The sequence below is a fragment of the Sorex fumeus genome, unplaced genomic scaffold, assembly GCF_029834395.1.
Source record: "Sorex fumeus unplaced genomic scaffold, SorFum_2.1 ptg000122l, whole genome shotgun sequence".
NCBI classification, from domain to species: domain Eukaryota; kingdom Metazoa; phylum Chordata; class Mammalia; order Eulipotyphla; family Soricidae; genus Sorex; species Sorex fumeus.
Genome location: NW_026606179.1, coordinates 12,317,968 through 12,373,817, shown reverse-complemented (window position 1 = coordinate 12,373,817; position 55,850 = coordinate 12,317,968). Strand labels below are relative to the sequence as shown.

Genomic DNA, 55,850 nt, shown 5'->3' with positions numbered 1-55,850 from the left:
CTTGATTTCCTCTTTGATTTCCTTTCTAAGCCACTTGTTGTCCAATAGTGAGCTGTTTAATTTCTAGGTGTTTGATTTAGTTTTCTTTTTGTGTGTGTGATTTTCTTCTAATTTCAGCACATTGTGGTCTGAGAAGATTGTTGATACAATCTCTATCTTCTTCATTTTATGGAAGTATGTTTTGTGGCTCAGCATGTGGTCTATCTTGGAGAATGTTCCATGCACACTTGAGAAGAATGTGTATTTAGCTATTTGAGGATGAAGTGTCCCGTATATATCTACTAAGCCCCTTTCCTCCATTTCTTCCCTCAGGTGAAGTATGTCCTTACTAAGTTTGAGTCTGGTTGATCTATCACTGTAGCACTATCTTCCCGTTGTTCATCAATTTGCTCGAGCGGGCACCAATAACGTCTCCATTGTGAGACTTATTGTTACTGTGTTTTGCATATAGAATACATCGCTTGGAGCTTGCCAGACTTTTCCATGCGGGCGGGATACTGTCGGTATCTTCGAGAGGGGTGGAGGAATCAAACCCGGGTCGGCCATGTGCAAGGCAAACACCCTATCTGCTGTGCTATTGCTCCAGCCCAGTTGCTGGGAGACCTCCTATTTAAACCGCAATCCAGCAGATGGCAGTACAAGTGTCTCGAGAGAGGGACAATTGCTCTGAAGGCAGGTAAGGTGCTGCCAAGTCCCAACACAGCAAAACAGGCAGCAGATAATAAGCAACTCTTCACCTCCCAGTGAGAGCTGAGCTGTCAGCTCACTGACAGAGTCCCGATTACCCTTTAGGCCTGGCTCCCCTCACATGCCTGTCCCTCTCTGGGCTGGCTTAGCTCCACCCAGAGAAGTCCGTGTTTTCTCCTCAACATACACTTCTTCCTTTCTCTTCCCTCACATATTTCTAAATGAACTTTCTTGCTTCGCCAATAAAAAAAAATTAATAAGGGGCTGGAGCAATAGCACATAGGGTAGGGCATTTGCCTTGCACACAGTCAACCTTGGTTCGATTCCCAGCATCCTATATGGTACCCCGAGCACCACCAGGAGCAATTCCTGAGTGCAGAGCCAGGAGTAACCTCTGAGCATCACCGGGTGTAACCCAAAAAGCAATAGATAAATGATAATAAAGACACTAACACCCCGGGTATATATATAACTGTATATTTACATAAGTATAAGCATATGTAAATATATATATTATTTTTTGGAAGCCCTACCAGGTGGTGCTTGAGGCGTACTTACAGGTTTTTCTCCCAGTTGATTCTCACTAGGAGGTTTCAAGAGGTGACTTTCCAACCTTAGTGATGAGGACAGTGGTAACTATCACCACACTTAGCCCCGACCTGAAGTCCTCTCGCTACATCCTGTGAAATGCATGCCCTGAAAGTCAGAGCAAAGGGGCACAGTGGGGAGGATGTTGACCTTGTATGCAGCCTGCCTGGGTTCGATTCCTAGCATCCCATATGGTCCCCCGAGCACCGCCAGAAGTAATTCCTGAGTGCAGAGCCAGGAGTACTCCTGCGCATCGCCAAGTGTGACCCAAAAAGAAAAAGGAAAAAAAAAAAGAAAGTCAGAGCAAAGAGCAAGCCTGGGCTTCCTAGAGAATAATACAGCACACAGCACTGGCACCAGAACACTGGTGGACTTCTGATCCTTCCCAGGCGCAGTAACACCTCAGAGCATCACTGAGGGAGCAGAGTGGGTGCCAGTGATGTGTGTTGATCTATCAAGAGGTAATAAAGCGGTGTTGAAGTCTCCCACTAGTATTGTGTTGCTATCGATGTCTTTATTCAAGTCTGTGAGTAGTTGTTTTAAGTACTTTGCTGGTTCCTCATTAGGTGTATATACATTTAGTATTGTAAGTTCTTCTTGTACAGATCCCTTGATCAATAAGAAATGGCCTTCACTGTCTCTTGTGACCTTCCTCAGTCTGAAATCAATGTGGTCTGATACTAGGATGGCTACCCTAGCTTTTTTATGGGAGTTGTTTGCCTGCAGGATTGTTTGGATTGTTTTCCAGCCTTTGACTTTGAGCCTGTGTTTGCTCTGACTATTGAGATGTATTTCTTGCAGACAGAAGAATGTTGGGTTCAATTTTCTAATCCATCCTGCCATTCTGTGTCTTTTAATTGGTGCGTTTAGCCCATTGATGTTGAGAGATATTATTGTTATGGGGTTTTGTCCCATTTTTCTGTTGAAATTTGGTGTATTTGAGGGGCCTGTCTTGTCTTGAAGTAGCCCACTTAGTTGTTCTTGTAATCATGGTTTTGAGTCTTGAAGTTCCTGAGCTGTTGCTTGTCTGTGAAACTGTGTGTTGTTCCTTCTGTTATGAATGAGAGTCTCGCTGGGTAAAGTATTTTTGGTGAGGTATTTATTTAATTAATTTTTTTCACTATATCCCACCACTGATTCCGGGCCGTGAGGGCTGGAGCGATAGCACAGCGGTAGGGCGTTTGCCTTGCATGCAGCTAACATGGCCGACCCGAGTTTGATTCCTCCGCCCCTCTCGGAGAGCCTGGCAAGCTATTGAGAGTATTTCGCCTGCACGGCAGAGCCTGGCAATCTACCCGTGATGTATTCGATATGCCAAACACAGCAACAACAAAGTCTCCAATGGAGACGTTACTGGGCCCGCTTGAGCAAATCGATGAACAACGGAAGGACAGTGATAGTGATAGAGACTTTCATCAGATAAATCGGCTGTGAATCTTAAGGATGCTCCTTTATAGGCAATTTCTTTCTTTGATCTTGCTGCTTTCAGAATTTTGTCTCTATCTAAGTTTTTGGTGATTTTGATCAGGATGTCTCTTGGGGTATTTTTATTCCGATTTCTTCTAGCTGGTACCCTTCAGGCCTCCTGAATGTGGTTGCATGTTTTCTTCAGCTCTGGGAACGCCGTAGCAATGATGTCTTTGATAGTTTCTTTTTCATCAGGGTTTTCTTCCTGTCACTCTTGGACTCCAATAATTCTTATGTTACCCCTCTTGGCTTCATCACGATCTTCTCTTGCCATCTGTTCCCGGATTGTGAGCCTCTTTTCCGGATAGTCTCTGGACTTCATCTTCAAGCTCACTGATTCTGTCCTCAGCAGCTGTTACTCTGCTGCTGGGGTCTTCCACTGAGTTTTCCAATTCTCCTACCAGGTTTTTCAGGTCTGATATTTCTGTTTGTAATTTTGTTTGCATTTTCCTCATTTCTATCTTCAAATCCTCTTGTCTCTTATTGGCATTGCTTTCCTTTGTTTCTTTTAATTCCCTAAGCATCCTCAGTGGCTCCTTCCTAAATTCTTTGTCAGAGAGGTTGTCTAGCACTTCATTACTGTTGGGGTCTTCTGGGCTAGCCCCTTCAATAAGTAAGCTTGTTGGGCTTTTGTGTTGCTTTACCATTGTGACCTGTGTGGTTTAGACCTTCACTCTTATTACTATTCTGCTTTTGATGCAGTATTATTTGAGGTGGGCTTAATGAATTATTGGCTAATGTGTTTCTGGTAGTTAAGCAAACCTACTGAAAGTTCCACGTAGGAGCATAACTTATGGTTTCTATGGGATATGGAGGGAGAGAATAACTCTGGGAAGGAGCCCTGCAGCCGGACAGGTAGCTGGGTGAGATGAGCAGAGGGTGCCTGGAACGGTTCAGCTTTGGTTGTGCATGTTGTGCCTCAATTCCCTTCCCCCACAGATCAAGGATGAAAACCGGGCGCTCTGGGGATCTAGTTAGACACGTAGCCCCGGGAAGGAGCCCTGCCGCCAGGCGGGTACCTGGGTGAGATGAGCCGGGAAAAGGAAATTGAAAAGCTTCTTAGTTCTAGGAAGAAGTTCTAAAAGTCACAACAAAGTCCTTCCAGGTATATCATTGCCCTTGTCGTATCCTGTCAGTGCATGCATGTTCTCAGTCCAGTCACTGACATTGTGCACAGTGTAACACTGTACGAGTGTTTGATCCTCAGTTGGGGCTTTTCTGGACAGATTTGAAGAAACCACAAGAGCTGCATTCCGTCCCTTTCACCCTGTCGACTTCCGGTCTGGACTTGTCCTGAATAACTCTAACCACAGCTGTCTAAAGTCTTTTCTACATCTCCCATTCTGGACCCTGATTAGCAGAAAGTGCTCATGGGCATGGAATCACCCCTCAGGGATCCAGGGGGACCTGTCTAATTCACATCCCTGAATATCCTGTGACACTTTTGCTTCCTTGGTCTTCAGCCCCTCCAGCTCCTGGAATTTCATTTCCAAATGCTCTTCTGCTCTTACTGCCCTTCGTCTGTAAGGTTTATTCCTTATCATCGCCTCTCTGGCATCATCATCAGTCTAATCATTGGTCTTAAGTGATCTTCTTCAAGGACACAAAACGCATTGTGCAGAAAATCTGCCAGTTTCTGGGCATGGAATTATGACAAGAAGCCCTGGATTCAGTCCTTGAGAATTCTTCCTTCCAGATTATGAAAGCAAATAAGATGTCTAATTATTCTCTTCTGGATGGTGTCAGTATTGATCTAAAGATATCAACCATGATGAGAAAAGGTAAAGGAAAATTGTTGGTGCCCAACCAGACTGTTAGGACGAGCCCGTGGAGACTGATCGGCAAGCAGGCAGAAACACAGGCCCCATGAAAATGGGTGAGCCATGACTCGTGGTTTGGACTGGTTTGGAAAGGGTTAACATCTCTTCCGTTGGCTGCCTTTAGCTTTTAGTGTTACATACAGCAATCTTTGTCTCACAGATCCCTAACCCAGCTCAGCTTTGGAATGCAGACATTTTCTCACATCCCCTTATCACTCCAGGTGCAAGGGGATACATTGAGGATTGTGTGGCTAGAAGGAAGAAAGACTACAGCTCATGGTGCCATACTGGTTGGCCTTGCTTTCCTCCTTGCAGGCTGCAACCATAGGTGACAGAACAATGTAGACTTGATGTCTTGATGTCCCTCCTGTAACCCTTTTTCCCGTTAATGCTTTCTTTGTACTGAGTACATTAGATGTGTATGTAGGATAGTAACAAAAAAGAGTCTGTGGGATGCTTCTTCACTGCTTCTCTGCGTGAGCGAGCAAGGAGTGTCTCAGGCAAATCTCATTTCTCTCGCATCTCTTATCTCAGTGCCCCTGACTGAAAGAACATTCACACAACAGAAAATACTGTGTATATGGAAGGACAGCATGATTGAGACCAGAGAGTTTGAGGTCAGGCACAGCCAAGTCCATCGCTCATTGCTCTTCTCCATGACCTTGGTGGAAAATCTCTCATAGTTATGACGCAAATCAGTGCAGAGATGCGATCAAGGAAGGCCTCAAAGAGAGAAGAGCAGAAGTACTGGTAGATGCGGCAGAAGCTGGGAAAAGTATTCGTAACGCCCGCCTATCCTTCGCCAACTACAAGACCAAGATGACTGCCCTCCGACGTCCTGATGGATCCATCACATCCTCCAGAATGGCAATGGAGAAGATTATCCATGGCTTCTACTCAAATCTCTTCGATAGCCATGTCCACTTGCCGACATACCAAATTCCACAGGATGGATATGTCGTTCCCAACGTTCTCCCTTCCGAAATCCGACACGCAATTTTGTCGGTAAAGAAGCAAACAGCACCCGGTCCAGACAAGGTCAGACCTGAACACCTGAAGAACCTGCCATCAGTACTCATCAATACACTGGCTCGGCTCTTCACTCGCTACCTATCTGAATACAAGGTTCCATCCCAGTGGAAAACCAGCAGGACCGTACTACTGTTCAAGAAGGGAGACATCCATGACATTGGCAACTCTCGCCCGATCTGCCTATTGTCTGTCATCTACAAGTTGTTCACTCAAGTCATCCTAAATAGGATTGGCAGAACACTAGATGAAGGACAAACATGCGAGCAAGCTGGGTTCTGCAAAGGATTCAGCACCATCGACCATATCCACATGATAACCAAGCTCATTGAGGTTTCTCGGGAGTTCAAGATGCCGCTCTGTTTAATGTTCATTGATTTAAAGAAGACCTTTGATTCTGTTGAGACGGAAGCGGTCATTGAAGCCCTAGCCAATCAGGGCATTCAAGCCCAATACATCAAGATCCTCCGTGAGCTGTATCGCGGATTCACTACCAGGATCTCACCATTCTACAAAGAAGTGATCGTTGATGTCAAGAGAGGGGTGCGGCAGTGTGATACCATTTCACCGAAACTCTTCAGTGCCACCCTCGAGAACATCATGCGACGACTGGAATGGGAAGGAATGGGAGTGAAGATAGATGGTCGGCAACTACACCACCTCTGCTTTGCTGATGACATTGTTTTAATAACACCAAACATCAGCCAAGTGGCACAAATGCTGGCCGACTTTGACCGTGAGTGTGGAAAGGTAGGACTACAGCTGAATCTTACGAAGACATTGTTTATGAGAAACAGCCTCGTTCCTGATGCCCCATTCGCCCTCAATGGAACGACCGTCTCCAAATGCTACAGCTATGTGTACCTAGGTCGAGAAGTCAACATGACAAACGACCTGGCACCCGAGCTGCGCAGGAAAAAGAGAGCAGCTTGGAACTCCTTCAAGAAAGTTGAAGAAATAGCTAAGAGGACGAAGAACCTCCGGCTCTGGGCATATCTCTTTGATTCCACTGTTCTTCCTGCATTAGCATATGCCTCAGAGACCTGGGCCCTATGCAAACAGGATGAGAACGCTATTCAGGTCTCCCAAAGAAGAATAGAAAGAGCTATGCTTGGAATATCACGTTTCACTCAAATGAGAGAAAGAATCCAGAGTTCTGACATCCGTCAATGATCAAGAATCAGGGACGCTGTCTCATTTGCCAAGGTGTCAAAAATCAGATGGGCTGGTCACATAATGAGATTTAAAGACAACCGCTGGACTAGAGCTGTTACTGACTTGATTCCACGGGATGTCAAAAGACCGCATGGCCGCCCACTACCAGATGGTCAGACTTCTTCGTCAAGATCATGAACGATCGGTTTGAGGCTCTTCATGTTCCCAGAGCGAACAGATGCCATTGGGCTACACTAGCACGCAACAGGTACAAATGGAGACGTTACTGGTGCCCGCTCGAGCAAATCGACGACTAACAGGACGTCAAGTGATAAGTGATAAGTTATGACTTAGGCTACAGGCACTGGCAGAATCTGACTCCCACATCTGAGTTCTGTGAGGTCAGTAGATCTATCTCTGTCCTCAAAAGTTGCCATGCAGATATCCATATTACAAATGGATCCTCAGAAATACCCAATGACCATCAGAACAGCTGAATGACCTGAGTAAGTCACTCAGATTGAGGACGTCTTATCACTCCTGAACTAAGAAATGTCTTAAGTAAGGTTTTCATCTCGTGGGATGACAGGCCAGGTTTTTCACTCTGCAGAAAGCCTGTCTGTCTTGCAACAAGTTAGTGCGATACCCTGTGTGATAAATTTCAATGAATTCTCCACCCTTGGGCTCAAGATGAAGATTTCACCGGCATAGACTCAGAGAATTTCAGCTTCGCCAAACCTGTTGTTTATACACATTGAGGATTGTGTGGTTAGAAGGAAGAAAGACAATGGTTTTCATATTCAGCCAGGCTGGGCTGTCACACAAGGCCATGGAGTCAAGGGAAGTTAGGTGATGCACCCTTGTGTGACAGATATTGGGGAATATGACAAAGAGGCTTTCCTTGACGCTTAAAATCTAGAATTTGATGTGTGACTCTTTTATTTGGGTGGTGGGAATGGCAAGCCTAGCAATGCTCAGTAGTTACTGCTGGCCCTCAGGAATTACTCCTGGTGGTTCTGTGGGGACTCTGTGGGATGCCAGGAATGGAAACTGGTAGGGCCATGTGCAAGGCAAAGCATTAACCCTTTTACTATGGCTCTGGTCCCTGCTCAGTGACTCTTAGTCAACTGCTGTTTTTCTGCAATCTGTGGCTTGATTCTGATTCTTTCCTTTGGAAAAGAGACCTGTGTTCTGCAGTTCATACTACTGCATATGGAAACAGATAACTCGATTCACAGGCCACTAGCGGAAAGCTGATGCTTTAGGGGGTGTGAGCATTTTGGTAGCTAGGTGAGAATACTTTGTTCTGGTGTGAGAAGGACAATGATTTTGTGTAGAGCAGGAGGAGGTGTGTTGCAGGCTAATTTCTGTCTTTGAAGGGTCAGTGACTCCCCCTCCCTGTTCAGGAATTCAGAACTAGATTTGGAGATAAAGTCATAAAGGGATAATTACCACAATGAGGTAGTAAGACGCAGCTCTAGATTGCTATGACTTGTATCGCTATAAGCAGATAGTGGATAAAATTGTGTGCGGGTAATTACGGGAAGGGAGCACCTCCTGCCATGGAGAGATGTACCCTTTAATCCCCAAGTATTCTGTCATAGACATCCTGACCTTTGATCTTCAGTCTGAGATTAGTCTGAAAAAAAATTAATCCAGCATTTTAAAGGAACAGGAGGGACTGGAGAGAAAACACAAGATAGAAGTCACTTGCATAGGATGCAGCCAACCTAGGATTGATGCAGTACGATAACCTGGCCGAGCAGGAGTGATTCCTGAGCAAACACCCAAGAGCAAACCCTGTAACTGTCAGCTGTGGCCCAGAAACAAATAAAAAAGAAATGAGAAATGCCTCTCTCAAATTCAGTTACACTCAGTAAAGTGAAGGAACCTAGCACAGTATGACATTGTCTGCTCTTAATTTTCCTTTGCTGCATCAGAGGTAAGTTTTGTACCCAAGCCAGTAAGAGACATCTTGGTGTCAGCAGAGCTGACATCATCTAATCAGAGTCTTTCTTTTTTGTTTCTCAGGGTTTCTGGGGACTGGAAAAGTCACCTCATGGTGGCACAAGCAGAAACCTTTGATGAAATATACCAGGAGAAGATGAAAGTTCTTCCTCTAGAGATGTTCCCATGGGATTAATGTTCTACAATATTCTGGACCTCACACAGATGTTGATCATTGTTCTGTATTTGCACAGGTGCATGCTAGGGAGCTGATTGTTTATGATCATTAATATCTCCCTGATGCCCTGATGAAGAAGTCCTTGCATCCTTGGTGAACCTGTTTCCATTGGTCTGTGTACCACTCTGCATTCAATGCAACCTACTTTGGAAAAAGAAATGTGAATGGATCTTTCTTTAACTGATATAAATATTACAAGTAATGGTGTTAATATTGTTTTAATCCAAATGAAACTAGGCCAAGGCAGTCGGGATCGGGGAGTTGTGTTGAGGCTCGTGTGTAAGAGCTTTCCCAATAGTGCCAGTGTCCAGGCTGAGGAGACGCATGGTAGGTGTGTGGCTGCCTCTTTCAAATCTGCAGCATCATCCATCCCCTTAGAACCACCAGAGGTCACTCCTGATCACAGAGGAAGGAAGAGGCCCTGAGCACTGCCAGGTATGGAGCCCAAAAGAAAGAGTAAAATTAAAAGGGTATTTTGACAACGGTGGCAGAGAACATCAGAATAAAATAAAATTTAATCACACCCAGCAACACACATACACATACACACCTCACTGGTAAGTCTCTTAGACACAGAATCCATCGCGCCCCCCCACACACACACCTCAGCTACCATATCAGCAATGCTCATCAAATTTCACACCCAGACTAACAAATCAATGCAGAATCACCCATTTGGTCATGACTATATCAAAATGTCTATGAGCAGATGATTGTATTTTAATGGGGAACAAGCATGTCTACATTTTGAAATTTGTTAATGTGAGACAGGCAGAATAGACTCATGTGCTCCCATCAAAATTCTCTGTCATGGTTAGATAAAAGTGAAGACAAGGCGCACTGGACTGGAGATAATCATTTATGTGAGAAACACGGTTCTTGGAATTTTCTTCGTATACGCATATGCAGAATAATCCTAACTGTGCTGTCTTTTACTCTGGGAAAGTCAATTTAAAGGGTAGTTGACAAAATGACCTCTTTGAGGTCATTTACAGTGGAACCAAGGGCCTGAGGAAGTCCTTCTCCTTGAATTAGATCAAAAGCTCTTGCTTTAAGAAACCATCAACGTGGGGTATGGTGCCGCCAGCAAGTCAATCTGTACCTGTGAGGCGAGTGCATCAGCAGCCTGATGGTGCCTTTAGACTTCCAGATACCCCAAAATTGCTGCTGTGCCTTTGGCCAGACCCCAAAAACTTGGGGCAAAGTTTACTAAGAAAGTAAATGGCCAAAAGTTAGGTATATGGGAGACACACCCACAAACCACTTCCGGCTCAGCTATATAATTGGAGGCAAGACCTCTTTGGTTCCTGATGGAACTGCTTAATGGCCATGATCCCTGAGACTCAGAAACGAATCTTGGAACCCGGCAGTTTTAGGTAGAAATGCATCCGGTCCCTGAAGTAGGTTACCGGTGCTGGGCCAACCCAGGTGGGAATAGGTTTCGTGCCTTGGCCTGTTCCCCCTGGCGGCCCAGTGGCTGCCATACTTCAGAGGCCACTGGATAGTCAGATTTGGTCCCCCAGTGACGAGACACACAGGGCCTTAGGGCATGGGGGTGGAGCCAGGCTTGTCCTCCCCACCCCAACGAGACCCCAAGTCATCGCCCACAAACGGCCTCTCTGGCTCCTGATCAACCTGCTTAACTGCCATGATCCCAGAGACTCAGAAACAAATCTCAAAAACCAGTGGCTTTTGGCAGAAATGCGTCTGGAACCCACTGTATGTTACTGTCGCCAGGCCACCCCAGGGAGGAAAGGGTGCTGTCCCTCCGCCTGCTCCCTCTTGGCGGTTTGGTGGCCGTCATCCTCCAGAGGCCATTGGACAGTCAAGCTTGGGCCCGCAGTGACAAAACTTGTTGGGCCTCACAGGATGGGGTGGAGCTGGGCGTGTCCTCCCCACCCCAACGAGACCCCAAGTCATCGCCCACAAATGGCCTCTCTGACTCCTGATCAAGCTGCTTAATGACCTTGATCCCAGAGACTCAGAAACAAATCTCGAAACCCAGCAGCTTTTGGCAGAAATGTGTCCGGACCCCACAGTAGGTAACTGTCACCGAGCCACCCCAAGCGGGAAAGGGTGCTGTCCCTCCGCCTGTTTCCTTCTGGCAGCTTAGTGGCCATCATCCTCCAGAGGCCACTGGACAGTCAGGCTTGGGCCCGCAGTGACGAAACTTGTTGGGCCTCACGAGATGGGGTGGAGCCGGGCCTGTCTTCCACACCCCAACGAGACCCCAAGTCATCGCCCACGAACGGCCTCTCTGGCTCCTCATCAAACTACTCAACGGCCATGATCCCAGAGACTCAGGAGCAAATCTCAAAACCCAGTGGCTTTTGGCAGAAATCCCTCCAGATTTAAGTGTTAAAATTTCAAAATTTCAAAACCACATGGCCCTACTGCAGCCACACGACATCATATGTTATTCATAACCAGCAATAGAACACAAATTGTCTATTGTTGCCTTTTCAGCAGTTGGGGTAAAATCTCAAATAATAATGGTGGGTCTGGTGTCGAAATAGTGAATGTGATCAAAGTATAGAGAGAGTAATGTGGAAATCATCTGCCCCACAGGTAGGGGGAGGGTGTGGGATGGGGGTATACTAGGGTTTTGGGTAGTGGAGAATGGGCACTGGTGAAGGTACAGGTGTTTCATTGTATGACCGAGACTTAGACCCAAAAGCTTTGTAACTACTCTCACAGTGATTCAATAAATAAAATTATAAAAAATGAATAAAAAAGAGAAACCATCGATGAGAGTAGATAAGACAGAGGAGAGACCAGTATAACAATAAGAACTGGGCATGATCATGCTGGACAAGATCTGAAGGCTAAAATCAGGTAAGGGATGAACTTTATAACCTTTCAGTATCAATATTGCAAACCATTATGCCCAAAATGGGAGGGAGGGAGGGAAGGAGGGAAGGAGAGAGAGAGAGAAAGAGAGAGAGGCTTTGTAAGGGTCTATCTCACAATGATTCAATAAAAAGTAAAAGGAAGGAAGGAAGGAAGGAAGGAAGGAAGGAAGGAAGACAGACAGGAAGAAAGAAAGAAAGAAAGAAAGAAAGGAAAGAAAGCAAGAAAGAAAGAAAGAAAGAAAGAAAGAAAGAAAGAAAGAAACCATTAAGCAGCAATGCTGGAGAATTGAAGGTGTGAAGGTGATATGATGGAACAGGTTTCATCCTTCCTAAAACCCCACTTAATTGGAGCAGAATGGAAGCCTGGCCAAATTATCAACTTTCTTGTTTCACGTTTTACCTTTCTATGCCCCCCCCAAACTCGGACTTGACAAAATTGCCAGAAAGAATTTTTCTGTTGTTTGCCTTAATCTATGAACCCCAGCTGCCTTTCACTGCTCCCCAAATTGACGTGCTTTGCCTTGTGATTGCCTCCTGCGTGTTCAGGTTGAGAAGAAAACGACCAAAAGAGAGAAGAGCATACTTTTATTCACTCAGTTTAGGAATAGTTTTCATTTCAAAATGAGCACTTACATGTGACTTGTGAGAGTGAAATCAAATCAAATATTTAGAAATGAAACTCATATACAACATCACAGAAAGGAGATAGGTGGTAGATGCGCAAAGACAACGGGATCTATGCAAATTCATTACAAAGTGCCCATTCAGGCCGCACTCCTGGGATTCTCTGTCCTAATATCTTATGCTGAAAGGGTCAGTTAGCCAAACTGAATAGTGTACTTCCCAGAAATTGTATTATTAGTCAGGGAATGTTAATAATTTATAGAGCACTTCTCTTGCATGTGTGAAGTGCTGGTTTTGATCTGTGTCCTAAGCACCAAGCAAAGTAAAAGTGCTTCTCCAAATAAAGGGTGTTTGGAGGATCCTCCGAGAAGGGAGATGCATGTTGAAAGTAGACTATGGACTGAACATGATTGCCACTCAATACCGCTTGTGCAGACCACAACACCCAAAAGGAGAGAGAGAACAAAAGGAAACAACCTGCCAGAGTGGCAGGGTGGGATGGGGGATGGGTGTGGGAGGGATACTGGGATCCATGGTGGTGGAAAATGGGCACTGGTGGAGGGGTATTTGATCATTGTATAATCAAAACCCAAGCACAAAAAATTGTAAATCTACAACTGTACCTCATGGTGTTTCACCAATAATAAAAAAAAAGTAAAAGTGCTTCTTTACTAGGGCCAGGGACACAGCACTTACCTTGCAAGTGGAACACCCTAATAGATCTCAAGCATGAGATATGGTCCCTGGGGAATGGCCTGAAGTCACTCCTGAGCAAAGTCAGGAGTATTCCTTGCTCTCCACCAAGTGTGGCCCCAATGTCTCCTTCAAAGCAAAAATATAAAAATTTTAACGAATAGATATAAAAACAATAAAAAAAATAATGGGGCTAATGTAGGAATACACCGTTTAGGGCACTTGCATTACATGTGACTGACTAGTGTTCCATCTCGATATAGCTTATGGCACCCTGAGACCTGCCAGTGCAGAGCCAAGAGTAATCCCTAAACACCTCCAGTTCTCTTTGCCCCTCCCCATGAAAGTTTTGTCCATGATCTGAGGAACCAGTCACAGGGAGAGTTACAAATCACAAGAGCATATTCAAGTCAGGATTGTCACATCATCCTAAAATCTGTGCTCTATTCTCAGGAAGACAGTGGAATTTTAGTCACTAAAAATTTGTATTGGGGCAGAGATTCTGCTAGAGCCCCTGGCAGGTCGAATCATCTGGGACACCCCAGAATGGAGTGGGTGAGCCAGCACCTACTAAAACAGAGTTTTGGCAGCTGAGAACTTCCACACTCCAATCACCACCAACCTCACGGCCAGATTACACAGCTTTGGATGAGACTCCCCCAGAAATGAATCTGTTGAAAAACTCATGTATGTGGGTTTTGTATGAAATCTCTAGGCTCTCATGGAGTCAGGGATGGGATACCTTATCCTATTCTTCTGGGAGCCTGGCAGTCATGCCCTTAAACTTCCTGCTGTGCCCAATAATCTCATTAACTAGCCATGATCCAGAGGCTCATGAAATCTCAAAAGAGACCAACAAGATACAGAGATTTTCCAGATCCCACACCAGGCTGAGCGATATAGGGCACCCAATGTCACAATCAAGTCGATATTTAACTCTGCTGTATCACACCATTCAAAATTTTGAATTACAGGAGAGCAATTTACATTCATCCAAACTTTACATAATGATAAAACAGAAGTAGCAAACCACAGTAGATGGGTTGTAAAGTAGAAGGAAACCAAGCTTGATCAACAAGATAAAAATACACAAGACTTATCCTATAACAACAAGTTAGTAATCTCTTATACAAGCGATTAAGGGCTCCATGGTGAGATATGACAATCTTCACATACTTTCTTCTAAAAAATGTTTCTTGATCATTTTTCATGAATTATGTATAACAACCAATATAAAATAAATTACTCGGTTCCTGCTATAGGGATAGGATTTTGAATGGTTGGGAAAATTGGAAATAATGGTGGTGGGAAGGTGCATTATGATGGGATTGGTGTTGGACTATTGAATGTAACAAACCGTCATAAACAAATTTATTTTAAAAAGTGAAAAAAAATTCCTTTTTGCCCCCCTAGCTGTGCTGATATTCTCCCAAACTCAGGTCAGTTCATTCGCCGGTACTCTTACCTGGGACTTGGATTTCTCCCTACAAGGCCCCCAGGCGTCCTCTCCGACAAGCTGCCGCTGGTCTACTCTCTTACCCAGTCTGTACTCCGCCCCCCACCCCCCACACACCAGGTACCCGTGGGGGCATGGCCTTTTCAGAAGTGGGCGTGGCTTCTGTAGAAGTGAGCGTGGCTGATTTTCAGCAGGCCAACTCTCACGCGGCTGCTGGTAGTTCAGCCATACCAAGGATCCTAAGTCCCCGAACCTACACACCAACCTGAAGAAACAACGCTAATCCCCACCACATGGGGAGGACAACGAAAGGAATCCAGAAGCCTGTGTCAATACTGCTCACCTAAGGGATCTCTCTCACAAAGAATTCAGATACGAAGTCATGAAGATGTTCAATCAACTCAATGAAACAGTTAGACAGATATCCAATAACATAACAAAAAAATTGACAAATTTAGCGAAGAAATGAGAGCAGAAATGTCACGAATAAAAGATTCCATAGATGAAATGAAAAACTCAGTCTTTACCCTCAACAGTAGAGTGACCGCAGCTGAAGAGAGAATCAGTGAGCTGGAAAATCAGCTGCACCAAGCGAACAGGCAACAACAAACAGTGTCAAGGGACCTCAAAAGAGCTCTACAAAGAATCAGTGTCCTAGGAGATGATTCCAAGAGGAACAACATTAGAATCATTGGAGTATCAGAAGCTCAGGGAAATAATCCCAATGAAAAAAACATGGTTAAACAAATCATTGCTGAAAAATCCCCAGAGCTCGACAATGCAGCCTTTCAGGTTCAAGAAGCCCGAAGGGTGCCAGCTAAAAGAGACCCTAACAAAAACACCCCAAGACATATCATAGTTAGAACGATCGATGCTGCCGATAGAAATACAATTCTGCAAGCAGAAAGGTAAAAGAAGGAAATCACATACAAAGGAGCACCCCTTAGATTCACAGCAGACCTATCAGAGGAAACCCTCCAAGACCGAAGGCAATAGTGGGATATAGTGACACCACAAGAAAAGAAAACTAGAGGTCGATATCCCCGATGAACATGGATGCGAAGATTCTCAACACAATACTAGCAAATAGAATTCAACAACTCATCAAAAAGATCATACACCATGATCAAGTGGGATTCATCCTGCGGATGCAAGGATGGTTCAACATTCTGAAATCAATCAACATAATCCACCACATCAACAAAAGAAAAGATAAAAATTATATGATCATATCAATAGATGCAGAGAAAGCATTTCACAAGATCCAGCACCTATTTATAATGAAAACACTCACCAAAATGGGGATAGAGAGGATTTTCCTCAATATATTGAGGCCATTAAAGCCATCTACCACAAGCCTACAGCAAGCATCATCCTAATTGGGGAAACCCAAGAGCCTTTCCCCTAAGATCAGGGACTAGACAAGGATGCCCACTCTCTTCACTACTGTTCAATATAGTACTAGAAGTACTTGCAATAGCGATTAGGTAAGAAAAAGATATTAAGGGCATCCAGGCAGGAAAGGAAGAAATCAAGTTCTCACTATTTGCAGATGATATAAGACTATACTTAGAGAACCCTAAAACCTCTACCAAGAATCTCCTGGAAACAATAGACTTGTATAGTAAGTTGCAGGCTATAAAATCAATACCAAAAAGTACATGGCAAATAGTGAAAGAGAAGTAAGTGACATGAATAAAACCATCCTGTTCACAATCAAGTACCTAGGAATCATCTTAACTAAGGAAGTTAAAGACCTGTACAAAGAAAACTACAAAATGCTACTTCAGGAAATAAAAGAGGACATGAGGAAATGGAAAAATAGCCCCTATTTATGGATCCAGAGAATTAACATTGTCAAAATGGCAATACTTCCCAAAGCACTGTACAAATTCAATGCAATCCCTATAACGATACCCATGACATTCGTCAAAGAAATGGAGCAAACACTCCTGAAATTTATATAAAACAATAAGCCCCCACGAATAGCTAAAGCAATTCTTGGGAAAAAGAAAATGGGAGGAATCAACCTCCTTAACTTCAAACTTCTACTACAAAGCAGTAATAATGAAAACAGCATGGTACTGGAACAAAAGCAGAACTGTCGATCAATGGAACAGGGTTGAATATACTGACATCTCCTCCCAAGTATATGATCATCTAATCTTCGATAAGGGGGCAAGAAAAGTGAAGTGGAGCAAGGAAACCCTCTTTAACAAATTGTGCTGGCATCACTGGACGGCTACATGCAAAAAAATGGGCTCAGAACTCTGCCTAACACCATGTACAAAAGTAAGATCAAAATGGATTAAAGACCTCAACAGCAGACCAGAAACCATAAGGTATATTGAAGACTAAGTTGACAAAACCCTCCATGACATTGAAGCTAATGGTATCTTCAAAGATGTCACGCCACTGGCCGAGCAAGTGAAAACAGAGGTAGATAAACGGGACTATCTTAAACTAAGAAGCTTCTGCACCTCAAAAGAAACAGTGACCAAAATACAAAGACAGTCTACAGAATTGGAAACGATATTCGCCGAATACACATCTGACAAGGGGTTGATATCAAGGATATATAAAGTACTGGTTGAACTCCACAAGAAGAAAACATCCAACCCCATCAAAAAATTGGGCAACGAAATGAACAGAAACTTTCTCAAAGAAGAAATCCGAATGGCCAAAAAGCACACGAGAAAATGCTCTACATCATTAATCATCAGGGAGATACAGATCAAAATAACAATGAGATATCATTTCACACCACAGAGACTGGCCCACACCCAAAAGAACAAAAGCAACCGATGCTGGCGCGGACGTGGCGAGAAAGGGACTCTCCTTCACTGCTGGTGGGAATGCAGACTGGCTCAGCCCTTTTGGAAAACAGGATGGACGACTCTCAAAAAATTAGAAACTGAGCTCCCATTTGACCCAGAAATACCACTCCTGGAAATATATCCCTGAGAGGAAGAAAAGTATAGTCAAAGTGACATCTTCCCTTATTCGTTCATTGCAGCACTGTTTACAATAGCCAGAATCTAGAAAAAACCTGAGTGCCCAATAACAGATGACTGATTAAAGAAACTTTGGTACATTTACACAATGCACTACTATGGAGCTGTTTGAAAAGATGAAGTCAAGAAATTTATATACACGTGGTACTACATGGAAAGTATCATGTTAAGCGAAATGAGTCAGAAATAGAGGGATAGAGATAGAAAGATTTCATTCATCTGGGAAACACAAAGTAACAAAATCAGAGACTAACACCCAAGAATGACTGAGATTAGTACCAGGAATTTTGCTCCATGACTTGGAGGCCAGCAACACACGCTAGGGGAAAAAGCATCTCAGATAGAGAAGGGAGCACCAAATAAAGGGCGTTGAGAGGATCTTTCCAGGATGGGAGAAGCATGCTGAAAGTAGACTATAGACTAAACATGATTGCCATTCAATGCCTCTTTTGCAAACCACAGCACCCAAAAGGAGAGAGAAAACAAAAGTGAATGCCCTGCCACAGAGGCAGGGTGGGATGGAGGGATGGGGGGGTGGGAGAGATACTGGGATCCATGGTGGTGGAAAATGGGCACTGGGGGAGAGATGGGTACTTGATCATTTTATTACTGAAACCCAAGCACAAAAATTTGTAAGTCTACAACTGTACCTCATGGTGTTTCACTAATAAAAATTAAAAAAACTGTATGGATGGAGGCCACAGCTAGGGGTGCACTCTTGGCAGTGCTCAGAGTATATCCAGTGCTGAGGATCAAGTCCAGTGTTTTCACATGCAACCCTTGTGCTCCCGACCTTTTTGGTCACCTTCCTGACTCCCTCAGCTGTATATTTTCTAATGGAGCATTTGTTTATTTTTCATTTTGTATATTGATATTGTACTTAGCAACATTACTAAACTTTCTCTCTTTGCTGTTAAAAAAATAAAAATTGAAAAAAATTCATATCTACCCAAAGTCTGAGAAGGTACTTTTCCCTTCTTCCCTGCCCTGAACACATAACCACTTTTTCTTTTTTATTTTAATGTAGGAGTATTGCTATTTATTCAGGCATTGATTAGGCTGATTGAATTGGGCATGAACTCCACCTTAATTTTTTTCTTTTTATAAATTTATTTATTGAATCACCATGAGAGCAGGTACAAAGCTTTCGGGTTTAAGTCTCGGTGATATAATGATGAAACACCTGTCCCTTCGCCAGTGCCCATTTTCCACCACCAAAAACCCCAGTATACCCCTCTCTCAAACCCTCTCCCAACCTGTGGGGCAGATGATTTTCACATTATTCTTTCTCTACTATATTACATTCAATATTTTGACACCAGACCTACCATTATTATTTGGGATTTTACCCCAATACTCAGATCAGCTGAAATGGCAACTGTAGACAATTTGTTTTTCTATTGCCTATTTTAAATAATATGTGATGTCCTGTGGCCTCAGTAGTGGCCATTAGATTTTGGAATTCCGAAATTTTAACAATTAAATCTGGAGGGATTTCTTCCAAAACCTGCTGGGTTCAGAGATTTGTTCCTGAGTCTCTGGGATCTTGGCTGTTGAGCAGCTTGATCAGGAGCCAGAAAGGCTGTTTGTGGGCGGTGACTTGGGGTTTCATGAGAGCAGGGATGAAAGGGCCTACTACACCTCCATCCCCTGAGGCCTCTCGAGTCTCATCACTGCAGAGGATGTTCTCAAAAAGTGTGTTTGATTCCCATCCTCATTGCCCAGAGACAAGCAGTGAATCTGTGTGGCAGTGTAAAGCCAGTTGGATTGGCCTATTTGACCTGCATTCAGCAGGGTTGGTGGCAAAGAATGAGACAATGGATGCAGTGGTATATCCAGGTGTGAAGGTCACCTCAACAGCCCTAACAAGGTTCCCAGCTAGTTATTTATTGAACACAATACCTGAATCTCCTCCCCCCCCCCCACCCCAGTCCCTCTGGTTCCAGATCCGTGAGCCATCATATCTGGTAACAGACAACTGAAGGACATTACCGGGTACATGGAGTGCAATGCTTGGGATATTTACAGAACTTGATCAAAGGGCAATGCAACATCAGCAAGAGTCTTTCAAGTATAGTCCAAATGATAATTTGTGTTGCCAGCATGATAGCACAGCAGTTAGGACAGTTGCTTGCATACTGTGATGCATATTCAATCTTCAGCATCCTGTAGAGTTCCCACAGCTCTGAGTTTAAAGCCAGTAGTAAACCCTGAACACTGCTGGGTGTGGCTCCCAAACAGAAAGCAAACCATGATAATTTTTTATTCTTGTCCTGCCTGATTGCACCTTTGCTGCCTTCATTGAAACTAAACTAGATTTATTTAATTGAGAGGATTATTTCAACATTGGATTTCAAATTAAGAGACTGATTTCCCCCTGATGTGCCTGGTACTATTCTTCCTCTGTTCCTTGACCTCTTGTTGTATGTGTTCATGGAAGCTGACGGGTGTTGAGGGCACAGATCTCCTGGGTGGTAACAAGACTAATAAAAGGTGTGAGGTCATGGAAGGCAAGGAGGGCGGAAACTTGAGTGCACTCAGGACTTGCTGAGGTGAAGGTGAACTCAGTGACCGATGGGATCCCCTGAGTCACAGATGCCCCTTCAATCACATCTCAGCCCCTTCTGGAAGAAGCTGACTCAGTTTCCGGGGAGAATCCCTGGTGTGTGTACATTTTTTATGTGTACAGAAGTGTTCGGAAACATGACTAGGGAACTATAATCAAATCTGCCCCAACACTACCCTGGCCTGAGCTTCTCTCTCTGAATCCAGTGGGCTCTATGTGATTGGTCTCAGTGTTCCCTACCTTAGTTACTGGGCATCAGCAGGTGCCCAGATTACAGGTCCAAAAGCACATGAGGCCTAAAACACAAAAAACCATTTTCACAGCCAAGATGATCTTCACATAATCTCCTCCCCCGTCTCCTCCTCCTCTGTCTCCTCTTCCCCCCCTACTCCTCTTCCTTCTCCTCAGCTTCATCCTCCTTCTCTTCTGTCTTCACATTTTTCTACATTGCCTCTTTATTATCTTTTTCTTTTCTTTTTTTAAATAAATCACTGTGAGATAGTTACGGACTTACAAACTTTTCTGATTATGTTTCAGTCATGCAATGATTGAGTACCGATCCCTCTACCAGTGCCCATTTTCCACCATCAATATTCCCAGTATCCCTCCTTCCCCCATAACCCCCTTTCCACGCCTCTGTGATAGGCATATTCCTGTTTACTCTCTCTCCTTTTGGGTGTTATGGTTTTCAATACAGGTACTGAGTGGCCATCATGTTTCATTAGACAATAGAAAACAAATTGTCTAGTGTTGTTTTTCGGCAGGTGTGAGTATGGGGGGGGATTCTGAATAATAATGGTGGGACTGGTGTCGAAATATTGAATGTAATCAAAGTAGAGAGAAAGTAATGTGAAAATTTTCTGCTACACAGGTAGGGGTAAGGGTGGGTATGATGGGGGAATTTACTGGGGTTTTTGGTGGTGGAAAATGTGCTCTAGTGGAGTGAATGGGTATTTGTTAATTGTATGACCGAAATTTAAACATGAAAGCTTTGTAATTGTTTTCGTGGTGATTCAATAAATAATTTTTAAAAAAATTTTATTAGTGAAATACTATGAGGTACAGTTGTAGACTTATAAATTTTTGTGCTTGGGTTTCAGTTATACAATTATCGAGTACCCATCCCTCCACCTGTGCCCATTCTCCACTAGCACTGATCCCAGTATCCCTCCCACCCCACATCCCCCTGATCCCACCCTGCCTCTATGGCAGGGCATTTCCTTTTGTTCTCTCTCCTTTTGGGTGCTGTGGTTTGCAAAAGAGGCAATGAGTGGCAATCATGTTTCAGCATCCTGGGAGGATCTTCTCAACACCCTTTATTTGGTGATCCCTTCTCTATCTGAGCTGCCTTTTCCCCTAGAGTGTGCGGCTAGCCTCCAAGCTATGGAGTGAACCTCCTGGTACTTATCTTGGCTATTCTTGGGTGTTAGTCTCCTATTTTGTTACTATATGTTGCCCCATATGAATGCAATCTTTCTATGTTTCTCCCTCTCTTTCTGACTCATTTCACTTAGCATGATACTTTCCATGTGGTACCACTTGTATGTAAATTTCATGACTTCATCTTTTCTAACAGCTACATAGTACTCCATTGTGTAGATGTACCAAACTTTCTTTAACCAGTAATCTGTTCTCAGGCACTCAGGATTTTTCCAGATTCTGGCTATTGTAAAGAGTGCTGCAATAAACAAGTGCAGATGTCACTTCGACTGTACTTTTCGACTGTACATTTTTGCCTCGCCGGATATATTCTCAGTAGTGTTATTGCTGTGTCAAATGGGAGCTCAATTTCTAGGTTTTTGAGAATCGTCCAGACTGTTTTCCAAAAGAGCTGAACCAGTCGGCATTCCCACCCACCAGCTGTGAAGGAGGGTCCCTTTCTCGCCACATCTGCGCCAACACCTGTTACTTTTGTTCTTTTGGCTGTGGGCCAGTCTCTTGGGTGTGAGATGATATCTCATTGTGGGATTGTTTTTTTCATATCACTTTCTTCTCTCTCACTATTTGTGTATAGGATAGCCATGGACTTTTGGGTATTGATTTTATAGTCTGCAACTTTAGTATATAAGTCTATTGTTTCTAGGAGTTTCTTGGTAGAGGTTTTAGGGTTCTCTAAGTATAGTATCATATCATCTGCGAATAGTGAGAGCTTGATTTCTTCCTTTCCTACCTGGATGCCCTTAATATCTTTTTTGCCTAATCCCTATAGCAAGTATTCCCAATACTATATTGAACAGCAGTGGAGCGAGTGGGCATCGTTTTCTCGTCCCTGATCTTAGTCGGAAGGCTCTCAGTTTTTCTCATTGAGGATGATGTCTTTGTAGGCTTGTGGTAGATGGTTTAACTATTCAATAAAGAATTTTTTTTACAAATTTTTTTTGCTTATTTATATATACAATTGAGCAAGAAAATAAATTGACAAAACAAAATTCTCAGACTGAAAAAAATAAAGAGCTAGATGGGGAATAAAAGGATCCAGAGTAGAGAAGAAATAGATCATATGAACTTGAATAAATTAAGTCTATCATTATTGAAAAAAAAGATTCATAGTCAGATTCCACTTAATGTCTTTTGAGTGACCTCACAGTTGCATAATATCATGACCCTTGCACCTGCCCTAGGGATTGTTTGAATTTCCTTATAATGTGGGTATTACAATAAATGAAGCAACCTCAAACTGTGGATAAAACTTTCCTCTAAAGACAAGCGGCCAGAATGTCTGTTGAAAATAAAAAAATTAATGGTGTACTTTTTCCGACCGTGATTTTCACACTTGCTTTCATGACAGAAGAGTGGCATAATTTTTTGTTTACGGATGAAGATGTCTTGCTGATAACCTACCCAAAATCAGGTAAAGCAGCTGGAGCAGGTGCAGAGATGGGTTGTGGCTCTTTCTGTGGGCATTAGGGAAAGGAGAGAGGCTTTCTATAGGCCAGACCACCAGTGTCCAGGGAACTGGACGTGGAACTGGAACAGAGACATCCTAACAGACCTTGGGTGGGGGATACCCAGGCTCTAGGGGAGCCAATAAGACAGAATCCTAAGACATTGTCAAGTGTTTTAACTAGAACAAGATACATAAATCTAGAGGGAGTTCATCAAAGACCTAGAGTGTAGTTTGATTGTTGATTTGCTGGGACTGTAGAGGCATCACTACACACTATATATAGTCCTGTGATCAGGTTGTGTCCTGTAAGTAGAGTTTCTCTTCCGTTGTGAGGTGAATTAAAGACAATTTAAAGAGAAGAAAAAAGGGGAGTGCCCTGTCATAGAGGTAGGGTGCGATGGGGGGGATGGGGGGTGGGAGGGATACTGGGATCCGTGGTAAATGGGCACTGGTGGTGGGATGGGTATTTGATCATTGTATAATTGAAACCCAAGCACAAAATTTGTAAGTCTACAACTGTACCTCATAGTATCTCACTAATAAAAATTTTTAAAAATTAAAGAGAAGAAAAGTAGCATCTATTTGAGAAGTTAAGAATGATGAGAACAACTAGCACCAATCTGCTCTGGAAATCCTCAATGATTCAGTTACAACATTATGCAATTGTAACAGTGAAAACTAATGAACTTCTATTGACCTTAGTTTGGATCATTTCATTAACCTTTGTGTTGTAATGAACCCTTGATCACTTGATCACTTGACTTCCCGTTAATCGTCGATTTGCTCGAGCAGGCGTCAGTAACGTCTCCATTTGTCCCTGTCGCGTGCTAGTGTAGCCCAATGGCATCTGTTCGCTCTAGGAACATGAAGAGCCTCAAACCGATCGTTCATGATCTTGATGAAGAAGTCTGACCATCTGGTAGGTGGGCGGCCACGCAGTCTTTTGACATCCCGTGGAATCCAGTCAGTAACAGCTCTAGTCCAGCGGTCGTCTTTAAATCTCATTACGTGACCAGCCCATCTGATATTTGACACCTTGGGAAATGAGACAGCGTCCCTGATTCTTGATCATCGACGGATGTTGGAACTCCGGATTCTTTCTCTCATTTGAGTGAAAGATGATATTCCAAGCATAACTCTTTCAATTCCTCTTCGGGAGACCCGAATAGCGTTCTCATCCTGTTTGCGTAGGGCCCAGGTCTCTGAGGCATATGTTAATGCAGGAAGAACAGTGGAATCAAAGAGATGTGCCCAGAGCCGGAGGTTCTTCGTCCTCTTAGCTATTTCTTCGACGCTCTTGAAGGCCTTCCAAGCCGCCCTCTTCCTCCTGCGCAGCTCGGGTGCCAGGTCATTTGTCATGTTGACTTCTCGACCTAGGTACACATAGCTGTAGCATTCGGAGATGGTCGTTCCATTGAGCTAATGGAGCGTCAGGAACGAGGCTGTTTCTCATAAACATTGTCTTCGTAAGATTCAGCTGTAGTCCTACCTTTCCACACTCACGGTCAAAGTCGGCCAGCATTTGTGCCGCTTGGCTGATGTTTGGTGTTATTAAAACAATGTCATCAGCAAAGCAGAGGTGGTGTAGTTGCTGACCATCTATCTTCACTCCCATTCCTTCCCATTCCAGTCATCGCATGATGTTCTCAAGGTTGGCACTGAAGAGTTTCGGTGAAATGGTATCACCCTGCTGCACCCCTCTCTTGACATCAACAATCACTTCTTTGTAGAATGGTGAGATCCTGGTAGTGAATCGCAATACAGCTCACGGAGGATCTTGATGTATTGACCTTGAATGCCCTTATTGGCTAGGGCTTCAATGACCGCTTCCGTCTCAACAGAATCAAAGGCCTTCTTTAAATCAATGAACATTAGACAGAGCGGCATCTTGAACTCCCGAGAAACCTCAATGAGCTTGGTTATCATGTGGATAATATGGTCAATGGTGCTGAATCCTTTGCAGAACCCGGCTTGCTCGCATGGTTGTCCTTCATCTAGTGTTCTGCCAATCCTATTTAGGATGACTTGAATGAACAACTTGTAGATGACAGACAAAAGCTGACAGACAAAAGTTTCTATCCCTCTCGGAAAGACTGGACTGGCAAGCTTCCGAGAGTATTCCACCCACACGGCAGAGCCTCGCAAGCTTTCCGTTGTGTATTCAATATGCCAAAACCAGTAACTACAATGGGTCTCATTCACCTGACCCTGAAGGCTTCACCAACATGGAAGCACTGAGAAGGATGAGAAAGGAGAGGCCGATACAATCTCAAGGCCAAACTAGGCTGCCACAATGAAGGAAGACAAAAATGATCGTCTGTACTTTCAATGCACATACGCTAGCATCAGATGCATCCATCGAGGACCTGATGGTACAAGTGCGAAAGATCAAGTACGATATCATTGGTCTGACTGAGACAAGAAGGCACCAATCTCATCATGCCGTTTTCGACACTGGAGAAGAACTGTTCCTCGGAACATGTGATAAAAGAGGCGTTGGAGGCATCGGTGTCCTTGTCAACACAAACATGGCCGTGAGTATTGATTCATTCGGATGCCTAACAACCCAAATCGGATGTTTACATTTGAATAGATGTGGCTCACTGCTGGCAGTTTCTTCGTTGTCTACTCACCAACATCTAATTATGATAAAGGAGAAACTGAGAAGTTCTACATGGAGCTGGAGAAGTTCTATAAAGAAGACCACACCTTCTACAAGATCATTGTGGGTGATTTTAATGCCAAGATAGGACCGAGAAGATCAGCTGAAGAACTTCACATCAGTATCCATGGCCTAGAATGGAACGAACAGAGTGACAGACTGTCTGAGTTCATCATGTCGACCAAGACCATCCATGGTAATTCACAGTTCCAGAAGGCTGAATCTAAACGTTGGACATGGGAGTCTCCCGGTGGACGATTCCACAATGAAATAGACCACATCATATTCAATCGATGGTTTTGCCTGACCGATGTCGCTGTTGTCCCAAAATTCCAAACGGGATCGGACCACCGTCTCTTTCGTGCAAAATTCTACTTCACAGAGTGGGGAGAAAGGGCTGCAAAGTTTAGAAAGAGAACTCACAGAACGACCACCAACTGGGAGTTCTTTGGCACTATTGCAGCAACATGGGAAGAAGCCATTGTTGATGAGGAATATGATCGACTGGTTCAGCACCTCCATGATTGTGCGAGGAACGCCAAGAGAGAGATCACAATCACAATCACAATCACAATCACAACCATCCTGTTATTCGTCAATTGCCTCGAGCAGGCCCCAGTAACGTCTCTTCGTCCTAGCCCTGAGATTTTTTTTTAGAAAGAGAAAGAGATTTTTTTTTAGAAAGAGATTTTTTTTTAAGAAAGAGAGAGATAGTCACAAAAAAAGCCTGTCTTCAAAAACTCTTGAGCTTATTCACCAACGTGGTTTGGCGCATGCCCCAGGCAACCGCAAGCAAACGTCCAGTGCAAAGCCGTGCAGAGATGCGATCAAGGAAAACCTCAAAGAGAGAAGAGCAGAAATGCTGGTAGATGCGGCAGAAGCCGGGAAAAGTATTTGTAATGGCCGCCTGTCCTTTGCCAACTACAAGACCAAGATGACTGCCCTCCAATGTCCTGATGGATCCATCACATCCTCCAGAACGGCAATGGAGAAGATTATCCATGACTTCTACTCAAATCTCTTCGATAGCCATGTCCACTTGCCGACATACCAAATTCCACAGGATGGATATGTCATTCCCAATGTTCTCCCTTCCAAAATCCGACACGCCATTTCGTCAGTAAAGAAACGAACAGCACCTGGCCCAGACAAGGTCAGACCTGAACACCTGAAGAACCTGCCATCAGTACTCATCAATACACTGGCTCGGCTCTTCACACGCTACCTGTCTGAATTCAAGGTTCCGTCCCAATGGAAAACCAGCAGGACTGTTCTACTGTTCAAGAAGGGAGACATCCATGACATTGGCAACTATTCCTCAATCTGCCTATTGTAACGAACCCTAGTATATAAATTTAATTTATCTCTTAAGCGATATGGTGAGATGGTGGGTGGGTTATCAGGGACATTGGTGGAGGGACGGTCACACTGGTGGTAGGCATGTTGTTGTAACATTTAATGCCTGAAACATTTGTATTGTGAACAACATGGTAAATCATGGTGTTTTATATATACATATATTTACATATATATGTACATATGTATATTTAAAAGTGCATGTAGAGTTTATATGGATTCAGTAAAGGTCCTGTTTGAATGTTTATAATAAGGTATGAAGTTCCTACTCGTAGTCAAGACTATCTTACAAAGATAACTATAGGGAAGTGGGCAGAGAACTCCAGACACGTCTCCAGCACTGAGACATTTGATTGTTTCTTTGCTTACTGAGGTACTAGAGTGTTTCAACAGCATAAATGTTTCTGTTTGGGAATACATGCACCAATCCAAATCCAACACCAAATTGCCAATCCCCATACACCACTGCACCACTGCTCACCCACTGGTCCCTCGGTAGCATTAAAACTGTGACTGCAGGCTAAGGGGTAGCAGAGCTGGAGTCCCTCTGTTTTATTTTCTTGTTTATTTTCTTGACTATCTATCAGCTATATCATCTGGTATCTATTTTTTATCCATTTTATTTTTATTTTATTGTTTTAATTTTATTTTCATAAGGTTGTTCACATTAGTTGATTACATTCAATATTTCAACACCAATCTCACCACCATTACTCCTTTGTACCACCATTATTTTGAATTTTCCCACGACCATTCAAGCCATCCTGCAAGGGGCAGATGCTAGACGATTTATTTTCTATTGCCTGTTATGAATATCAACCAGCTCCCAGGAAGAGAACAGTGCAGTCTCCTGCCCTCGCGCCTGGCTGTCCTCGCCAGAGCCCCTTGGAGGGGAGCGGGTTGAGCTTTCCTCCCCGCCCCGACCAGGGCTCCGGCAGCTGAAGACCTCCAGGACCAGCCACCACCATGCTGAGACCACTCTCCACACACATGAAGGTACTGGCAGAGGGACAAAGCCACGCGGGTTCTGGGGCCGAGATCTCCAAGCCTACTCGGATTGGGGCCGAGCATCCTACACCCAGATCCTCCAAATTCCAGTAGGCGGGGGTCACACCCACCAACTGGCCCCCTGGCGCCGTGTAATCCCATCAACGGCCAAGACCCAAAGACTATAAAAACCAGCTACCGGAACCATGCGGCCACGCGACATATTATTACGACATCTTATTATCTCATTCCTACTTTGGACAAACTGGCAGGCTACCGAATGTAACCTGCCCACATGGCAGAGTCTGGCAAACTCCCCGTGGCGTACCCAATATGCCAAATACCAGTAACAATGATGGGTCTCAATCTCCTAAAGAGCCTTGAATGTAATCTCAGGGCTAGGATGAAAGAGACGTTACTGGGGCCTGCTCGAGGCAATCGACGAATAACAGGATGATTTGTGATTTGATTTGTGATTGTTATGAATATCATGAGAGGTTACTCGGCTGCGAAAGCAGCCATGTACTTCTGGGATTCTATATATAATGGTTGGGGTCCAAAGGCATCTCTTGTAGGGAGCTAATCCATTTTGAGATTCATTTGGGTGACTCTGGATCAAGGCCTGTGATGCCCTGAGATGGCACCTGGAGGCAGATCATGGGCGTGACAGCCAGGACCCCAAGAGGGCAGGGAGACAGGAAGGGAGGGCCAATCTCTGTTTTACCATGTGACCTGGAGTCTTAGTCTCTGAACCTGATCACCTGGGTTTTTCTTCTGGAAGCTCATAGCCACCAGGGCTTCATTTGGAGCAGGCAGAAAGGGCACATCCACTCTATCTGACGTGACCTGGTGGAATTGACACTGCACGGGGTCTGGAAAGAACTCTGGCAAGCTGTAGTCTTCCGGAATTCAATGCTGTGTCTCTGTCACCTGGTATTTAATTTCTCCATTACTTCCTCATGAGATGAGAATAACTGGACTTCATCTCTTCTCCCAGATGCTAGGATTCCTCACTATCTGCTCAGTTCTCATCTTTTTCATTCACTTCTGTTTGCGGGGATTTGGTTGCTTTCAGATTTCAATTTTTGTTGATAGAACTGCGATGCACATGTGAAAATGGTATCTTTTTGTTCCATATTTAATACAATGCCATTTTAAAAGTCAAAGAAAATGTCTGATCTTCATTTTCTGTCCTTTATTTAGGAACACACTGGATGATAGAGATTCTTTCCCTGATTCGTTCCAAAGGCAATCCCAAGTGGATTCAATCTGTGCCGATCTGGGATCGTTCCCCCTGGATAGAGACAGACGAAGGGTTTAAGGTATTAAAGGATCAGAAAGGTCCACGATTTATGTGTTCCCATCTTCCAGTCCAATTTCTGCCCAAGTCATTCTCCAATGCCAAAGTGAAGGTGAGTGCAACAATGGTCCTCATATATTTGATCAATGCTTTTTAAATGTCGCTATGCCCAGAGGTTAACAGAGACTGTGGTGGAGATGCAGAGTTTCTTTCAAGGACCTGGAGTGGGGTCTGTGATTCAGTGTTGGATGACGTTACTGTGCATTTCTGAGTGCAATATGTCAATCATTCCACAGGGTTTCTAGTAGCCAAGTTAAAATGCAAATAAAGAGTTCTTTTCTGTGCTATGTCACCCCACTCTGTTTCAGATGCAACTTAAATTAGGTCAGGTTGAAGACCAAAGAGCTATCCATAGGAGTCTGCTTGGAACATTCATAAATGAGGGTGAGTGGTTAGTACCTATCCCTGACTTTTCTACCCCTTTCTCTCTACTATTTGTCAATGCTGTTAAGTCCAAAGGTCTAGCACATCTCTCATAGGAATGACAGGTGATTCACGGGGATCGTTCAAAAATAGTAATATACTGTGTGTATTAGACAGCAGTTAGTTTGAGATGAACAATAGAGTCAAGTGAGGAAGAGTGAGTCTATGTGGATAGACAGGCACACCTCTGCCTTCTCGTCTCTGGGCCTCTTCTGTGTGTCCTTGACTCACAATCCAATCATTTCCTCCTGAAATAAAACAATGGAGAAGTGAAGAGTGTTTTGGGTCTCGGGATTTCTGATTTCTGGTTTCTTGGAAGCCCCTCTGTCTCCCAAACTCAGTTCAGGGAAAACTCTGAGTAACAAAGTTGGCATTCAGTAACATGGAGATCCAGGACTGGGTATCTTTGAAACCTTGTTGGGATGAGCAAATTCTTTTTTCCCTTTTTTTTATTAGAGGATTTAAGTCATACAATGTTGCATCTCCCATTCCTTCACCAATATACATTTACCACCAACAATGTGCCCAGTTTCCTTCCCATACACCCCTAAGCCTGCATCTATGGCAGGTAATTCTCTCTCTCTCTCTCTCTCTCTCTCTATATATATATATATATATATATATATATATATATATATCCCTTTCTCCTTTTGAACATTTTGGTTTGCTATATCGGCACTGAGAGGAAATGTGTTTGTTCAAGAAGTTCAGTATTTTTTGGAAAAATTACAGCTGGAGTGGATTTTTTAAATGGATGACAGATTTGGGTTGAACATAACTGCCAGGCTTCTGGAATTATAGCAAATTTGGTGGAGTTAGCCCATACCAATTACAAAAGAGCCTGGAGATTTCAGTCATTAAACCAGCATACTCAAAGTTCCAGCAGATTAATATCTTGGTGAGGTTCGTCCATAGATGTTGGAGTTTGGTCCAGGGGATGGTGTTGATTTTGGATTGTGGCAGCAAGTGGCTGCCAAAGACTCTGTTTGGGAATGCACTAGGCTAACTCTCTCCCTCACAGATGCACTGGAGGATTCAGTCATGCACCTGTCTTAAAACAATTTACTGAAGTTTTTTAAAAAATTCTTTTGAGATTTATTTAGACAGTTTTTGGAGCAAGCTCGATAAATGAGCTTGTGTGGCAGCACCAGAGGTGGTTGGTGGGCATGACTATCCCATACCTAAATTTTGGCAATCTAATTTGTCAGAAAACTGTATCATTAGTTGATGCAGTCTGGCCAGAGGCATAGCGCCAAATTTGGGGGTGTCAGGAAGCCCAGGGGCACCACCGGGCTGCTGACACTCTCTCCCAGCAGGTCCAGGTTGCCCCAACAGCGGTGCTGCAGCCTCTGGGCCCCAGGGGTGGTGGCAGTAGCAACCCTGGCCAGAAACTCTGGGTTGGGTACTCTTGGAAGGCAGCCACAACCAGTCCAGCACGACCTTCCCAGGGGGCACTGCCCCCATCCTAAGTCCAGTCTCCAGGCAATTGGAGCTCAGGAAGATTTTCCTTCAAGATATGATACCGATGGCCACTGCTGCCAGAGCTGATATGAGGGTCGGGGTGGGAGCTGTGGGGGTGGGCATGCCTGGTGGAAGCAAGCCTCTGAGGCCACGAGTCTCCCCTCCTCGGCGGGAACCTGCGGCGCCATCTACTCAAGGGCCCAAGTGCCACAGATATGCCAGGTTGGACCTGAAGATCACTGTTTATTCAGATAGAAGTGACCGCCGAGTTCTGCCAGCGCCGGCACCTGCAGCCACACCACAGCCTTCTTCAGGGGGCACATTCCTGGGCAGTGTTCAATGGTGGGCGCCAGGCCGGTTCTGAAGGTCACTCTTTGAGGGAGAATATTCAAAACGTTTTTTCAGGCAGAAATTTTGTGATCACAGCAGGCCACTGTTTAGAGAGTTGAGAGTTGCCACCGCTCTACCAGCTCTGGCGTCTTGGGGACACGCTGTCACGATCTTCTCTCCCCGCACCCCTGGTTATTTTGTATTGTATGGTGTTTTCCTGGATTATAGAAGAAGAGAGCTGAACACGTAACATGGAAAATGATAAAACTAAAAAGTAACAAGTGTTTTATTTTGTTGAGTATGAAGCATGACAGTATTAAGCTCTATGAAGCAAATCAAACAATAAAAACAGTAACATATGATGACTTTATTCATTTGTTGAAAAAATGAGAAAACCACAGCTTGGAATCTGGTCTCACATTCTGGGGGAAAAGTTCAGATAGAGAAGAGACCACCAAATAAAGAATTCTTGGAGGACCCGCTCTGGATGGGAGGTGTGTACTGAAATTAGACTATAGACCGAACATGATGGACACATAACACCTGCACTGCAGACCACAACACCCTAAAGGAGAGAGAGAGTAAAAAGGGAACATGCCTGATACAGAGCTGGGTTGGGCAGTGGTGGGGATGTGGGAGGGATACTGGGAACATTGATGGTGGAGAATGGGCACTGGTGGAGGGGCGGGTACTTGATCATTGTATACTGAAACGTAAGCATGAAAGTTCATAAGTCTGTAACTGTATCACATGATGATTCACTAAAAAATAAAAAATTTTAAAAACAAAATGAAAACTGAGCAAAGAGGGCAGGAGCAATAGTGCAGAAGGAAGGTGTTTGGTTGGTATGAGTGCCAACTTCAATCCCCAGTGCCCAATATGGTCCCCTAAGCCCAAGCAGAAAGATTCCTGAAACCAGAGCCAGGAATATGCCTAAGCAATTGATGTGTGTCCCACAGATCCCCCTCCCATCCACATCAAATGATCAATGAAAAAAGAGTTTAGGTAGATAAAAATTACTATTAATAATATTGGTGATCACTTCAGTAGGGGTAGGTTCAGGCAATAGAAGGGATTGTTTGGTGATGAGTGGAAGCTCAGATGCAAGGATGTCCTCTGTGGCACACTGGAAACACGGTCATGTTTTAAACTGGTACTTCCCTATATGAATGAATTTTTATAGGAAGGATAGAACATAATTCCAATGGTTGATTTTTAACTCCTTTTTCTATTGAAGGTGATTTACGTCATTAGAAATCCCAGAGATGTTATTGTGTCTGGACATTTGTTCTGGAAAGGCTTAAAATATGTTCAAGAAGCAGAATCAATGGAACAATATTTTGATTGGTTCCTCGAAGGAAATGGTGAGTGACTGTAAAATACAGTGGTTTTGTGGGGGTGTCAGGGTCTTTTATGAGATCTCATGTTACACCCAGATGATCACAAATCACAAATCATCCTGTTATTCGTCGATTGCCTCAAGCAGGCCCCAGTAACGTCTCTTTCATCCTAGCCCTGAGATTATATTCAAGGCTCTTTAGGAGAATGAGACCCATCATTGTTACTGGTATTTGGCATATTGGGTACGCCATGGGGAGTTTGCCAGACTCTGCCATGTGGGCAGGCTACATTCGATAGCCTGCCAGTTTGTCCAAAGTAGGAATGACATAATAAGATGTCATAATAAGATGTCGCGCGGCAGCAAATGCGGCAGCGCGGTTCCGGTAGCTGGTTTTTATAGTCTCTGGGTCTTGGCCGTTAATGGGATTACACGGCGCCAGGGGGCCAGTTGGTGGGTGTGACCCCCGCCTACTGGAATTTGGAGGATCTGGGTGTAGGATGCTCGGCCCCAATCCGAGTAGGCTTGGAGATCTCGGCCCCAGAACCCGCGTGGCTTTGTCCCTCTGCCAGTACCTTCATGTGTGTGGAGAGTGGTCTCAGCATAGTGGTGGCTGGTCCAGATGATAAGTCAGTGATTTTCCAACAAATGAGCACCCGTTTTGTCAGTAAGGAACCCAGTTTTTGTAGGTTCCAATTCTCTGCTGGAGTGCAGTCTCACAAACCTCCAGCGTCAGGACCTATTGGACACACTGGAGTATTAGTCCTCTCTTCCTTCTTCCCCTGGGGGTAGAGCCTGGAGGTCAGCTTTTCATCTAATACCTAGATGAAAGAACTTGACTTTACATAACATCTGGGGTATATCTTCGCTAGCTCCCATAATCTCTTGTCCCATATGGAGACGTTTCCATGGTTTGAAGTCTTACATTTAAAACGTGACCGATTTTGGTGCTAGAGAAACCACAGAATGGCGAGACGCTTACCTCACATATAACAGACCTTTGTTTGATTCCTCGCACCCCATATAGTTCCCTGAGCTTGCTGGGAGTGAATACTGAACACAGAAACAGGACTAAGCCCTGAGCACCCCAGAGGTCAATCAAAACTCAAATTTTCGACCCACTTTGACTCAAAGATAGTGAGTGGTGTAAGACAGACATTGGGTTCATACTTTTCCACCCTGAGACCCACTTTTTGCAGGAACATTTGTCAAACAATCATCTGAACCATTATTGTACTCTTGCTACTCTTGTTTATGACTCTGATGTGTAAACAATAAAGGCTGATGACTGGATGATGTCTACATTCTCTTCAGCCCACCAGATGAGTGCGTGCTTGAGGACAGTATTCTATTGTATTGATGCCATAACTTTGTGATCAGAGTAGAAATTATGGTGTCTGAAACCTTTAGTTTTGTTCCTCTTTTTTTTTTGAGAGAGAGAGAGAGAGAGAGAGAGAGATCGGGTTACTTAGAGCATTTTCTATTTTGCATATTGTAGAAACACATTTCTAGGTCCGCAGAAATGTCATGGAATTTTGAAAAGAATTGAACTGATTCTCTAGATCCCTCTGTACTCTGCACACATTCACCACAGCAATGTTCCCGAAGATCCAAGAACACAGGTATCTTTTCATTGATTTTTGTTTCCTTCACACTCTTCCATCAGTGTCTTGTCTTAACTGCACATGACTTTGACATACCCTTATTCTCTGGGTATTCCTGAAATGGAATTTCTTCTTTTCCCTCTACACAATTCATTGTTTCGATATAGGAACTCACTGCCCTCTGCATTTACTGACAGGACATTAGAATTGATGTTACTGATCAGTGATTTTCATGCCTACCTGCCCTCGTATTATTAGTCTAAATTTATACTTCATGTTGGCCAAATTATCTCTGTCCTCACTACCTTTCTACCTGTTTATTTTTGAGGTGCTAGGAATGTCAATTCAAAACAGGAACCACACCCCTGCTCCATGTTTTGTCATCCTGCTCTGTCTCTGGTATAGCTGAAATAGGATCCAATATTTCTGGTGTTAATATTCACTTTCTTATCAATGATGTAGCTTTGGGATGGAGCAATAGCACAGTGGGTAAGGCGTTTGCCTTGCACGTGGCCGACATGGCCCACACAGGGGGTCATCCACCCCTCTCGAAGAGCCCGGCAAGCTTTCGAGAGTATCTCGCCCACACAGCAAAGCCTGGCCTACTACCCGTGACGTATTCCATGCCCAAAACAGTAAAAATAAGTCTCACAATTTGTTGTGAGACGTTACTGGTGCCCGCTTGAGCAAATCAATGAACAATGGGAGGAGAGTGCAGTGCAGTGTGATGTAGCTTTTGACTCAATTGGAAAGTACAATTCAGTGCAAGTATGACAAACGAGCCTCATGCATGAAGGAACCAGCAGAGGAACTCAAGTGTGTGGGACCTGAGGCTGTGATCTTCAAGCCTGCTCGGATCGGGACTGGACCTCCTCCACCCAGATCCCCCATCTTTCAGTAGTTAGGCGTTACATCCACCAACTGCCCCGGCGCTGTGTTATCCCATCAACAGCCAAAATTCAGGGATTATAAAACCCAGCTCCCGGTTTAGTTTATTGTCTAGTTCTCACTCTTGGAGAATCCGACAGGCTACAGAGTGTATCCTGCCCAAGGCTGAGTCTGGCAAGCTCTCTGTGGCGTATTCAATATGCCAAAATCCAGTAACAGTAATGGGTCTCATTCTCCTGACCCTGAAGGAGCCTCCAATGTGGCAATTGCTAAAATCTCAGAATTAGGACGAATGGAGACTAACCACCGGGGAGAAAAACTGTAAATAGATAGTTATCAAAGGAATATGATCTGGGTCTGTCTTGGTTTTAAAAGTGACACAGTTCTGTGCTCAAGCTCATTGTAGTGAAAGGTGGGAAGTGAAGGGAGAAAAATGATGCAGGTAAGGAATTGAAGTGAAGGAACCAATGCACGCACAAGATTTTCTATGTCAAGACAGACTTTGAATAGCATAGCTGCAGGGGGACCAGCCCAGGGATGGCAAGAACTTGTCTGTGCCTTTCTGGTAACAATTTGCAAAAATCATGTTTAGTTGTTTCACTCCCCAGGGCCAGATCAGAGATCTTTTAGTGTCAAAAGATTATATTATTCATTAGGAAACTTGTACAATTATATGCATTTTGTTCTAGGAATATGAGGAATTTCTTCTATTCTGCTCCATTTTTTCTCTAAACACACTTTTCATTCTCCTCTATCCGCTCTTTCCTAGTTTCTTTTTATGTTTTGAGAGGAGGTTTGTTTTTGAAAGGGCCAACCGGCTGTATATTGCTCCTGCCTTTATGCCCTCTATTCTTCAGCGTGAACAGAAAGTTCTTTATCTACTTTTACACAACCATTTCACAATGTCATATTTTTAAGATCCTTTACTCCCGGGTCCCGAGAACTTTGACTAAGCATGTTACCTCGAAAAGTCCTCATGGTATTTGGCTTGCTTTTTGCCCAGCCTTGAGTGTCAGTTACTCAAACAGTTTCCATGTTACTGTGGCCAAGGCAGACATCTGCAGACTCTCTGTAATGAAGCCAGCCTGACTTGTTCCTCAATCAACATTATATTGTCCGATGCACAACTCTGATGTGCAATTACTGGCAGGCAATTAATATGCAAATATCTCTGTGCACAGGAATACTTAATTTGCAAAACGAAATCAAATTTAGGTCAAATTACCAAATAGGATAATTTGGGTCCAAAATTTTGGCAGATTCATGCTTTGATGAATGATTAACTCATTTTTAAATGTTCTCAAAATGAATTTATAAACATGAATTACACTCAACAAAATTCTCAAAGCCATTCTCAGAGTGGCTTTTGTCTCAAATTCTCAAATGTGCTCTGAAAGGAGAAGAATGAAACTTCCATACACGTTTCATACTAGTTTTCTGAAAATGTCGTGGTCTCTGGAAGAGTGAGACATTCTGTCCATATTTCACCTGAAACACGAGCCTTTGTTTAGGCTCCTTCTCAAAGGACAACTGGAGTGAGCAGAACGCACAGGCACAGTGATTCCCACGAGCATACAGCAGACAGAAGAGCTCAGACATGCTCTACACCCACTGAATCCAGTGCAGTCAGGATTAGAGGAGAGACATACCAGTGGGGAAGCAACTGGCCTTGCATGCAGCCAATTCTGATGTGATCCAAAGTCCTTCATGGCTCCCCACGCCTTGAACGCAGATCCAGAGTAATCTTTAAGTACTGTAGAGTATGACTACCTCCCCTCCTCCCCCACCACAACCCAACAAAGAAAGTACACCACATTCGAGGTAACCCCTAGGGGGATGCTCGACCTTCCAAAATCACATGATATACAAAAAAAGTCATTCCCCAAGGAAACATGTCTGAGAAAATCCTGAATCAACAGAGCTGAAAGCCCACCACTATCACATAGACATATTATTCAATTCCCCAGGAAACAGTAGTTGAACATAGAACAGAGCTCTTAGAACAGAATAGGGGAGATAGACAGGCAGAAACATACCGAGAGATAGAGACAGAGAGACAGAGAGGGACAGAGAGACATAGACAGAGATCATTTCCAGAGAGAAAATAGTTATCAAAACAACTGTCAAAGCTGTAAGAGAGACAATATATTCAAGATCCACTACTGTGTCTCTTCATCCTTGTTCGGGTCGCAGGGCAGGAACTTCATAGAGACTCAAAAAGCTGCTGCAGAGCTGACTCGGGCAGGAGACCCCCAGGATGCTAAAGTACTGTGTCCCCATTTCCTCCTGTTCAATAAGTGACTCCAAGGAAAGGCCACACAATGCAGAGGCGCAAGCAATGTTGCCTGAGTTTTGACATTCAGAGGATCCTAAGCACCATAGTGTGGGACCCACTCCTTTCTCTGCCTCCCCACTCTGCAGTGCCCTATGGATCGTGGTTCAATCATATCCATGGCTGGATGCCCAGGAGAGACCAGGAGAACTTCCTGCTGCTGAGTTATGAAGAGCTGAAAAGGGTAAATCTGGTTCTTATGGTCGGAACCCCCAAACTATTTGCACCTTATGACCTGTTCCTCCTCCTCTGTGTCTCAAACCAACATCTCTGTAGACATATGGTAGGTCCCCGGGGGAGGACAGTTTGTGCCAGTGGTGCCCCCCTTTGGAAGAGCATTCCCCAGACTCCTTACTCTTGACCGTGGTTCTATGCTCCATTTAACAACATTCAAAGAGTGTCAGCCCCATCAGAGACAGGTGATGCGTGATAGTCACATAGGTAATGGATCCTCCAATGTGGTCACCACTGGGAATGCTGCTCATGGGGTGGGAATGCTGGACTGTGGAAGCAACTTGAGCTTCCCAGATGCATCTGCAGTTATTTCCTATTACCCAACATACTTCCCTAACAGAGGGTTCCTTCTGACATCCACTCCCTCTCATCCCCTGGAGAAGTTTCCATCCACCAAAACAACTTTCCTGACATCACTTCTCATGACAGAAGTTACCTTGTGAAACATAATCAAGACTCATGGAAAAAGAATGTAAAATGCTTCTTAGTTCTGGGAAGAAGTAAGGTTCATTAGTCACAACTAAGTCCTTCCAGAGTTGCATCGTTTTTCTTATCATCTCTCACTGGTGCTTTGTGCACCCAGTCCAATGACTGACACTGTTTATAGGATGGCACTGTGCACATGTACGTTCCTCAGTCGGGGTTTCTGGACAGCCTTGACAGCACCACGAGAGCTGCAATTTATCCCTTTCACCATGTCAGCTTCTCACTGGACCTGTCTTGAGTGACTCTCACCACAGGTGTCTAAAGTCTTTTCAGCATCTTGTGTTCTGGACCCTGTTTAGCAAGAAGACATACCTACCCCTCAGAGAACTGAGGGGACCTGCCTTCTTCGCACTCCCTGTGTTCCCTCTGACTGTTTCTAGCCTGTCCAGTTCCTGGGCAGTCAAATTTCAAAGTGCTCTTCTGCTCCTACTCCCCATATCCCTTCTGGGCTTCTCTCTCCTCTCCTCTCTGGCGTCTTTCAAATCATTGCTCTTATCTGATCTTCTTCAAGGACACAAGAAACAGTGTGCAGAAGATCTGCCGATTTCTGGGCATGGAATTAGGACCAGAAGCCCTGGATTCAGTCCTCGAGAATTCTTCCTTCCAGGCTATGAAAGACAACAAGATGTCCAATTATTCTCTTATGGATGGTGTTGCTATTGATATAAAGACATCAACCATGATGAGAAAAGGTAAAGCAAAATGCTGTGTGTATGGCAGGACAACAGGGCTGATAGCAGAATAGTTTGAGTTCATGCATGGACATTGTCAATCACACATTGCCCCTCTCCCTGACCTGGGTGAAGATCACTCATAGTTATGACGTGGGCTAAAGGCACTGGCAGATGCTGATTCCTGCTTTGGGATCATCTGAGTTCTGTGATGTCAGTAGATCTATCTCTCTTCTAAGAAATTGGCATGCAGATATTCAGCTTACAAAGGGGTCCTAGTGAATTCCTGACCAAAATTAAACAGACCAGTCTGAAAGACCCGGGGAAGAGAGTGAAATTGGGCATGGTCTTGTCACTGTCCTGAACTAATAAATGTCTAGAGTTTTCATCCTTTGAGAGGACAGTTTAGGTTTTTTACTCTGCAAAAAGGCTGTGTTCCTACAAGTTTGTGTCAGACCCTGTGTAATAAAATTTGATGAATTCCCTACCCTCGGGCTCAAGATGAAGAGTTTCTCAGGCACAGACTTGGAAGTAGAAGTAGAATTTTGCAGAGCTGGGAGAAAGGGCTGCAAAGTTCAAAAAGAGAACTTCCAGAACTACCACCAACTGGGAACTCTTTGGCATTATTGCGGCAACATGGGAAGATGCCATTGTTGAAAACATTGACGAGGAATACGATCGACTGGTTCAGCACCTCCATGAATGTGCGAGGAATGCCAAGAGAGAGAGAGCCACAAAAAATCGCCTATCTTTGAAAACTCTTGAGCTAATTCGCCAGCGTGGTTTGGCACATGCCTCAGGCAACCGCAAGCTAACGTCCGAGCTCTCAAAGAAGTGCAGAGATGCGATCAAGGAAGACCTCAAAGAGAGAAGAGCAGAAGTACTGGTAGATGCTGCAGAATCCGGGAAAAGTATTCGTAATGCCCGCCTGTCCTTCGCCAACTAGAAGACCAAGATGACTGCCCTCCGACGTCCTGACGGATCCATCACATCCTCCAGAATGGCAATGGAGAAGATTATCCATGACTTCTACTCAAATCTCTTCGATAGCCATGTCCACTTGCCGACATACCAAATTCCACAGGATGGATATATAGTTCCCAATGTTCTCCCTTCCGAAATCCGACATGCCATTTCGTCAGTAAAGAAATGAACAGCATCCGGCCCAGACAAGGTCAGACCTGAACACCTGAAGAACCTGCCGTCAGTACTCTTCAATACACTGGCTCGGCTCTTCACTCGCTACCTGTCTGAATGCAGGGTTCCGTCCCAATGGAAAACCAGCAGGACCGTACTACTGTTCAAGAAGGGAGACATCCATGACATTGGCAACTATCGCCCGATCTGCCTATTGTCTGTCATCTACAAGTTGTTCACTCGAGTCATCCTAAATAGGATTGGCAGAACACTAGATGAAGGACAACCATGCGAGCAAGCCGGGTTCCGCAACGGATTCAGCACCATTGACCATATCCACATGATAACCAAGCTCATTGAGGTTTCTCAGGAGTTCAAGATGCTACTCTGTTTAACGTTCATTTATTTAAAGAAGGCCTTTGATTTTGTTGAGAAGGAAGTGGTCATTGAAGCCCTAGCCAATCAGGGCATTCAAGCCCAATACATCAAGATCCTCCGTGAGCTGTATTGCGGATTCCCTACCAGGATCTCACCATTCTACAAAGAAGTGATCATTGATGTCAAGAGAGGGGTGTGGCAGGGTGATACCATTTCACCCAAACTCTTCAGTACCACCCTCGAGAACATCATGCGACGACTGGAATGGGAAGGAATGGGAGTGAAGATAGATGGTCGGCAAATACACCACCTCCGCTTTGCTGATGACATTGTTTTAATAACACCAAACATCAGTTAAGCGGCACAAATGCTGGCCGACTTTGACCGTGAGAGTGGAAAGGTTGGACTACAGCTGAATCTTACGAAGATAATGTTTATGAGAAACAGCCTCGTTCCTGATGCCCCATTCGCTCTCAACGGAACGACCATCTCCGAATGCAACAGCTATGTGTACCTAGGTCGAGAAGTCAACATGACAAATGACCTGGCACCCGAGCTGAGCAAGAGGAAGAGAGCGCCTTGGAAGCCCTTCAAGAACGTCGAAGAAATAGTTAAGAGGACGAAGAACCTCCGGCTCCGGGCACATCTCTTTGATTCCACTGTTCTTCCTGCATTAACACATGCCTCAGAGACCTGGGCCCTATGCAAACAGGATGAGAATGCTATTCAGGTCTCCCAAAGAAGAATAGAAAGAGCTATGCTTGGAATATCACGTTTCACTCAAATGAGAGAAAGAATCTGGAGTTCTGACATCCTTTGACGATCACGAATCAGGGACGCTGTCTCATTTCTCAAGGTGTCAAAAATCAGATGGGCTGGTCACATAATGAGATTTAAAGACGACCTCTGGACTAGAGCTGTTACCGACTGGATTCCACGGGATGTCAAAAGACTGCGTGGCCGCCCACCTACCAGATGGTCAGACTTCTTCGTCGAGATCATGAACGATCGGTTTGAGGCTCTTCATGTTCCCAGAGAGAACAGATGCCATTGGGCTACACTAGCACGCGACAGGGACAAATGGAGACGTTACTGGCGCCCGCTCGAGCAAATCGACGACTAATGGGAAGTTAAGTGATTAAGACTTGGAAAATTCCAGCTTCAAGGATGTGAGGCTAGAAGAAGGAAGGAAATGATTTTCATACTCAGCCAGGCCAGGCTGTCACCCAGGGTTGTGGTGTCAGGTGACACACCATGGTGGCCTAGAGGTTGTGCAGGAATAAGAGGCTTTCCTTGATGCTTAAAATCTAGGAGAATTTGATGTGTTACTCTTTTTTCGGGGTGGGTGGAAATGAGGGATGGTGTGAGCCATGCCAGTGATGTTCAGTATTTACTCTTGGCACTTCACTCAGGAATTACTCCTAATGGTTCAGGGGGACCCTGTGGGATGCCAGACATAGAAACTGGTAGGGCCATGTGGAAGGCAAAGGACTAACCCCTGTACTATGGCTCTGGCCCCTGCTCAGTGACTCTTAGTCAACTACTATTTTTCTGCAATGTCTGGCTTGATTCTGATTCTTTCCTTTGGAAAAGAGACCTGTGTTCTGCAGTTCATGATGTTGCATATGAAAACAGGTAACTTGAATCACAGACCACTTGAGGAAAGCTATTGCTTTAGAGGGTGGGAACATTTTGGCAGCTGGGTGAGAATACATTTTTCTGTTGTGAGAGGATGATAATTTTGTGGAGAGCAGGATGAGGTGCTTGCCGGGCTAATTTCTGTCTTTGAAGTGACTCCCATTCCCTGTTCAGGACTTCAGAACTAGATTTGGAGATATATTCTATAAGGAGTTATTACCACAATGAGATACTAAGACACAGCCCTAGATTGCTACCACTTATATCCTTTAAGCAGATAGTAGACAAAAGTGTCCGGGTAATTACCAGAAGGAGCACTTCCTCTCATGGAGAGCAATATCCTTCAGATCCCCAAGTATTCTGACATAGAAATCCTAGCCAGTGACCTCCAGGCCGAGATTAGTCTGAAGAAAATTAATCCAGTATTTTAAAAGAACAGAAGGAACTGAAGAGAAAACAAGAGAAAAGATAGAAGTCACTTGCATAGTATGCAGCCGACCTAGGCTTGGTGCAGCAACACCTACCTGAGCTGACCAAGGAGTGATTCCTGAACAAAGCCCCAAGAGGAAACCCTGACACTGCTAGTTGTAGTCCAGAAATAAACAAATAAAAAAGAAATGAAAAATGGCTCTCTCACATTCCTTGCCAGTTACACTCAGCAAAGTGAAGAAACCTAGCACAGCATGACTTAGTTTTGCTAAGACTTGCTTAGACTTGCTCTTAGTTTTCCTTTTCTGCATTAGTACTTGGCAGAGGAGAAGTGTCAGTGTCTTAGTGTCAGCAGAGCTGAAATCATCTAATCAGAGTCCCTCTTTTATGTTTATCAGGTGTATCTGGAGACTGGAAAAATCACCTCACAGTGGCACAAGCAGAAACCTTTGATGAAATATACCAGGAGAAGATGAAAGATCTTCCTCCAGAGCTGTTCCCATGGGAATAAAGTTCTAGATTGTTCTGGATCTCACATAGATGTTGATCATCGTTCAGTCTTTGCACAAGTGCATGCCAGGGGGATGATTGTTTATGATCATTCATTTCTCCCTGGTACCCTAATGAACTAGTCATTGCATCTTGGTGACGTTGCTTGCATTGATTTGTGTACTGCTCGGCATATAATGCAACCCACTTTGAAAAAAGAAATATGGATGGATGTTTCTTAAATGGATAAAATATTACAAGTAATGGTGTTAATATTGTTTTAATCCAAATGTGGCTAAACCAAGGTGTGGAGATCAGAGAGTTTTGTTGGGGGCTCATGAGTAAGAGCTTTCCCAGTATTGCAGGTGTCCAGGCTGAGGAAGTGCTTGCTAGGTGTGTGGCTGCCACTTTCAAAATTGTAGCATCATCGATACCCTGAGAACCACCAGGGGTCACTCCTGATCACAGAGGAAGGAAGAGGCCCAGAGCATTTCCAGGTGAGGACCCTATAAGGAAGAGTAAAATTAAAAGGGTATTTTGACACAGTTGGCAGAGAACATCAGAATAAGGTTAAATTTAATCACACCCACTACACACATACACTTCTCACTGGTAGGTCTTCTCAGACACGGAAACCCTCCCCCTTCCACCCCACTGTCAGCTATCATATCAGCAATGCTCATCAACTTTCACACTCAGACTAACAAATCAATGCAAAGTCACCCATTTGGTAATGACTATATCAAAATATCTATGAGCATAAGATTGTATTTTAATAGGGGAACAAGCATGCCTAAATTCTGAAATTTGTGAATTTGAGACTGGCTAGATAGACTCATGTGCTCCCATCAAAATTCTCTGTCATGGTTAGATCAAAGTGAAGAGCAAGGCACACTAGACTGGAGATAATCATTTTTGTGGGAAACCCCGTTCTTGCAATTTTCTCTTTGTGCACATAGGCAGGATAATCCTACCTGCTTTGTCTTTTACTCTGGGAAAGTCAGTATAATGGGTAGTTGACAAAGTGAAGTCTGTGAGGTCACTTAGAGTGGTACCAAGAGCCAGAGGAAGTCTTTCTATTTGAATTAGACCCAAAGCTCTTGCTTTAAGAAACCATCGATGAGGGTAGGAGAGATAGAGAAGAGACCAGTATGACAATGAGATCTGTGAACAATATTTGTGGACAAGATCTGAGGGCTAAAAGCAGGTAAGTGACAATCTATATAACCTTTCAGCATCAATATAGAGAACTATACTTCTCAACGGGGTTGGAAAAAGAGAGAGAGAGAAAGAGAGAGAGAGGTGGGGGTAGGGGGGTGTGATGGGAGGAAACCTGGGGACATTGGTCCTGGGAAATGTACACTGGTGGAGGGACAGGGGTTGGAATAGTATCGAACTGAAATCCAATCATGAACAGTTTTGTAAGGTTCTATCTCAGTGATTCAATAACAAAGTTAAATAAATAAAAGAAAAAGAAAACAAAACCATCAGGCATCAATTGATGGAGAAGTAAAGATGATATCATGGAACAGGGTTCATGCTTCCTAGAACCCTTCACTGTTGGAGCAGAATGAAAGCCTGTTCAAGTCATCCACTTCCTCCTTTCACTTTTTACATTTCTGTGCCCTCCAGAAAACTAACTTGACAAAACCTCCAGCAATAATTTTCTCTGTTGTCTGCCTTAATCTATGAACCCCAGCTTGCCTTTTACTGCTCCACAAAATGACGTGCTTTGTCTTGTCATTGCCTCCGCATGTTCAGGTTGAGAAGAATACGGTCACGAGAGAAGATAATAATTTTATTCTCTCAGCTTAGGAACACTTTTCCTTTCCAATTGAGCACTTACATGTGACTTGTGAGAGTGAAATCAAATCAAATATTTAGAAATGAAAGTCATATAGAACATCACAGAAAGTTGTTAGGTGGTATATGCACAAAGATTATATGGGCATCTACCCAAATCCATTACAAAGTGCACATTCAGGCTGCGCGCCTGGGATTCTCTGTCCCAGTCCCTCATGCTACATGTGCAGTTGGTCAAACTGAATAGTGTACTTCCCAGAAAAATTTAATCAAATTGTATTATTAGCCAGTCTGTTCATCATTCACAGAGGACTTCTTGCATGTGTGCAGTGCTGATTTTGATCTGTATCCTAAAAGTGAAGCAAAATAAAAGTTCTTCATTACTAGTGCCAGAGAGATAGCACTTGCCTTGCATGTGGAAGACCCTAGTAGCTACCGAGCATGAGATATGTTCACTGGAGCATGGACATATTCTCAGTGAACATATATCAGAGTCAGAAGTATTCCTTGCCCTCCACCAGATGTGGTCCCAATGTCTCCTTCAAAGTAAAGAAATAATTTTTTAAAAATTTTTATTAGTGAAACACCATGAGGTACAGTTGTAGACTTACAAATTTTTGTGCTTGGGTTTCAGTTATACAATGATCAAGTACCCATCCCTCCACCAGTGCCCATTTTCCACCACCACGGGTCCCAGTATCCCTCCCACCCCCATGCCCCCTATCTCACCCTGCCTCTGTGGCAGGGCATTCCCCTGTGTTCTCTCTATCCTTTTGGGTGTTGTGGTTTGAAAAAGAGTCATTGAGTGGCAATCATGTTTGGTCTATAGTCTAAGTATAAAAATATTAAAAAATAATGGGGCTGATGTAGGAGTACTTAGGTTAGGGCACTTGCATTGCATGTGATCAACTAATGTTCCATCTCTCATATAGCTCGTGCACCTTGGGAACTGTCAGTGCAGAGCCAAGAGTAATGCCTAAACACCTCCAGTTTTGCTCACCCCTCTAAAAATAACTCCAGAATCTGAATAACTAGTCACAGCGAGAGCTACAAATCACAAGAGCAAAGTCAAGTCAGGATCGCCACATCGTTCTAAAATCTGTGCTCTATTCTCAGGAATTCAGTGGAATTTTAGTCACAAAAATTTGTATTGGGGCAGAGATGCTGCCAGAGACCATGGCAGGTTGAATCATCTTCGACATCCCAAAATGGAGGGTTGAGCCAGCACCTACCGAAACAGATTTTTGTCAGCAGAGAACTTCTACACTCCAACCACCGGCAACCTCATGGACATTTTTGTTAGGCTCTGAATGAGACTCCCCCAGAAATGAATCTGTTGAACAACAAAGGTATGTGGGTTGTGTGACTGAAATCTCCAGGCTTTCATGGAGTCAGGGAAGGGATACCTTCCCCTGTTCTTCTGGAAGCCTGGCAGTCATGCCCTTAACCTTCTTCCTGTGCTCAATAATCTCATTAGTCAGCCATGATCCAGAAGCTCATTAAATCTCAAAAGAGACCCAACAGGTTACAGAGATTTTCCAGATCCTGTCACCCAATGTCACAATCCAGTCAAAATTTAACTTTTGCTGTATCACCCCATTCAAAATTTTGTATTCCTGAAAAGCAGTCTAAATTCATCTCAAACATTACATACTGATAAACCAGAAGTCGCACACCACATTGGATGTGATGTAAAATAGAAGGCAACCAATCTCGATCAACAAGATTAAAACACACACGGCTTATCCTGTAACAACAAGTTAGCAATCGCTTATACAACGGCTTAAGGGCTCCATGGCGAGATACAACAATCTTCACATACTTCATTCTAAGAAAACACTTTTGATGATTTTTTGTGACTTTTTTATAACAAGCAAAATAAAATAATTTATTCAGGGCCTACTATAGGGTTAGGCTGGAGAGGTGATTGAGAACACTGGAAATAATGGTTGTGGGAAGGTGCATTATGATGGGGTTGGTGTTGGACTATTGAATGTACCAAACCATCAAAAACAAATTTCTTTAGAAAATTAAAAAGTGTCATATTCGCCAAGCCTGGGAAAATATTTATTTCCCTTCTTCTCTGCCCTGAACGCATCTCCAATTTAAGAAACTTAACCAAGAAGGCATGTTCAGGGCCAACCTTTGGTGGTGTAGCTGTCTTTGCTACTTGGTTCTCTAGCCTCCCCTTCATTCAGGGGACAAATCCATGAACTGCCCCATGCCTGACTGAGGACATAATGCAGCCCTTTCAATATTTCACGGAATGAAACTGCTAGGCAAGCAAGAACTCACTTGATTTCTTAAACCTATATCACCAACTCAACACCCCCAGAGGCTTTTGTGACCAATCATGACTGAAAAACTGACAGGTGTAGGTACCACTCTCCCTTCTAACACCAAGTATCAGCAAAAAAATATTCCAGGGAAACAGAAGAGAGGTCAATATCACAGTTTCTCATCTCCGAGATCAATAATCCTTCATCTTCCTCTGGGGACCTGGTTTACCTCCCAAGAAATACAGGAGATGTTAATTGAAGCTAAGAGTATCACACCAAAGGGTTGATCACTCGATCACTTAGACAGCCCGTTACTCATCGATTTGCTCGAGCGGGCACCAGTAGCATCTCCATTCATCCCTGTCGAGTGTCAGTGTAGCCCAGTGGTGTCTGCTTGTTCCAGGGACGCGAAGAGCCTCAAACCGATTGTTCAGGGTCTTGACAAAGAAGTGTGACCATCTTATAGGTGGGCGACCAGTTGATCTTTAGACATTTCATGGAATCCACTTGGTAACGGCTCTAGTCAAGCGGTTGTCTCCAAATCGCATTACATATCCAGCCCATCTGATTTTCGATGCCTTGGAAAATGAGACACTATCCCTGATTCTCGATAGTCGACGGATGTCGGAACTCCAGATTCTTTCTCTCACTTGAGTGAAGCATGATACTGCAAGCATAGCTCTTTCGATTCCTCTTTGGGAAACGCAAATGGTGTTCTCATCCTGTTTTTGTAGGGCCCAGGTCTCTGAGGCATATGTTAATGCAGGAAGAACAGTGGAATCGAATAGATGTGCCCAGAGCCAGAGGTTCTTCATCCTCTCAGCTATTTCTTTGACACTCTTGAAGGCGTTCCAAGCCACTCTCTTCCTCCTGTGCAACTCGGGTGCAAAGTCATCATCATGTTGAGTTTTCGACCTAGGTACACATAACTGTTGCATTTGGAGATGTTCCTTCTGTTGAGAGCGAATGGAACGTCAGGAACAAAACTGTTTCTCATAAACATTATCTTCGTGAGAATTAACTGCAGTCCGACCTTTCCACACTCATGATCGAAGTCAGCCAGCATTTGTGCCACTTGTCTAATGTTTGGTGTTATTAGAACAATGCTATAAGCAAAGCAGAGGTGGTGTAGTTGTTGACGGTCTATCTTCACTCCCATTCATTCCCATTCCAGTAGTCACATGACGTTCTCGAGCGTGGCACTGAAGAGTTTCGGTGAATGGTATCACCCTGATGAAGCCTTCTCTTTTTTTTTTAATGTAGGAGTACTGCTATTTATTCAGTCTCTGATTAGCTGATTGAATTGGGCATGAATTCCACCTTACTTTTTTCTTTTTCATTTTTTAGGGCTGGAGCGATAGCACAGGGGGTAGGGCATTCGCCTTACAAGCGGCCAACATGGCCGACCCGAGTTCGATTCCTCCGCCCCTCTCGGAGAGCCCGGCAGGCTACCGAGAGTATTCGATATGCCAGACACAGTAACAACAAAGTCTCCAATGGAGACGTTACTGGGCCCGCTCGAGCAAATCGACGATCAACGGAAGGGCCTTTACCTTTCCCTTTTATAATTTTATTTATTGAATCACCATGGGAGCAGTCACAAAGCTTTCGGGTTTAAGTCTCGGTCATACAATGAAACACCCGTACCTTCAGCAGTGCCTATTCTCCACCACCAAAACCACAGTTTACTCCCATCCCACACCCTCCCCCTACCTGTGGGGCAGATGATTTCCACATTACTCTATCTCTACTCTGGTTATGTTCAGTATTTTGACACCAGACCCACCATTATTATTTGGGATTTTACCCCAATACTCAGATCTGCTGAAAAGGCAACAGTAGACAATTTGTTTTCTATTGCAGGTTATGAATAACATATGATGTCGTGTGGCTGCAGTAGTGGCCATACAATTATGCAATTCAGAAATTTTTTACAATTAAATCTGGAGGGATTTCTAACAAAACCTGCTGGGATCGGAGATTTGTTCCTGAGTCTCTTGGATCATGGCCATTGAGCAGCTTGACCAGGAGAGAGAAATGCCGTATGTGGGTGGCGACTCGGGGTCTTGTTGGGATGGGGAAGAAAGGGCCGGTTCCACCCTTATACCATGAGGCCCCGCATGTCTCGTCACTGCGAGCCCAAACCTGACTCTCCAAAGGCCTCGGGCGGATGGTGCCACCAAATCACTTAGGGGGAGCAGGTGGAGGGACAGTACCCTTTCCCCCCTGGGGTGGCCTGGCAACAGTAACCTACTGCGCAGTCCAGACACATTTCTGCCAAAAGCCACTGGGTTCCAAGATTTGTTTTTGAGTCTCTGGGATCATGGCCATTAAGCAGTTTGATCAGGAGCCAGAGAGGCCATTCATGTGTGACAACTCAGGGTCTTGTTGGGGTAGGAGGGAAAGGGCCTGCTCCACCCCATACCATGATGCCCCACGTGTCTCGTCACTGCGGGCCTAACCTAAGTGTCCTGTGGCCTATGGAGGATGGTGGCCACTGGGCCGCCAGGGGAACAGGCCAAGGCACAAAACCTATTCCCACCTGGGGTGTCCCGGCGCCTATAACCTACTGCAGGGACTGGACACATTTCTGCCAAAAGCCATTGGGTTTTCAGATTTGTTTCTGAGTCTCTGGGATCATGACCGTTAGGCAGTTCTGTCAGGAACCAGAGAGGCCATGCCTCCAATTATATAGCTGAGCCCAAGGTGGTTTGTGGGTGTGTCTCCCACACACCTAACCTTTGGCCATTTATTTTCTTGGTAAACTTTGCTTCAAGTTTTTGGGGTCTGGCCAAAGGCACAGCAGCAATTTTGGGGTATCTGGAAGTCTGAAGGCGCCATCAGGCTGCTGATGCACTCGACTCACAGGTACAGATTGACCTGCTGGCAGCACCATACCTCTTTGAAGCCTTCTCTTGACGTCGATGATCACTTCCTTGTAGAATGGTGAGATCCCAGTAGTGAATTCGTAATAGAGCTCAAAAAGGATACTGATGTATTGATTTTGAATGCACGCCCTGTTTTATTAGGGCTTCGATGACTGCTTCCATCTCTACAGAATCAGAGGCCTTCTTTAAATCAATGAACGTTAGACAGAGCGGCATCTTGAACTTCTAAGAAATCTCAATGAGTTTGGTTACCGTATGGATATGGTCAATCATGCTGAATCCTTTTCGGAACCCGGCTTGCTCGTATGGTTATCCTTCATCTAGTGTTCTACCAATCCTACTCAGGATGACTCGAGTGAACAGCTTGTAGACAATAGACAAAAAGAAGATTGGGCAATAGTTGCCAATGTCATGAATGTCTCCCTTCTTATATAGTAGAACAGTCCTGCTGGTCTTCCATTGGTATGGAAACTTGCATTCAGACAGGTAGCATGTGAAGAGCTGAGAAGTGCATTGATGAGTACTGACAACAGGTTCTTCAGGTGTTCAGGTCTGATTGTGTTTGGTCCGGGTGCTGTTTGCTTCTTTACCGATGAAATGGCATGTCTGATTTTGGAAGGGAGAGCGTTGGGAAGGATGTATCCATCCTGCAGAATTTGGTTTGTGGGCAGCTGGACGTGGCTATCGAAGAGATCTGAGTATTAGTCATAAATAATCTTCTCCACTGCCCTTCTGGAAGATGTGATAGATCCATCAGGACGTCGGAGGGCAGTCATCGTGGCCTTGTAGTTGGCAAAGGACAGCGGGTGTTCTGAATGCTTTTCCCGGCTTCTGCCACATCTGCCAGCACTGCTGCTCTTATCTCTTTGAGGTCTTCCTTTATCGCTTCTCTGCACTGCTTTGCAAGCTCAGATGTTCGCTTTGGTTGCCTAAGGTTCATGCCAAGTCACGTTGGTGAATGAGCTAGAGAGTTTTCTCAGAAGTGCATTTTTTTGTGGCTTTCCCACTCTCGGCATTTCTTGCACAATCATGGAGGTGCTGAACGAGTCGTTCATATTCTTCATCAATGTTGTCAACGACAGCACAAATACCAAAGACTGTAGCACTATAGCACTGTCCTCCCATTGTTCATCGATTTGCTCAAGCGGGCCCAGTAACGTCTCCATTGTGAGACTTGTTGTTACTGTGTTTGGCATATTGAATACGTCATGGGTAGCTTGCCAGGCTTTGCTATGCGGGTGAGATACTCTCAGTAGCTTTCCAGGCTCTCCGAAAGGGGTGAAGGAATCGAACCCGGGTCGGCCGAGTCGGCCGCGTGCAGGAAGGTTGTTGCTTTGCACGTGGCCGACACGGCCGATCTGTGTTCGATTCCACCAAAGACTAGTCTTTGTAAAAACTAAAGAAAGCATGCAGATTTTTCTCCAAAGTCGCTTTCCCTGTTACTTAGACTCTAGATAGAGTGTGGTTGCTTTGCAACTGCAAGAATAGTTTCCAGTGAGCTGAGCTCAGCCTGACACCATCTGCCCATTTACACAGAGAGAAGCAAGTTAATTCCCATGACAGTCCTTTCTGTCAGCATCCCAAGACTCAGATAACTCATCAGGAAGCCTCTTGACATATCATTATTTCTCCTGAGACATCAACCTGAACTTTCTGAGTCCAGCAACTTTTGAAAAAATACCGTCATTGACAGTGAGTTTGCATTTTAGGATACAGTACTGTACACAGATATGCCAAACATCCTAAGGTCCCACAGCTCTTCAAATTGACCCAATAGCATTAGAGATGATGCCTTAACTTCTTTGTCACATGTCAGGATGGAGTCAGTTCTGCAGGATTTCTTATGGGAATATTGCTGATTCAGTGGATTGAGATTTTTACCCAGAGTTAGAAAAACACTGTCCAGTGGTTTTCTAAACTTGCTTTGGACAGGATTGATGGTGGGGGACCTTGGAATACTTTCCATATTCCAGAAATTGTTCAGGCTTGTGATGACTTTGGGCTGGAGGAATAGCACAGCAGGTAGGGCATTTGCCTTGCATGTGGCTGACCCAGCCGACCCGGTTTCTATTCCTACGCACCTCTCAGAAAACCCGACAAGCTACCGAGAGTACCTCATCCGCACCAAGCTTGCCCCGTGATGTATTGGATACGCCAATCACAGTAAAAATAAGTCTCACAACGGAGATGTTACTGGGCCCGCTCGAGCAAATCGATGAACAATGGGAGGACAGTGCTATAGTGCTACAGTGTAGTGATGAATTTATAGGTTTCAAATGTTAGAGAAACCTAAATTAAAAAATCATATTTGAGCCTGAAGATACCTTGGTCGAATGGTCCGTCTTTGATGTCCATCTTTATGTTTTGGTGGGTGCTAGAGGAGGACTGCCTGCAATGCTCAGAGATCATTTCTGGCAGTACTTAGGGGACCATATGGGATGTCGGGGATTGAATTCAGGTTGACCATCTGCAAAACAAACGCCCTCCCCGCTATGCTGTAGCTATGTCCCTGCCTTGATATTGATTTGCACTGACCAATCATTTAAATTTTGGAAAACCCTGCTCACGGCCTTTCTCTTCCAAACTAAAGGGCATCTGGGCAGTTCCAAATACCTTATTTAATCCAAAATCATTGCTGTCAGGGATTTCATGTCAAGATCAAAAGGAGCACATACTTGAAGTTCCACAAGTTTCAGTCTTTCCTTACCTCGTCCTGAGGTTTAGTCTCCAAAAAAAATGTGTGTCCACAGTTGAATGCTAGGACCTGACGATGAGGTGCTACTTCGGGCCTTTGGTAGCAGGGGTAACCCAGGCCACACTGGTGGTTCTCTGAGACCTCTAGGGCTGTATCTGGGATGCTCAGGAGGCCATATGGGGCCAGGATTCGAACTGGATAGGGCTCATATTATTGTACTATCTCCCATTTCCTGTTTAGTATATTTTCTTTATTTGCTATATTTTAGTATATTTACTAAGTAGAACTTACCTCAAAATACACAAATCATGTTGTTCAATAAATGACTAATAGAATGAAGTGTGGCAAGCAGATCAACCCAGGTAATATACACCAATCACATGCTGAAGAACACTTTGTCCTTTCGGAAAGGATATTATGTGTCTTCAGTCAACCACACATTAACCAACTGCTGTTTTTGAAGGTTTTCACTGAAGATTTGTTTGGTCTGTCCTACAATGTTATATAAATAAAACCACACAGTATGTGCTAAAAAAATGTGTTTCCGATTACGATCCTCATTTTCAAAGACGAGCAGTGGTTCTGTGTTGCATTATAAAGCAAATTAGAATGGTCTCTTTGACCTGCATCCAGTAGGGTTGGTGGCAAAGAATGAGACAGATGGATGCAGTAGCATATCCAGGTGTGAAGGTAACCTCAACAGCCTCAAAAAAAGGTCCCCAGCTGGTCATTTATTGAACACAGTACCTGAACCCCACCCTGTCTCTCTGGATTCAGGTCTGTGAGCCATTATTTCTGGTAACAGACACCTGGAGGACATTATCAGGTACATGGAGTGCAAGGGCTGAGGTATTTACAGCTCTTGGCTAAAAGGCAATACAGAGTCAGCAAGAGTCTTTCATGCATAGTACTAAAGTCATGATAATTTCTGTCACAGCAGGTCGGACAGGTAGGACTAGTGAAGGGTTGGGTTTTTGATCATTGTATGACCGAGACTTAAATAAGAAAGCGTTGTAACTGTTCTCACAGTGATTCAATAAATACATTTATTAAAAAAAAAAGAGGGAAGGCTCTCAGTTTTTCCCCATTGAGGATAATGCTTGCTGTAGGCTTGTGGTAGATGGCTTTAATAGCCAGAAACTGGAAGAAACCTGAATGCCCAAGAACAGATGACTGGTTAAAGAAACTTTGGTACATCTACACAATGGAGTACTATGTAGCTCTTAGAAAAGATGACGTCATGAACTTTACATACAAGTGGTACAATATGGAAAGTATCATGCTAAGCGAAATGAGTCAGAAAGAGAGGGATAGACATAGAAAGATTGCATTCATCTGGGGGATATAAAGTAACAAAGTATGAGATTAATACCCAAGAATAGCTGAGATCAGCACCAGGAGGATTACTCCATAACTTAGAGGCCAGCCAGGTATCCTAGAGGAAAGGGCAGTTCAGATAGAGAAGGGAGCACCAAATAAAGTATGTTTGGAGGATCCTCCCAGGAGGGGAGATGCATGTCGAAAGTAGACTATGGACTGAACATGTTTGCCACTCAATGCCTCTTTTGCAGACCACAACACCCAAAAGGAGAGAGAGAATACAGGGGATTGCCCTGCCACAGAGACAGGGGGGATGGGGGGATGGGGGTGGGAGGGATATTATCCATGGTGGTGGAAAATGGGCACCGGTGGAGGGATGGGTATCTGATCATTGTATAATTGAAACCAAAGCACAAAAAATTGTAAATCTACAACTTTAAAAAAATAAAATAAAGGGGGAAAAAAAAAGAAAGACAATTGTGGGACAGGTCCAATTGTATATATAAATAAGCAAAGCAAATAAACTAAAAAAACCCAAAATTCTCAGACTGAAGAAAAAGAGTTAGATCGGGTATAAGAGGATCCGGAAGAGAGAAGAAATAGACCTCTGAACTTGAAATAAATAGAAAAAAAAGATTCACACTCAAATTTTCACATACTGTCTCCTGAGTGACCTCGCAGTTGCATAATATCATGACACTTGGGCCTGTGTTAGGGATTGTTTGGACTTCATTATAATGTGGATCTTACAACAAATGAAACAACCTCCAACTGTGGATACCACATTCCTCCAGTACAAGCAATCAGAACGTCTGGTGAAAATAAAAAGATTAATGGTGTATTTTTTCCAACGTGGTTTTCACACCTGCTTTCATGACAAAAGAGTGCCATAATTTTTGTTTACGGATGTAGATGTCTTGCTGCTGACCTACCCTAAATCAGGTAAGGCAGCTGAAGCAGGTACAGAGACGGGTTGTGGCTCTGTCTGTGGGCACTGGGGGGAAAAGGGAGACTTTCTATAGGCTAGAACAACAGATTTCAGGGAATTGGAGGTGGGCTGGAACAGAGACAACCTAAAAGGGTTGGAGTGGGGCTATCCAGGCTCCATGGGAGCCCATAAGACAAAATCCTATGACTGTGTCAAGTGTTTCAACTAAGGATAAGAAGTGGAAGTCTAAGGGGAGCTCAACAAAGACCTAGAGGGGAGTTTGATTATTGATTACCTGTGACTATAGCGGCATCACTACACACTACATATAGTCCCGTGATCAGGTAGTGTCCTGTAAGTAGAGTTTCAATTCTCAGTTGTGAGGTGTGAGTAAAGACAGTCTATTGGTTTATTTTTATTTGTTGTTTTTTTAGTTTATTTATTGAATTACCGTGAGAAGAGTTACAAAGCTTTTGTGTTTGAATCTCGGTCATACAATGATCAAATACCCATCCCTTCACCAGTGCACATTTTCAACCACCAAACTCCCAAGTATACCTATATCGCATTCCTACACCTACCTGTGTGGCAGATAATTTTCACATTACTCGCTCTCTACTTTGATCACATTCAGTATTTTGATACCAGCCCCCCCCATTATTATTTAAAATTTTCGCAAACACTCAGATCTGCTGAAAGCCAACATTAGA

At 44.0% G+C, this 55,850-nt stretch overlaps 1 protein-coding gene across 1 annotated transcript; it reads left to right on the top strand.

The window, feature by feature from the left end:
• The first annotated feature begins 22,813 nt into the window (after positions 1 to 22,813).
• On the top strand, positions 22,814 to 43,485 carry LOC130044212 (sulfotransferase 2A1-like). Its single transcript, XM_056136863.1, has 6 exons — positions 22,814 to 22,987; positions 29,232 to 29,440; positions 32,840 to 32,966; positions 37,855 to 37,949; positions 38,997 to 39,177; positions 43,137 to 43,485. Exons 1-6 carry the CDS (start codon positions 22,852 to 22,854, stop codon positions 43,247 to 43,249), a joined length of 861 nt encoding a protein of 286 aa, XP_055992838.1. The 5' UTR covers positions 22,814 to 22,851; the 3' UTR covers positions 43,250 to 43,485.
• The last annotated feature ends 12,365 nt before the right edge of the window (positions 43,486 to 55,850 follow it).

Coding starts and splice junctions, on each gene's coding strand:
- LOC130044212 (XM_056136863.1), top strand. CDS start 22,852: ATGTCTGTTGAAAATAAAAAAATTAATGGTGTACTTTTTCCGACCGTG. Junction 22,988..29,231: donor GATAACCTACCCAAAATCAG/GTAAAGCAGCTG, acceptor TCCTTTATTTAG/GAACACACTGGATGATAGAG. Junction 29,441..32,839: donor TCTCCAATGCCAAAGTGAAG/GTGAGTGCAACA, acceptor TTTCTATTGAAG/GTGATTTACGTCATTAGAAA.